This window comes from Amblyomma americanum, chromosome 4 (genome assembly GCF_052857255.1).
Source record: "Amblyomma americanum isolate KBUSLIRL-KWMA chromosome 4, ASM5285725v1, whole genome shotgun sequence".
Classification (NCBI taxonomy): Eukaryota; Metazoa; Arthropoda; class Arachnida; order Ixodida; family Ixodidae; genus Amblyomma; species Amblyomma americanum.
In genome coordinates, this window is record NC_135500.1 from 182,016,005 (window position 1) to 182,087,508 (window position 71,504).

The 71,504-nt window shown below is 49.6% G+C and overlaps 3 protein-coding genes across 7 annotated transcripts in view; 2 read left to right on the forward strand and 1 right to left on the reverse strand.

Annotated features, from left to right (window-relative positions):
- Positions 1 to 3,612, forward strand: part of LOC144128797 (methionine adenosyltransferase 2 subunit beta-like) — a 5,848-nt gene extending 2,236 nt beyond the window's left edge. For both annotated transcript variants that reach the window (XM_077662512.1, XM_077662513.1), the window contains exon 6: positions 2,957 to 3,612. In XM_077662512.1, coding sequence (XP_077518638.1) covers positions 2,957 to 3,217 — 261 coding nt within the window. In that variant the 3' untranslated portion in view covers positions 3,218 to 3,612. The remainder of the gene's footprint in view (positions 1 to 2,956) is intronic.
- Positions 3,613 to 19,616: 16,004 nt separating this feature from the next.
- On the forward strand, positions 19,617 to 58,287 carry LOC144128798 (uncharacterized). The gene is made up of 9 exons (XM_077662514.1): positions 19,617 to 19,756; positions 37,108 to 37,475; positions 40,282 to 40,543; positions 41,924 to 42,312; positions 47,784 to 47,918; positions 49,235 to 49,693; positions 52,363 to 52,695; positions 54,351 to 54,599; positions 57,928 to 58,287. Exons 1-9 carry the CDS (start codon positions 19,741 to 19,743, stop codon positions 58,072 to 58,074), a joined length of 2,358 nt encoding a protein of 785 aa, XP_077518640.1. The 5' UTR covers positions 19,617 to 19,740; the 3' UTR covers positions 58,075 to 58,287.
- A 7,527-nt stretch (positions 58,288 to 65,814) lies between these two features.
- The window catches only part of Ankle2 (ankyrin repeat and LEM domain-containing protein 2), a 27,701-nt gene continuing 22,011 nt past the window's right edge, over positions 65,815 to 71,504 (reverse strand). For 3 of the 4 annotated variants that reach the window (XM_077662518.1, XM_077662517.1, XM_077662516.1), the window contains 3 exons: positions 68,738 to 68,866; positions 67,397 to 67,543; positions 65,815 to 66,771 (listed from right to left, as the gene is read on the reverse strand). In XM_077662518.1, the coding sequence (XP_077518644.1) occupies positions 66,597 to 66,771; positions 67,397 to 67,543; positions 68,738 to 68,866 (451 nt within the window). In that variant the 3' untranslated portion in view covers positions 65,815 to 66,596. Of the gene's footprint in view, positions 66,787 to 67,396; positions 67,544 to 68,737; positions 68,867 to 71,504 lie in introns of all 4 variants that reach the window. The other variant, XM_077662515.1, reaches the window with a different exon arrangement.

Genomic DNA, 71,504 nt, shown 5'->3' on the forward strand with positions numbered 1-71,504 from the left:
TGTCTTTAAACTCTGCCCGTCCGTCCGTCTGGAGCATCGTTCGCAGGTGACGAAGTGGAGAGAGGTGAAAACCCCCTCTACGGTGAGGGAAAGTTGGATAGGGAAGGCGATGGGAAGTGGCGGGTGGGGTAGAGAAGGGGGTAAGGCGTGTCACTTGGTGATAGACGGACTGTCACGCTGTCCGGAGGAAACACTAATGTTAAACATACTCTGCCGCATCAATCGCATTAATTATAACTTTTTTCTCCCAAACATCCATTTTCTTCCATTGTCATGCAGTTGTCTTATTGGTGACCGTATTAAGAAAGCACCACATGTGGCGTGGATTAAAATGTGCTGCAAACAGTGATGCCCAGGCAGGTGTGGCTGGCGTGGTTGTGAAGACGTCAAATGCCATATCAGTGCTGGAGTGTCTCCATCACTTGCGTTGGAGAAATCTGCGTGGCAGCCAAACGCACTTGTGCGACGGATCGAGGCGGCGCAACCTCCTGCTTGTGACGGGTTGCGTGCCGAAGCGTGAAAGAAAATGTTTTTTTTTTTTTAACAGCTTCTGTGCTTCGTAAGCTTTCGCAGCCCACTGATATGTAAGACTGATTATAGTTGCCCTCGGTGTACATCGTGGTCGCTGGTTTTTGACAAGGGTGCATGATCGGGGTGGAGGTGAGGAGATGCGATAAAGAAACTTGCTGGCGTAGAGTGGCTGCGAATGGCGAAAAAAAAAGGCTTGACTGGTGGTCATGGGGGAAGCATTTGTCCCGCAGTGGACAAACTGGCTGGCGTATATAATAACTATGCAGGCGCGTGGAGGAGGCTGTGCTGTCTGTGCGACGCCATCGTGGTACAGCTTTGCCGGTTTTCACGAACCACACTCTAAACACGAATACGCCTACATGGGAGTAAAAAGAAAGTAAGCTGTCCTCTAGGGCACTCCCTTTTAGTGGCAGGCTATTTTGCCCAAGCCCTGGGGTGAATATCAATCACTGAAAAAAACGGAATTCTTGTGGTGGACAATGGAAATAAACTCCCTCCTCAAAAAATGCAAAGTTCCAGCAGTTACGAAGATTTTAACCGACGTTTCAGTCTCCTTTTTTCGCTAACCTCAATACCTCCGGTGCCACGTTTAGAAGCCTCCTTTCATTGCTGACTGCATCGAGTTGCTATGCTTTGCGGTGGGACTATGCCTCCAAGTGATCGAAATCTACCCCGGGATTTGGGCAGCACACCCTGCCCCTAAAAGGGAGTGCACAAAGAGGACAGCATACTCCCTTTTTACTCCCATGTAGGCGTATTCGTGTTTAGAGTGTGCACCCTATACAGAAAGGGAGTAAACTGTCCTTACAAAAGGGTGTGCCCTGTCTGGCGTGTGAAAACAGCAGGCGTGAATGCGCGAACGGTGGATGGTGCACGCGCACTTCGCAATTAATACCGCAGCGCTGGCCTAGTGGTTTGAGCATCCGCCTCGCATGCGGGAGGTTCTGGGTTCGATGCCCAGTGCCGCCGGGTGCCCACCGGTGATAAATGGGTACAAGCTTTCCCCTGCCTCGTGCTTGTCTTCTTTAGGGTGAAATGCTTGGGAAATGGGTCTTTGACCCCACCTTGTGCAGTGGAAACTACCTTGTGCCATGGCGCTCTTTGGCCAAAGCTGCCCTTGCTCCATAAAAATTGATCATCAATTTAAAATCAATAAAGTTGATGTCGGAGACTTGTACAATGGGTGAATGACAAAACTTCGCTCGCAATTTCTTTTTTTTTTGCATTTAGCGCTACAGGTATGCAAGAGTCGGCGATTTTCATGCGCCTTAATTGCGCAGAAAACAAGCTAAAAACGTTCTCACTATCGCTAAAGCAGCCCCCGTTTTTCGTGCTCGCAAACTGTAATGCTCCACGTGCTATGTTTAGACGCGGATATAGATTTCTTGATCGTGTGTGCAGGTGGAAAGCCAGAACAGTATAAGAGCGCCTTCCCCGTGCACTGTTTTCTCGGAGCAACCGCTTTTTGCGCTCCCTGATTGTTCGTAAGCAATGGATGGAAAGCACGTAACGAACGTAAGGCCACTATGTTACGATCTCTTCGTTCGATCCTATTCGGTTCTTACCATTCGCCTGTGTGTGTGGATGTTTCGAGTCACAGCAAAGGTGTGGGGCAATAACTGAGCGGAAGAATTATTAAGAAATGGAGATCGAGTAAATAAGTACACCCCCCGCCCCCTCTTCTAGGATAAAATCACCGTGCACGCTCGCCGTAGTAAGGCCTGCATTACAAGAACATTTATCTGCAAAACTCCTCCTGCTTGCGTTAGTAGTGTTTGCTTAGCGATGGTTGTTTGCAAATAGCGCCTCGTATTTACATAGGTCCGCGCGAATCGTCTTTCTATAAAAATAGAGGCTATGTGCCTAACGACTGCGCTGTCATAGACCTGCAAGCTATATTATACGCAGCGTGCAAACTTCGGTGACCCATGATTTCTTGCGCTATGAACTTACCGTCTCTCCTATCTCGTCAGCATTCAAGCAGGGCTCCTAAGATATATTTTAACAGCAAAACTCTGACAACAGTGGCTGAGTGTGTCAGTGCACCACTATCGCAGTAGAGCAAACGGCGCGGTTCCGCGCGCCGATCTTCTACATATATAGTTCGTGGTGCCGCCGCAACGTGGCGTCGATTTCGTTAAAATCGCGCAATGGATTATCTTCGCTGTTTACCGGATCGTTCGCACAGAATGATGTACGGGCATCCGTTTAGAGATCTTCCTCGCGTCTGAGCACGCTGGTCTTTCCGAAGCGGAGTATAGCTTAAATCAGGGTTGAGAAGGGCGACACAGAAAATGACGTTCGTAAACACCTGTGAGGTGCAAGTTTAAGTCACGCCGTTGCTGAGGACAAAGTTCAGCAACTGCCAACCTCAAGCCGTGCAATGGCGGCCGTCGTCTGCGGCCGTGTTGGTCCTCGGACGCAGGATCCTGGCGTGAGCGGCGTGTACCAGTGGTGCGGCCTGGAGCCGCTCACCAAGTACGCCATGGTGCGGGCCATAGCTCAGGCGCATGGCCTGAGTGCTGACCACGTGGCCGCGGACCCGGAGCCTAGCGGAGGGGCGACACGACCCCGAGACACGAGGCTCGAGCACGGCCGACTCCAGCAGCTGGACATCGGACGCCACACCCCGTTTGCCCAAGGGGTGGCCGGATTCGCCACCTTCCTGCGCCCAGCCAGCTCCTGATCACCCCTTGCGGACTGATATCGTCGTTTTTTTTTTTATTTTCGTGGTGATCTCTGACATCCAACTGTGTACCTTTGCCTCTTTTTTTTTTACGTTGCGCAATAGGTGGGTAAAAAAGTTGACCGTGAGCAGATGGAGCCAAGCTGCGCAAGCAGAGTGGATCAGAACTCCCTTCCCAGAATTCCCTGAGCTTAGGGGGGGGGGGGGGGGGATCTGCGTATTTTTTATTTCTTTTTTTCTGGCTTTCCTCCGCTAGTCTTAAAAATGCAACTAGATAAGCAGAATACTACGATACCAGTGAATTTCAATCTTGTTGAATGAAGGAACCGAATTAATACATTATACTCAAAGCTGCTGCTATGTGTGTTTTGAAATAAAGAAGTTTATATAGAGAGTAATAATTTATCTGGTATTATTTGCAATACCTTTGCAGTTCGTGAACGAAAGAAAAACACATTTACATGCAGGACAACTCAGCACATTAAATCTGCACCGAAATCGTTGTCTCGGCATACGTGCCAAGGCGGCATCAGCAGGTGTGTATTGATCATCAGAGCTCAGTCCGCCGAAGCGCCTCCTCGGGCAACGCTCCGAAATTTGCCGAATGCCAGCAACTCTGCCCGTTAACCCGCGGTGTTAGCTCAGCCGACGGAATTCCACACAGCGAGAGGTTTCTGTTGGCTCAAGACATTGAGACCGCGCTCTATAAAAGGGAGACTGGAGTGTTTCGTTGATTCTGACAAAGTGACATGATAAGTCTTCCGAGGGTTAACCTTTCCATCTGGCCAATTAACCTCCGTACATTTTCTCTGACCTCTCTCCCTCTCGCTTACGAGGGTTTAGACAAACATACAAACTATCTGCGCACGATGCGCATAAAATCTTCATGCAGTAACTGAGCACCAGAGTGACTTGCCGAAGATTAACATCTGTGTGCCATTTCGAAGACGGCAGAAGGATCAGTTGCTGAGCTACTCTTATAGCGATGAACTTAACAGCCAGCAACAAAAAATATTAGCGGACGCCCAGGCAGTGCCCGGCCTGGTTTAGCGATAGCACAAGGATCTCGCCCAAGCACGACAACACATGCATCACACAAGAATTGAAATTGCTTTCAAATGTTTCACATCTCGTCTTTTGAATATGGCGCACGCCGCTAGTTCGCGAAGCACCTCGAGGCCTCCGAGAGCACTTCTGCGTCCGCTAAATTAGCGGCGGAACTCTGGCGCAGCTGTATGTGTTGTCACACACAGTGTTATGGCTCACATCAACTTGACGAGCCGACTCTAAGAAAAGCGGAAATACGGTAAAGATAGCACTGTGTCATGAGTTCATTCCTGCGTTGTCATCTTCTTGTTAGCTGTTACAGCCATTTCGAAGACGTGTGGCTCCTTGTTCTCTGGGAAGATACCGGCATGGGCGGTAAGGTTTTGCTGAATGTGACCACCTTTTTTTTTTTTTTGCTGCGTTAGCAGTATAGTCCTCTCGGCGAAAAAAATTGTGTGTATAGTGCGAAGCTTCCACCTTCCGGGGGCAACCACTGGGCTCCCACCGGAAACGCTGCATCTCCCACCTGCGATTCTCCGCCCTCCAAAAGACCTTCACCCACCATCGACCCATATACTTCTTTAGCCGGATACAACTCAAGTACGAAGCGGCAAATGTCCCTCAAATGAAGCCCTCCAGCCAATCGCGTCGACCGATTCTCATGACGTCGTGGGTAACCCCTTAGACCTGCTGGCGTGACTCGCAGGATGTGGCATATGAAAGGGGACACAGCTTTGTTAACCGCGCGGTCATGAAAATCGGTAGACGCCATTGGCTATAGAGGGCCTTCTCTGAGGGGCATCTACCGCTTCGTTCTTGAGTTGTATCTGATTATAAAGCAGATTTGTCGCATGACAGGTATGATCGCCTGTGCATTTTTTCGCTACTACGAGGCTTCGGCCCATGCCATATCACAACCTGAGTGCCTCAACGAAGCGTCACCGTAATGATGAACTCGTCATGATAGGTTTGGTTTATGGGGGTTTAACGTCCCAAAGCGACTCAGGCTATGAGGGACGCCGTAGTGAAGGACTCCGGAAATTTCGACCACCTGGGGTTCTTTAACGTGCACTGACAACGCACAATACACGGGGCTCTAGAATTTCGCCTCCATCGAAATTCGACCGCCGAGGCCGGGATCGAACCCGCGTCATTCGGGCCAGCAGCCGAGCGCCAAAACCACTGAGCCACCGCGGCGGCCTCGTCATGATAGCGTTTGGTCCCGTATTTAGCAGCTGGCCTCCGAAGTAATGAATGCGCTGAAGGTGCAGTTTTACGAGAAATAAAATTAGAAAGCAGTGCCATGGAGGAAACGCTGAGCACGCACCGCAGGCATGTCACAGCTCCGACAACCGCGTGTCCATCAAACGGAACAAAGCCAGCGCCACTAGTTGTTTCTGTGACGCTGGGCCACTAAGCCCGGCATCTCGAGTTGGCCTTGTAGCAAATCGGAGAACAGTGCACAAAGTGTAGGCAATTAGTGGTTTGTGGTTTCTGAGGAAATGAAATAGCGCAGTAACTGTCTCACTTCTTCGTGTACACCTGTACTGCGCCGTTAGGGAAAGGAGAAAGGGGAATGAAAGAAGGAAGAGGTGCCGTAGTCCACCAAGAAGGGACTGTTGCTGCGTCGTTCATTTTTTGATAACCAACCAGTGAGGAAGGATCATAGTTGAGGTGCCCAGAGAGAGAGAGAGAGGAAAGCAACTTTATTTCCCATTTGAGGGTTGGGAATTAAGGCAGGTGGGCCGAGTGTGGCCTCCGAGTGGGGGCGACGGCTTGAGCCCACGAGACGAGTGCCAGTTGTGTATTCTTGACTGGTCTTGCGAGAAGTTGGTCCCAACCCTCCGCGTAGGGACCTGGCAGTAATTTCTGTGGGGGCGGGTTACCCTCGCATCTTCAGAAGATGCCTGAGTGGCGAACACTCCGTGGTCGCAATTAGGAAAGACCGGGTCGCATTCCCCGTAAGTGACGAGGCAGAGAATGAAGCACCTTGTCTGTAGTTGTCGCGATATGTCGCTGGACTGGGGCAGCAATGGCTAGGTGACGCTTATCACCACCACGATAAAAAGGGGCGGCTAGTAATCATCGATCGGTATAGGTACAGTGGTGTGGCGGGGGGATGACAACGTCGTGCGGCTGTGTTTGCAGAATTAAGTGATTTGATGACATTGTTACAAGTTCTATTACAAAGGCGAGTCGACCTGAGCTTGGTGTGTTAGCGCGAAGATGTCCAGCTTCTTCCGCGTTCCGACTTCAACACTATATGTAGGAAGGACCGATGGGGCCTCTTGCGTGAGGTTCGGTGCCTGGTCGTTCGAGTCCCGGAAGAAGAGTTCTCGGGCCGGCGCATGAACGCGCTGATTACCGGAGATCTAGGCATGCCCAGGGATCCACGTAAGAGAGACCATTTAGTCGAGAGAGGTGGCTGTGGTGAGAATGTGATGGCTGGCTGGAGATGGTATGCAGTCTGAGAATCTGTACAGATTTCGGTGATTGCTTTGTCAGTGGTGTAATGAGCCACGCAAGTGTGATGGCGGCTCCCTCCGCCTTTGCCGGGGAATGAGTTCTGATGGTGTGGCAGTCCCCGCTATGCATGCCGTCGCCGTATGCTGCGACTGCTGTAAAGAGCCCTTGGTTTCTGTGCTCTGCTGCGTCAACATAGAGTATGTTGGAGCGATTTCTGTACTTCTTGGTGAAATTCATTCATTCATTCATAACTCGCTAGAGCCTGCCGCCTCTCCCCTGATGCAGAGTAAAGCCATTGAAGAGCTGTGGCAATGCTCATGTTGCGTGGGAGGGGCTTCTGGTGTATGTGACCCTGCGTGCGCGGATCAGTTATGAGAGGTGTAGGACTTGTTGGGAGGGGAATGGGTGGGCTCAGACTGAGCAGTCACATGCCTATATAGTCGCAAGAAAATTTCCAGTTTGCACACATGAGAACAGCGGCACATGTCGACTATTGTGGGTATCTATTGTGAGGATATATTGTGAATATATATTGTGTTCCAGTTGGTCCTGTAACATTGCGGGCTGAACGAAAGTGTACTGGCGAAGAAGCAGGGGCTGCCCATAGCGATGATGCACGATCACTGCTCCCGTTTCCGAGACCATATGCCACCTTCCTTTTAGTGCAGTAACAAAACAAGCCTCATTTTCCGATTTCGGGAGTACGTACGTACAGTTGGGGACGAAAGTCTCTGGACCACGTGTTCTTAAAATGAAGCCAATAGCTCTATTATTATAATGCAGGCGGCTGGAAACCACACTTGTGGAGGTGAAAGAACAAAATTTTGACTTATCACCTCCACAAGTGTGGTCTCCAGCCGCCGGCTAATAACAGAACTATCGGCTTCGTTTGAGGAACACGTGGTCTAGAGACTCTTGCCCCCGACTGCACGTGTCCGAAGCCTGCTATGCGACAGGCGGCCCACCTGCACGCCGGGTTGTGGCCAACCTGCCAGGTGTGTCTGGCAGGCCTTTACCTGGGCCTAGGTGAAAGGTACACCTGGGTGAAGGCCTTCGGGGTGAATGCCTTCCGAGTAAAGGCCTTTAGGTAGAATGCCTTTGGATCAAAGGCCTTTATGGGAAAGACATTTAGGTCAAATGTCTTTAGCTCGTAAGGACCTTTAGGTGGCCACCGTAACTAGTTCTACCGCACGATATTCCGCGCTTAGCCATGCTAAACCGTCTGTTTTTTTTTTTCAACTTTATGAACTAATAGTTCGATGATACTCACTCCCTCACTCACACCAGCTTTGTGTGCAGTGCGATGGCGAAACACTGGGATCAGGCAGGCGTTTGAAAAGGCCACCAGCATGATTTCTAAAGTTCCGCGTGGCATTCAGCGCAGCCACGCTACCGTGCTGCTTATAGACTGGGCGTGGCTTTCACGCGGCGTTACTTTCGTTTGACTATAGACGAGCGGAATCTGGAAGCTCTACCTCATGACACATCCCAGATGCCGTCGATTGCATTATCGTGGTTTGTCCCGCGCACGTGTGCGAAAGGCGGGTGTTGGTCGCTTCCGTGGCGCGTTTCGACGCCGTGCCGTTTTCAGAGGTCCCAATGCTAGGGAGCTGGCCGGGAGTTTGGAAATCTCTCCAAACAGTATATGGACGTTGCTTCGCTTTAGCAGCGCGCGTCTCGACTCGCGGCGGTAGTACGTCACAATGGTGACTTACTTGCATATCGCACTACTTTTCTTCTGCCCCAATGTCAACCATCATAACTCTCTTCATTTCCTCTTCCCCAGAGCAGAGTGACAAGAAACTTGAGCCGACCTCTCGGCGTTTCTTTGTAAATAAACCCTTCTCTCTTTATTAAACCCATCACGAACACCGGACGTCCTCCGGCGAAGTGTTACAGTTTGGCCAAGCACTAGAAACCCCTGAAGCGCAGTCACTGCAGGTGGAGCGTTGCTAACACCTCGCAATGCCGGCGACGATGCGTGGCGCCGAGGCAATGATAGAAGAAGAAAATAGAGACTTTTAAGGACGATTATCGTTCTTGAATAACTCTAATGACAGATCGATGTTAATAATGTCGTAGCCTCCCAGCTTCCCCGGTGGTGATGGATTTTAAAATTTGGCGGCGCGCTGTGATTGGTCCTGGAAGGCCACGTGATAACCTGTAACGTCATCACTGTCTCGTCTAATCATGAAAGTTCCTGACATCCGACGGGTTTTGATGTGACGACATCTAAAATGCTGCCGCATTAAAAGTTACAGTGGTCTATAAATCACTGTAACTTTGGAGGTATACCTCCATAATCAAGGCTTTGCACATCTGACAAAACGGGTTTCAGGGACCCATGAGCACACCAGGTAACGCCACAGCGTTAGGGCACCCGTTCTGCAGAAAATCTGTCGTCGTCGTGGGCGGTGGCGTTGTGAGCGAAACGTCTGCGGAAAAAATAGCAACCTAGGTGGGTCACCCATAGGACACGTAATCTTAAGGCGTCAACAAAGCCTGCCCATCGGATTGTGAGTAAATTGACCACCGTGGCAGGTGGCAGTTAAATTAATTATTAGTCGCAAGAGGTTGCTCGGGAAGAGCAACTTGGGTCGCACAAGCCCCACCTGTGGCAGCACCTGCTATCGCAGGGCAGTGGCGCATCGCTTAACCGCCGCACCACTGCGTCAGGAGTGGTGTGAGGACTTTCTGAATGTTAAGTCGAGAATGACCAATTCCGCATATATCGGCATGAACACATTAACACTGTCGCGTCATACCCATAAGGCGGAGCTTAGGTGTCCCCTTCCCGTGTGCTGTGCGATGTCAGTGCACGTTAAAGATCCCCAGGTGGTCGAAATTATTCCGGAGCCCTCCACTACGGCACCTCTTTCTTACTTTCTTCTTTCACTCCCTCCTTTATCCCTTCCCTTATGGCGCGGCGGTTGAGGTGTCCAACGAGATATGAGACAGATACTGCGTCATTTCCTTTCCCCCAAAACCAATTATTATTATTATTATTATTATTATTATTATTATTATTATTATTATTATTATTATTATTATTATTATTATTATTATTATTATTACATTATGCGGACGCTGCCTTTATACAACCACCACAAGCCAGCGCTCACCTTTGCTCTCCCTTTCTGCGTTGGCCCTCACGAGGCTTTAAAGTATGACCGAACGCTGGCGAACGTCACTTTCCGTTCGGAAATCCACCGCATAACGGTTTCTGCCGCAAGAAGTAAACCAAGAAAACTGCCTTGAGAGACGCGAGCGCAGGTGCGCGTGTTGTACAAAGGGGGGCACACGCCGACTGAGGTCATGGACCTTTCAATCGTCGAGCATCAGCGACGTCCTGTGTCGAGAAGGCCGCTGGTGGTGCGCGCGTCCTCCTCTCAAGGAACGTCCTTGGCGAGACGGCAGCAGAGTGAAGAAGAGGTGAGGGGGGCTGAACGCCACATCGACGAAGAAGCCATCTGGATATCGTCTGCGCTCCCTCGTGTCGCGCGTCTGCCACCCCTGCTTTCAGTGAGACGGTTGCGAGGCAGCCGGTCTGCCTGCTAAATACTTGTCGCAGGCGAAATCGGCCAGAGCCGAAAATCTGCAGTTCCTTAATTCGGCATCGATAATCAGATTTTTTTTATCTTATTGTTAATGTATATCAAAATGATGGAAGAAGTAAGGAAAAAGCTGCGAAGTCAGCTTGACACAAGGCTTATCTCCCCAAATGCAAACAGCACTGGTGCACAACATTAACCAGGAGGAAGAGACACGGAAAGACGAAGAGTAAATAAAAAACTGGCAATGAATTTTCAAGTATTCACACAGACGATAGGTCATTCCAACATGCCAAAGAAAAGACAAAACTTTGTTTTAGCGAAGAAGGAAATATAAGGTGCACTTACGCACGCGTTGACATTATGCCAGGGAAGATAACAGGAAAACAATAAGGAGTATGAACCGCATAGCAGTACGTGACGGGTAGCAAAAATGTAGGTACATAAAATTACACCAGCTTATAAGCAGCACGAAGCTGTTTGAAACCTTATTCTCTGGCATCATGAATAAAAAAAATATGACAAACAAACTTGCGCATAACCAGATTCTGGTATAACTGTACATTGACTGGAACATAATCGTAAAGTAGGTCGTTACAAAATGGGATGTTGTCCGTCACGACGAAAGAAAACTTACATCAACTGTGTAACATTAGGATTAAGGATAGCAATATTTTGGTTAATGCATCCGTTTAGGACAGGTGGTACACGATGTTTCATAGACTGTGTTGTGTAAATAGTCTGATATGTGTGTGCTCTCTTGTGTATAGGGTTCCGCGTATTGTAACCATGCACTGGCTCTGCTTTTTGGTTCATCATGGTGAACAACAAAATTGTGCTGTTTTTCACAAATCAAACATTTGCCAAACTGATACCTATGAGTATCATTAACATTCAAAAGTAACATTCAAAAATCTAAGGCTCTAGAACAGGGATGCTACCAGATGGTCATATGCAGACCGGTTTGTAATGCGCATGACCTTATTTTGTAGCTGACACAGTTTTAACTTCTTGTTCAGTATGGTAGTGCCCCAAACAAACGCAATAATTAATATATGACATACACAGACTTGTGCAGGACTAACATAGCTATGCGAGGGAGGCAGTCTCCATAATCCTAATTTAGAAGCCCCCTGATGCACGTGGGCATCCCAAGACAAGCTTTATGTAAAAATGCAGTGTTTTAAAATTAGACGATTTCACTTGCACAGTTATTAAGAGAAAGTGTCAAGATTTCCGGAACTCTTCTTGAGTTGGCACGAAAAATAATGGCTAAATGTGTTGATATCAGTGTATCCCCCATTCCCTCCCTTGTAATTTTTTTCGAAATCGCCAGGCCTCAAGAAGGCAAGTGGTGCGACGGTCTGTCTGTCTCTCTCTCTCTCTCCCCCCCCCCCCTCTCTCTGTGCTTGCGCGCACGCGCTTGTGTGTGTGTGCGCGTGTGTGCGTGCGTGTGTGTGGGGGGTGGAATGAGTCGAACTGCGGATAAGAGAGCCGCCTGTAACATTCTATTGTGCGTGAGATGGCCATTATGGTTTGCGAGGTTATGCGTTCGCAAATATCCCTCGTCTACAGCTCTCCGCACTTTGGCGAGAAAACGTGAGTGTCCCATTAGCTGTGGAACGCTGGGCTGAACGGAGTGGGGAGCTTTTCGCATGAGGGGGGCGTCCTTTAAACAAAGCGACGCATTTCCTGTATTTTTTTTTTTTTTTTTGCTAACATCAAGTGCCATGAAGGGTAAGGCAACCGCTTCCCCTCAAGGCAGAGATTTTGTGTAAGAAAATGTCATCGGCGGCCTTCATTTTTTTTTTTTCGACAGTGAAAATTCCAAAAATGAATGGTGAAATCTCGATTATATTTACCTACACTTATTTCTTGTCGTACAGCAGCATGGCTCACTTTATTTCACAAGTTCTGTCACAGTATTCCAGCACCTAATCAAATTATGCTACGCGCACTTCGCATTTCCCGCCATAACAACCTGAAGGCTGTTTACTTGGAGAGTGTCCGTATACCACAGCATTCCAGCAGTCGTTTTTCTTGAGGCTGCCTGCGACTGGAATGGCCTTCCGACCGAAGTGGCGACAATCATCAACCTTCGGCTCTTCAAATCCGCAATCGAGGAAGTACATCCATCAATCTAAACCACTGTCCATCATTGTACTATGGTTGACTGAAAAGCCCAACATAGAAATATTTGAAATCTTGGCCTGAAACTTCGCATATATCTTTGTTAGTGTTTAATAATGTGCACTAAAACAATAAGTCTAATAATTTTTGTTCTCTTTCTCATAGGTCATTGAATAGAAGCAAGTGACATAAATTTCAAGAATGGAGAAAATTGCTAACAGAGCTCTGATCCTTACTTATCGAAAAAAGAAACGACTCTCAAGAAGATCCGTAAGGAGATGGTGGCAACCTTGGGAATTGACTTTCCTTCAAATGCAACAGTTAAAGAACGTTATATCCCTATTGAAAAATGTGTACAGGTTTGAATAGGAGACAAATAGGATTATGGCACATTTCGTTTAACATTATGAGATGAAGCTTCCAAAGCGATTCAGCCTTTGAGTGACTCCTTAGTGGAGGGCTCCGTATAACTACCATTACCCGTGGTTAATTACCGTGCACTTACATCACACAGTGCATGCAAGTCGTGGGTTTGAACCCGTCCACTACGGTAGCAGTTCGATGGAGGAAAAATGTGAAAATTCCGTGTACTGTGCATTGTTAGTGCCCGTTAAGAACCCCAGGTGGTCGAAATTATCCGGAGCCCTCCACTACGGCGTCCCTCATAGACTGAGCCGCTTTGGGACGTCCATCCTATATAGCCAAACCAAATGTGCCATAATCCTATTTGCTGACCCGTTCAAACCTATATACATTTTTCAGTCAATTGGAACGTAGTAATGAGGTGCTTGAAGATGAACACCGTGCTGGTCGACTATCCACAGGAACCTCCAAAGAAACTGTTGATAAAATTCTTGATATGGTTATGGATGATAGACGCACCACAACCATAAAAATACCAAAGGCATTGATGATATCCCAACAAAGAGTTCACAATGTTATTCATAACATTCAGTGCTCCACCAAGGTGTCATCACGTTGGGTACCAAGGTTGCTGCGCCGTGATCACAAACGTCAATGAGAGGCAACGTCAAAACAAAATTGAGATATGTTTGAAGCAGATCCTGATACTTTTATTTCAAGGTTTATTACTACGGATGGAACTTGAGTTCACTTCTTCCAACCAGAATATAATCAACAGTCCATGCAGTGGAAACATCCCTCACCTCCAACACCCAAGAACGCGAAGGTGGTCCACTCAGCTGACAAAGTGATGGCCTCAATATTCTGGGATTCTAAAAGTGTGCTATTGTTAGGTTATCTTAAAAAGGGTCAAATCGTTACTGGATAATACTTTGCGACCCTTTTTGATAAATTAAAGGATGTCATCAAGCAAAAAAAAAAGAAACGAATGCTGAGACTAAGTGTTGTTACATGCCGATAATGCACCCGCTCATTCATCAGCTGTCGTCTTGACAGAATTACATGATTGCGGGCTCCAACTTGCTCAGTTTCCCCATGGTCACCTTGATCTGATTCCCCCAGATTATTATATTTTCTCTAAACTGAAAAAAACATTGCAGGAAGCATATTTTCATCGGACGATGACGTAATGTTGTGGCGGACTATTTGGACATGCAGAAAGAGACCTTTAATTTGTAGGCTACTAAAATCTTACAGCTAAGATGGACTAAGTATCCAGAGGTTAAGAAGAATTATCTAGAAAAATAGGCAGTAAGTTGTATTCTTACCTGTTTTCTTTGCTAGGCTTAGAACTTTTCAGTAAACCCTCGTAACTCATGTATCTTTCTTTTTGCCGTTGTCATGCTCACCCTTCACGTAACGTTCCGCGTAGGAGCCCTTCAGGAATAATAAATAAATAAATAAATAAATAAATAAATTTCCCTGCACGAGGAAGGGGGGGGGGGGGGGGGGACAGTGGAACAGGGTTTAGCTAAGATATGTCTAAGTGTGCAACTAAATATTCGTTGTTTTCAGCCTCTTCCCTCAGTAGCAGCTTTGTTCACAAAGCCAAACCGACACACTTACGAGCCATTGAGAAACTAAAATTTTTTGGCACATCAGTTTGTCAAGAAATCGTTCGATAACCGTGCCATGACATTCCTGAACGCGGCAGAAGACGTTCCTTCCTCAAAGTAGAGCACGTCTTTTCGTATTACAGAACCGGGCTACTAAAAAAAGGCGGCACATGAGTAAATGAAATGACAACACACATCAAATAGATATCACATAGCCACTTCAAAAGCAAGTACGCCTGCAGTATTTGTTAGAATTACCGGATAAGTCCGTCTGGAAGAGGACCCTAAGGAGACGTATTCCCTTACCACTTCCAGCACCTCTCTACCAATTGTAACTGTTATTCCCCTCCGAGGCTGTTGAACATTAATTTGGTTTTCTGCATATTAATTTTTAGACCCACGGCTCTGCTCTCCCTGTCTAAGTTATTGATCATGCTTTGCAATTCATCTCCTCAGTAACTTGGCTATCGGCAATGTCATCAGCGAATCGCAGATTACTAAGGTCTTCTCCATTAACTCTTATCCGGAACTGTTCCCAATCCAGGTCTCCGAAGAACTCCTGTAAACAGGCGGTGAGTTGAATAATAATAAGAATTTATTTTTCCCATAAAGTGCATAGGAAGGGGTGTGGAAAAAACTGCACGGGGCAGCTTGAAATACTCGCCACCCCTCGTTGCACATGGCAGCAACGGCAAAGAGACATATGGTACATGTGGGCTGCGACTTATTAAGAATACAAACTATACACATATCCTGTCTCCCTGCCTGACACCTTTCCTTATTGGAATTTAAATGCTGACTTTATGGAGGACTATGGTGGCTGTGCAGCCGTTATAGATATTTTACATTATTTTTACATGCGGCTCTTCTACAGCCTGATTCCGCAATGCCTGGATGACTGCCGAGGTTTCGACTGAGCCAAATGGTTTCTAAACCCCGGATTCCAGAACTGTGGCTTCTAATTTATGAAATGAGTGACCTGTAATGTTTGCATGCTTTGATAAAGGCAGATCATGAAGGCTGATGCTAGGAGGTTTGTGTTTATTGCAACGCACCCGAGGGGACGCCATGTTTGTCTTATATATCGGAGGGGGCAGACAACGGAGCACTCAAGTAGGCAGATTAAATTTTCTTTTTCGCAGCCAAAGTTTCCTCTTATTTTTACTCTGTAACTAGATCATCGTCTGTGCCGATTACCTTGCCCATTATTGTGAAACCGGTGCTTTTCCAGGCGTTGACTCTGTTCGTCCGCCCCTGGTTTGTTACCGCTATGGAAATCCTGGGCACGTTTCCAGGTTTTTCCACTACCGTAGACCACTCCGCTATGGTTCCTCAACCTTCACAACGCAGCCGCCTTACCGGACTGCCCCTGCCAGCACTGTTCACTCGCCTCGTGCGCAATATCCTTGGCACGCAAGGTTTCGGAACCCTCTTCCGTCGTCAGACCGAAGCATGGCTCGATCCTCCTCCCGCAGCCCGCACGTGCCGGTCTCCGTCACCTCGTCGCCGGTCCTTGTCACCTGATCCGGAAAACTAGCAAGTGCGACCTATGGAAGTAAAACCGCTGGACATCTGCTCTATACAGATACACAAGAACAAAGATCGTGTGTTCGTCGATGCTGTGACTGCAACTGGCTCTAGTTGGTGTGGGCTATTAAGAACGGCAACAGCAAGTCTCGCCTGGAGGCATCCAGCACACTTGTTTCTCATGGGTGGCTCCAAGTACCCCCTGTCTACTCGATGACGACTGCTCCCAGGTCTGCCGTCATGGGCCACGTGGAGAGGGCCCGGTCGTCACCTGGCTCCATTCACCGTGCTTTGCCGCGTCGTAGTGCGGGACCCAAAAAAATGACGGGCTGAAGTTCGAGCACCACACGGCCCAATTCCCGGCGTCTGCCGAGCGCCGCTGCCGCGAGCAGGCGGGCGTCATCATCCCCAATTGTCGGGACCATGTCTGGAGACAAAGGGCCTCGTTTCCGGTGGCTCTTCGGCGTGCCGAGCACCGCGACCGGCATTACCCCCAACCGTCGCGAACATTTCTAAGGACAAAGGACCGGTTTCCGCCCTTTTTCCCGACCTCGCGCTCCGGCCTTGCGCGCCGGATGTAAACGACTTAAAGAAGAAGGGATTCGGGAATGAGAGCCTTTTATAACTCGGCAAAGACTGTGGCCGAGAGAGACTCTCCCATTTGCTCATGATGTTGTACAGTGTGTAAATAAACCAAGCCGTAATCTTTCGCCCTTCACCCAGCACCTTCATTCGACGTCACTCCTGTGCCGGTGGGAACGGGCGTCGACTTGACCGCGGTTTCAACAAGCCGTGACTCCTGAACCCCCATCCAACAGGGCGCAACTGTTTCTGTAGAAATTATCGGATTTAAACGCTTGCTGGGACGCAGAGTTATGTTCCACTGTGACCAAACTTCAACGTTTTGAAGAGTGAGCTGCTTGCGTCCTCTGCGGGTATGTGCAGTGGGGAAGGATCATTGGGTGGAGCAGCTTTTAGAGCGAACTCATCGTTCTTCCTATAGCTCTGCCCATGGACTTCCTGAAGATGTGTGGCGCCACGGTTGGTTTGCCGAAATGGCGACGTTTATTACGGGCGCCCCCTTGTGCCCTGTCTCATTAAAGTGTGAAGAGTCAGCTGTACTTTACATGTCCCAAGATACAGTTGTGCCATCGGGATCTGCAATGGGTGTCCCGGTATTCTCCGCCCCTACCAACAGTGGCACGTCCGAGGCTTTAGTGGAATCAGTTCAATGGACCGACTTAAAGAAAAACTTCATAGTGTCTCACGGCATGAAGTCCTTGTTCCTCCGCAGCGCGTAGTGCACGTAACTCGTCGTAACCTCTCCAGTGCACGTAACTCATCGAAATATCCAAAATTTGTTGGGCCACAGCGCCGATGGTAACCGCCTTTTCGAAATTCTAAAACTGATATGGATATTACTTACGCTAGGCTACACGCCTCTCAATAATTAAGGGGCCTAAAACTGATAGTTAAAAAGCAAACTATTCCATATTAGTTAACAAGCCCGCTATAGTTTATACGTCTTAGCTATATTCTGATGTCCTACACCGCTGACAATGCTGCGCTGAAGAACGCGCTCCTCAAACTTAAAAACAACCTGTAGATGAAACAACCTGTCTCATGTGTAGTTTGTGTCGCTCAAGAGCAGGTGCGGGAGTGTACTGGACACGCAATAGCCCCTTGCAAGGAATTATTGAGCAGCTTCACCCGCGCATGATCGCTACGAATGGTACCACGCAGTCCAGCCACTGAGCAATTTCATGTCATAGCTTCTTCACGTACGCGGTGGTGGGCACCATTCCTAGAGGGAAGGAACGCTGTAATCAAGCATGCGCACCTTCAAGACTTCCGCGATGATTAGAGGAGCGTTTTACACCAAGGACAGCTGCAGCTTGCGTTGCGACGAAAAGGAACTTTTTGCCACTCAGCTGACACATGAGGGGAGACCACCCGGTGCTCCGGCAGTGAAAAACCGGCAGTGAAAAACTTGCAAGCTGTGTTCTCTTGCATAGGTCCAGTTCTTTTGGTCAGAAATGCATTGTAGTTGAGGGCAGCTCTCTATCATTGCTGAAAGTCCTGTGGTCATCCTGTCAGCAACTCTTCGCTTGCGTCTCAGGCCCCTCAATTTGAGGTTCAAAAGGAGAAGACGTGAGCAGTACAACGGAAACCTTGGGGCCAGTTGCAGCCGTTGGCACGCTACTTTGGCGGGCAATACAAGAGCAACCTCCATCGCTGTGCCGAGTTATCTAAACTGGTTTTGATTTGGTTTTATGGGGTTTAACGTCCCAAAGCGACTCAGGCTATGAGTGGCGCCGTATTGAAAGGTTCTGGTTAATTCCGACCAACTGGGGTTCTTTTACATGCACTGACTTCGCACAGTACATGGGCCTCTAGAATTTCGCCTCCATCGAAATTCGACCGCCGAGGCCGGGATCGAATTCGCGTCTTTTTCGGGTCAGCAGCCGAGCGCCATACACTGAGACACCTCGGCGGCGGTTGCCCAAACTGGTTTGTCTTGAATTGCATTGAAGTTTGAATGAAGAGTTCGGTGAGACCACCGGTAAAGTTACATTAACTGGCTTGATGTTAAAAACGCGAGCGCTTGCAGGATAGGTAATGCTCGTTCGAATGTTCGTCGACTGCCACTTTCCCCGCCGCCTTTTCCCCCTTTCGCCGCCACCCTCGACACACTGCCAACTTCGACGGCAGCGTATTTGGCGGTCGGAGACGGGCAGGCACAATGACCATGTGGTGTCTTCAGCAATGGGGCTTAATGGTAGTCAGAACCCAGAGCCCATGAACTAGGAGAAATCGTTGGCGCATGAAAGGCAGCAGTGCATGTGCCATGGTAGGGAGGATCCTTCGCTCTTAATTATTTAGTCATTAATTCATTCTACGCAGAATCTCTGCCTTGAAGTGACCGCTTCTTAAGCTCAAAGACAAGCGCCAAAGGGAACCGCAGAGCGTGACCATGACACAGGAAAGACATAGAGAGGAGGAAACGCCCTCTCGTCGTTTGCGGCTCACCGATACCTTCATGAGCCCGGCGCGGACGTCGCTGAAGTCGGGCCCGGTAATCCATCGGGCGCATCACCGTCGGCTCATCGGAAACAGTTCCGCGGATAAGAGCACGGGTGGTCAGAGAGGGGAAGGAGAAGGAGAGCGGGAAAGGAGAAAGCGATGCTCGCGGCTCGCGCCGTGGCGCGCGAGGTTTCTCGACCCGCAGGATCGATCGTAACATGTCGCTTCCGGAGGAGAAGGCAGGGGTCCCAAGAACGATTGCCGTGGGCCCTGGAGCGAAAACTTTCTCACCGGTAAGGCACGAGGTACCAGCGGCAGCGCTGCCGGCGGCCACGGAGTGGAGAGAGTGAGAGACAGCGGCGAAAGGAAGAGAAGGCTTATCGTTGCCAGGGTTCCCGGGCTCCCTTCGATTTTTGTTTCTCCCGGGAGTGCCCCTTTCACTGTTTCTTCTGCTGCTCTTCTGCTCCCGGTTCACAATTGGGGCGCGTGCCGCTCAAGTGGAGAGCTGCTATCCTATCGGCCGAGCGGAAGCGCCGGAATACTCGCCCGGCGCCCCGGGCGACGTAAGGATAAAAGGAACCAAAAGCAGTTCGTTACGTAAAAAGAGTTGCGCCGCGAAAATAAATAGCCGGACTGGGCGCCGAGGGAAGGGAGCAAAAGCGGAGGCACGGAGAAAGGAGGAGCGGAGGCGTAAGGGGAACGCGTTCGCAGTGTTCAGAGCGCCGGCGGCCGTCGTCGGCGTGCTGCGTTTCGTCGACGTCGAGGGCGAAGCGGCGCCCCGCTTTCTGTGGCTGCGACCATGCGGACCGGCAAAGGTGAGCGCCTACACGCAACTCGGATCACGCGGCCCTGCGGGGTCGCTACTTCCTTCCCCCGTTGACGCGTCTTGCGATGGGCGCTCGCGTGTATAGTTATTGCGCAACGTGTGTTGCGCCCCGGCGAAGGTCTCTATTCGCTGCAGATGCGGTCGCGTACAACTTTGAAGCGCGCGGCGCTAGGCGCTTTTGCTGCGCGCTGCGTCAGACTGCAAGATCACTCCTTTGCAACTACTCGGGCTCCAGCACGAGAATTTCCAAGCGGAGACACCTTTGGCGCCTCCCTGAACGGGGGCACGGCTTCGTGCAGCAGGCGTAACGCGTCCGTAAAGCGTATACAGTTGCCGAAAGTAGCTGGCGCGCAGCTGGCAAATAGCCGAGCGCACGCTCCAGGCACTTTGTTGCCCTGGGCTTTTTTTTTTTTTCCTGCGTGACTCGCACGGGCGCGCCCTCGTTGTCGTGTGTACTGTGTACGAAAGGTTCTTTGACGGGTACACTGCTTTGCCAGCTGACGGCCGCATTTTTAATGCTAATGGAGGTTGCTGGTGTACTGTGGCGGATTTACTTTCTCAGCGAACAGACCGCTCTTCCATGGCACAAGAAGGGCTTGACGTGCCGATCCTTTTACCATGTTGCTACGGCAGAGTTGCACGAGGCGTTTGTACAAAATTGCCAAGGCTGACCGAATAACTGTTCTTTGTTCAGGACAATCTGAACAGCGAAGTAGCGGCGTTATCACTACAATGATTGCTACTGGTTTGGGTGTTGTATCGGGAGAAAGAGATAACGAGGAAGAGGGAAGGCAGAGATGTTAACCAGAGGGAAGTTCCGGTTGGCTGCCCTGCACGGGGCAATATCTAGGGATGACGGCATTGAAAAAGGGAAGAGAGAAAGGGCACAGCTTTGTGTCGGGAGGCAGAGAGCTCTTAATTTTGGATTATTTGAGGAGATATAAACATGGATTCTGACCTCTCTCCGTGTCGATTAGCGCTCATATTTCATTTCCTGAGGGCAGTAATCGGAAATACCTTGCTGTCGGTACGACGTACTAGGCGTCTTGTACGTAGTGTTCCCGGTGAGAACTTTTGGTTAGAAAAAGAGAAGAAACCAAAAGATTTGCTGCCACAGTGAGGATGAACCACGTTTAATCAAAAAGGTGTGCCCTTTGATTTTTATACGATTCCTCAGCGTATGGTCCACTTGCCGTCTTAATACGAATGTATATCGACGCTGACCGATCTTCGATAAGCATCCCCCAGCTGTGTGTATCGCGGCATCGGATCAACACGAGCACGCGAAAACTGAGCCATGTCAAACTGTTTTAGTCTGTATGCAGAGCATGGTGACGTCGAGCTCTTGGAGTTGGAGTTGCAGGCTTTAACGCTAAACCCTAACGGAATTTCAGGGTTACGAGCAATCATTAATGCGCAGCCCATCTCTCCGTGTTTAGAAGCAATGAGTGAGAAGTAACTTTCGATACATTCGTTATTGAAAAATATCGCGTATGTGCTATGGCTAAAAACATATCAATCGATGTTAACTGATTAGTCTGGTTAGTGCTAAGTAAAAACGCAGGAGGTAGGCTCCACGGTTACAGCTCACGGTATTCTACATCGTCGTCTCTCATGTACACTCTCTTCCTATTTCTGCCTTTTCCCCTTCTGTATGCGAAAGAATTCTCTCTCTCTTCACATCGCTAACCGCAAGTTCCAGTGCTGTCACTGACGTGAACGGCAACCAGTGGGGTAGCCCTACTTCCCCCATTCCCACGGTACCATATCCTGATGCCCCGTTTCTCTGCGGAGCTTGATCTGCGCTCATACGATAGACATATCAGTAAAACATCACATGAAAAAAGTTGTAGATGGTCAATCCGACTAATGCAGTAGAATATGCGTTAGCATTAGTATTCCCCACGGACGGAGCAGCCGCTGACGGGTTCACACATATGTTAGAAAGGGCTTATAAAAAGAAAGAAAAATAAAAGTGCCCAGCCTGCACCGCCAGATGGCACAACGGGTTCAGACAGCGCGAGCGGTCTGTCAATCACTCTGTGACACGCCATACCCCCGCTCCACTCTCCCCCACCCGCCACTCGTCCCTAGCTCCCACCCTCTTTTCGTCTTCCCTCTCTTCGTCTTCCCTCACTCTCCCGCACTACTATGAAAAAACAGAGAGGGAGACTTTTCTCTCTCCACTTCGTCGCCCGCCAACCGAGGCTCAGACGACGGACGGACGGACGGACGGACTGGTTTTTCCGACGTTGGTGTTCTAATGCTAACGCATTAAAAACTTTAACAAAAATATTGTCATGTAACGATCTGTTTACAAGAGGGAAATATCTAAAGTAGAAGACAGAGCCACAGGCCCAGCCGAACAGCTAGAGGGAAGCGACGCTCAGCGCGAAAACCGCTCATCTTTTTCCGCGCGTATCGTCATCAAACATCCGCCATCCGGTGGCAAAACCATCTCCCCGGTGCTAAGCTGGAAGCGGTTTAGCTGCGCGGTAAGGCGTGAGCGTAACAATATAAGCAGCGACAGTCCCGGGGCGAGTGGACGACGTAGGAGAGTCGACCAGGCAGTTTCTTATGTCACGTCGGTCACCTTATCGAGCACTCGGTGAGAGCCAGTGTAGGGGGGAGTTTTTCACAGTCCACCGCAGCGAGACGGACACCATCGGGGGACAAAAGAGCCCGGAGAGAGAAACTGACTTGCAGACGCCAGCGGTCATATACTGAATTCTGAGTGGTTTGTGACGATGAGAGGTCACATCACCGCTCCCCCCTCACCTTCGTTAGATCGGCCCACCTTTTCTCCTTCATTTAACACCCATCCATTCTTTTATTTTCTTTCCCTTTTCTTCCCAACTCCTCTTATGCCCAGAGACAATATATAACGCTATAAAAAAACTGTAAACAAACGCAACGTGAGGCAGAACCATGTTCTGAACACTGCGGTCGGTTAAGACGTACACAGAAAGCATATCGGTCAATGGTCGTTTGAACCTTTTAGTAAGGCCATTGGTCTGGGGATGTAAAGGTGGTGGTTACTTCGTGCTGGTGGAACACGAGCGCTGTACACCATCGACGATTTTAAAGCGACAGCGTTGAAGGCCCCGTTCACCACAAAATCCGGTGTCGGCGTTGTAAGCAGGTGGGCCACCTAGGTCACGTGACCATGTGGCGTCATCACAACCTGCCAACCGGATTTTGAGGAAACTGCCCACCGTGGCAGGTGGAAGCTAAATTACTGTTTGGTCGCTCGGGTCGCACAGTGCCCACCGCTGGAAGCACCTGCATGCCACCTGAAATGGACTCGGTACTGCGACTTGGGACACCGTTTATGCTACCTTGATGATGTCATCTTTGGTAATACATTCGACGAGCATAAAGAACGCTTAGCTCATGTATTGGACTGCTTGCATAACGCCGGCCTACTCAAATCGAAGAAGTGTCGCTTCGGCGGACGTCAAGCGAAACAGGGCGTGAGGACACATCCCCAGAAAACTGCAGCTGTTGACTATTTTAAACCACCACAGATAGTCAAGGTGCCCCGCAGCTTCTTGTGGTTATGCTCTTATTTCTGCTGTTTTATTCACCGCTTCGCTGACATTGCCTACCCGCTTTCGTGCCTTCCCCACAAAGGCGCTTCTTTTGAGAGGCGGCCAGTCAGGCGCCACGGCTTACACCAGAGCCTACCAGCCATCGCGGCGCCATAGCGGTTAGCTGCTCGGCTACTCACACGAAAGACGCGCGTTCGATCCCGGCCGCGGCGGTCGCGTTCCGATGAAGGCGAAATTCCAGAGGCCCGTGCACTGTGCGATGTCAGTGCATGTTAAAGAAACCCAGGTGGTCGAAATTTCCTGAGCCCTTCACTACGGCGTCCCTCATAGCCCGAGTCGCCATGGGGCGTTAAACCGCCATAAACCAAACAAAACCATGTAGTATACCATAAGCTTCCGAGCGAGTGCAAAAATTAGTGGCACCCTCTCGCAAAAGAAAAAAAGCTCGTGTGATCAGCGATTGGCAGCGGTCTCCCCCTCGACCTCCTCAAGGTTCGCCCCACCCCCTCCCCCATGTCTACATCAAAATGACGTAGCGGCAAAGCGAACTGTTTCTTGGATTCCGCCGCTGGTCTGCGACTGCCATGGTTAGGCGGTGGCCCATCAGGGTGCTTGCTATCCGTGGACCAGGACGGATGCTTGTTAAAGTATACAAAATTTTCGGGAAAGCTGTATACACCTTTCCTTCCTAGCCGTATGGCTGCGCATGGGCGGATCCCAATGAGTAATCACTCCTTTATTTCAAATACACTGCGCCTTCGGGGATTTCCATAAGCTCGCTAAATATTTAGAAGAATGCGATACACTAAGAAAAATGGAACCGCCTTCTTTTCGTTCCATTAACGTTTTGCAGACAAACTAAACGTCTGGACACCACCGTGCAACGTTGAGCATTCATTAATTTATCCAAGAACGATGCAACGATATACAGTCGAGCCAACTTACAACGAACCTAGCTGACAGTCGCGCGGTTCGCGTTTGTTGTATCCGAGGTTCGTAGTACGTGAAATTTTCATTTTACAGCTACAAATACGAAGTCCAACGAAAATTTCTTTTAAAGATTCGTTATGCCTGTCGGCTTCTTTGGAGAGGACCGTTTCACGGCGCTGTCCAAGCTCTGCGGAGCGGTCATACGTATGTTTCTAGCCTATAGGTCAAGAAATAAGCTGCTTTAAGATATACGATTTAACTAACTGTGGCTAAAGCGTTCACGGAAACCGGCGGCTGGTAGGCCTCCTCGTCCTGAGATTCTTTGTAGTCGGGGAGTGCTCATACTTCGTCAGTACGTCAGTACATCACTTTTCGGTGACGGTGTCATGGTCCGCACCTCCCAGGCGAAATCATGTCCGGCCATCTGTGCATCAACAACGAGTTGTTAGAAATCCGCATGTACATGTCTAATCGCGCGGATGTTCAACAGCGTCTTCAGTCGTTTCTTGGCCCATAAGCAATGCTTTACGGAAGCAATTTTCAATGCACTCCGCCTTAATCATTTCCACAGCGGCGAACAAAGATATCCGTGCCGGAGCGTCGCCATCAGTTGCGATCAGCATGCGTTCTATTGTAGCGCCGATGCTCGGACATCGTGAGCGCGTGAATGACGCACGACGCCTGAATCTTGCACTCTTAATTCGGGGGTGAGAAGAGCATTGTCACCACAGCCAGGGAAGGCAACACGTGGTGCGTGGCGAAGTTCTCTGGCACAAGCCGGAGCTCCTATTTTTTTTTTTTCGATATGTCATGGTTGAACTCAACAAGCCACTCGGCGAAAAGATCGTGCATCGCCCTTACGAAACTTATGCGCTCCTCAAATAACAACAAAAGGTGCAGGCCTTTGTGTTCGACCTGCAGCGTACGAAAGCGTACCCTCCAAAGCATCACAATTTGCTATATACCCTATGACAAAGGACAGCCGCCGGTGGTAGCCTTTCGTCCTTGTGCACAGAAGCACGGTCACGCAAAAGTTTGCAATGCCTTCCACCAGCCTAGGTGTCGCCTTTCAAGGCATCCATTTCTGACGGCACCATTTGGTAAAACGGTGCCGTTTTGTCGGCAGTGTCTCGCCTTTTCTATTGCCTTTCTAGGCGCCCACATTCTTTCCGAGGACGGGTGTCACGGTGGCTTGGAGGCGCTCTTCAAACTTCGCGCTTCACCGAGGCGTGGGTTTTTCGACTGCGGGGCCGAGTTTACGGCGCCTGGTCGTTCGTTCTAACCGAGTTTTATGCCGCAAAGATTGTTCGTTGTATCGGAGACGCAGCCCCTATAGCCTATAATGCATATTTTGACGGTATCACCTCCGTCGTTCGTAATAAGCGAACGTTCAACTATAAAGCGGGATCGACTGTAGTGCGAACGACCTTTCGGCGAGATAACAAATTCACCGCGCGATCTTTTTCGCAGCTCGCCTAGAAATATGAGCAAAAGTTTTGCGCTGTTCAACGCTGCCTTACTTTGAGGAAACTCTAAGGCGGCAGTAATGAAAGGCTTTCCGCTTTGGAGCCGATTGCATTTGTTTGCGCCTTGCGCAGGCTGTTATATTTATAAGTTCCTTAATTACTTCTGCCGCAAAATTTCCCTCGGTTCCCTATTCATTCCTAAAATTTTCTTAAAAGTCTTCAGGATTCCCATTTCCCTTTAGGCTCAAGTTTAGCCCGAAAATTCCCTGTAAAAGAAAAAATTCCCTAAAGGAGCGAAACTGGCCGGCTGGCATAAGAAATGACGCCTTTCTGGCCCTGCTGTTGTGGGTCTATAGCACAGCACTGGTCCCGTGTCCGCTGCCGTGAGTGCGGACTTGATCAGCGTCTGGTGCGTCAGAATGGGCGAAAAAATATGTAGTCGCTAGCGACGTGACAAGTGACGGAAAAGTTTCCTGCGGGGACAGTCCGCCAGGTAAAAAGAACGTCTTTCCTGATGAGTTCAGTTAGTGGAAGATCTATAGGTCGGCGCAGTGTTAAGCGGAACGGCTGAAATACAAAGAAAGACCTGCGAAGCTCCCCGTATCGTTCGTTTACTAAGGAATGGGGAAGTCCTACACTACACGAATTTCACCAGTTCCGCGGTCGTACTGCAAAGCTGTCGACCAGATAGCAAATAATGGTGAGCTGCCAGCGGCCGAACTTGAGCTGAACTGGAATTGAGCTGAAGCCCTATATTTAAACAGACACATCATAAGGTATAACGAATGCGGTCTTCTCACAGTTCATTTTATCCACAACGATCGGTCAGAAATCGGAACGGAGATCGATAAATGCAGTCGACAATCTTAAAAGGTTTATTCACGCAAAAAAAAAATATAAGGAAAATTTAAGCACTTGAATTTTTTTTTTAAACCATTGTTAAATAAACTAATTTCTACTTGCTATAAAGTGCTAGAACATGTACTCACGAAATACGTCAGCAACTTTTTGTAGCAATCATAAATAGTAACCAGCACTCAACATGGTTTCCGATGTGTGTGCTCAACTACAACACAGCTCGTGGTCACTGTAGATGAACTTGCCAAAGTGCTTGATGGTTGTAGTGAGGTGACGTGATTGTTTTAGACTACTCCAAAGCTTTCGATAGAGTCCCACATAATAAACTAATAACAAAAATTATAATAGTAGGCATTACGGATTAGATAAAATAATTAATTGGGTGAGTTCATATTTATAAAAACGGAAGCAGTTTGTCGATATCGATGACGTCATCAATGTTTCTTAAAGATTTCCCCGGGTGTACCTCAGGGATCAGTTTTAGGTCAAATACTGTTTAATATTTGTACAAATACTTCACACAAGCTCTTGAACCCTCCGTCTCGATCTATTAAGCTGTTTGCTGATGACTGTATTACTTGTAAGACCATCAAATCAGTGAACGATCAGCTTGTTTTGAACGCAAATATGCAACTACTAGCAAAATGGTATGACAAATGGGAACAGTATCTCTGTGCATCAGCAAAAAGAAATTAAGCAATTTAGTTTTACGTACAACATAAATACTAATTTAATTGGAGACGTAAAAGAATATAAGTATCTAGGTGTCGCAATAATTTCCCGGCTGAAATGGACGAAACACATTGATAACTTATGCTCCTCCGTCCGCGGAAGCTCAGATTTCTTCATTTTGGGATTGGAAGTTGCCCTATAGTGCATTAAGATTGAAGGCATAAACATTCGTTGTAAGGCCCAGCCTCTAGTATGCCTGCATTGGATGGGACCCCTACATAACACATGACACAAAAAAACATGAAAAGAAATCCAAAGTCTTGCGGCCCGCTTTATCTTCGATCGCTATGGGCGCCTAGACTCTCCTTCTGCCGTGTTGAAGCTTGCAAATCTGGAACCACTGGTAGACAAATATAGAAAGCCCGTCTCAACTTCATCCAGTGCTTCCCCCGACTTGGTATATACCCGACCCGAAAACTATATCGTCAAGGATTCCACACGAGCCTCCCGCCGTAACCATGTACCGCTTTAGCCTTAAGCCTATTTTACAAAAATAGTCTTAAAAAGATTATGCAGCCATTTGTACAGAAGCGGAAAAGTACTTCGTCGGTCGCAGTATTTGCTGTGGCGAGACGTATCCCATATGCGATTTTTACCTACGTGCCTGCTATGGCTACTGCTGGCTAAGAAGCCAGCAGTCGGTGATTTGCGTAGTCATTTTAGATGGGAGATAATTTTCCAGAAAGTATGTTTTTGTATAACCGTGGCAAGCTTCTTTTGCATACGTATCTTATCGAATCTCTAACTCCCAACCCGCGACTGCTCAGTACTGTGTATTCTAATACGCCACTGTATTACTTCCAACAGTCGCGGCAGCTGCCTCAAAAGCCACTGTTATAAGCATTTTGTTCACCTCGTATGCTCTTTATAATTAAACCACTTTCAAAACTACACTTCGCGCACATCGTATTACCTTGGTCGTTCTGTTAGGTCTTCAGCAGCACAGTGCTTAAAATTTGTGAATCAAATAATGTCCAGGGCAGCGTTTTCTCTACACAGACGCAGTTTAGGGACACCGACGCATGATGGCGCGATGCCTAATACACCCTACAAACGTCATTACGCGCGCGCGCACACACACACACACACACACACACACACACACACACACACACACACACACACACACACACACACACACACACGCACGCGCACACGCACGCGCACACACACACACACACACACAATGGCGCATATATATGTGTTGGTCCCGTCAAGTTTGTGGCTCTCCTGTGGGAACGCAACCAGGTGTATTTTATATCTGTTTTTTTCCCGGTTGGTGAGGGAAGGTTTACGATGGTGTCTGTTGTTCTTCGACTGGCATTTGCCGAGCGCAACACAGCCAGCCATGGCGTTGAAAATAAAAAAGTCAAACACAAGCCAGGAATCGAGCTCGTGACTGCTTGGTTGGAATCCTGCCGCGGTAATCACTACGCTGCGGGCACGCGTGCACGGATACGGGGACATATACGCGTGTCACATTATAGGTCATATTATCGTATTATTAGAGCCATATTAGCCATAAGGATAACCCTTGGAGCGCAATCCTTGGATGGATTGCTGTAGTGCCGTAGTGAAGGGCTCCAGAACAATTTCGACCACCTGGGGATCTTTAACGTGCGCTGACATTGCGCAGCACACGGGCGCAGTTGAGTTTCCCCTTCCAGGTGGCGATGAGAGGAAACTACTTGATGATGAAATCGGGGTTTCTTGATGACCCGGTGGTTCTACTCGCAAACATTCACATTACTCAAGGAAAGGAGAAGGTTAACTATTTATTTACAACATAGGTAAAAAAACGAGAAGAAACAAAGCAAGGAGAAAACTATTTACATGACTAAATCGTGGATCAGACGAATTCAGCCCCCGCTCAACCCAGAGCGCTTGGTTTTAAACCCTCTGTCTCCGCCCTTAGCGGGGACAGCAACCAATGAGATAACAAACGACCCATCTCGCCAATCAGTGGTTAGGGAAAGGAAAATAAGGATTTCCACCAACTAATCACAGATTGGGGAAAGAGTGCTGATTGAACATTTGGGAAAGGAGAGGTTGCAATCAAATAGACAAACAGCACAAACGCGACCACCCTCTTCCACGGCACCCACGGCCCAGCCGTTACCACTTTCTTTCGCACACGCGACAAAACGATCCCTAAAGTGTTTACTATTCTGAATACACCGCACGAGACGAACACAGTCGTTACGGGAATAGTGGGTTTCCGGTCACTCGGCTAAAGTGTTTACTGAATACACCGCCGTATCTCGTGCGCCCCCGAAACCTCGTCAGCCCCTTAACAACCACATGTCGACAGCTGTACTTGGTTAGCGTTTTTTCCGGCGGGTCATCCCCGTGACGGCGCGGCGTAAACGAGGACGTCCGCTGCACGAAGGGGGGGCAGGGACGGGACGGGCTCCTTCGTTGGGGAATTCCGACCCCACTGGAGCGGCCTTCCTTGCGGACACAAGATCAACGAGTTCGCGGAAAGGTCAGCGAACTCCACACCTCCCAACCAAGAATGTCACGCGGACACTTGCTGTCAGTGTGACATTAAAGTCCGGCCACAAGGTTCCAAGCAGCACTGCGCACACACATACACAGCCTCAATTCGTTCCGTGCACACAAGGTTAGGACACCAATCTGCACATTCCATAATCCACCATGTCAGATCGGTGCACCAAATTGGCAGAAATTACTTCTAACCGCCTACATCTCGAAAAAGAAGATGTTTCCTTCTAGCTTTGTCCACAAGATTGGACCAAAATTCCAATTTATCCGGCACGGCGCCGGTTGTGAAGGCTACCGCCGTTATCGGGTCTACATCGTCGTTTTCATCAAAAGCAACAAAGCTCACCAGCTCCCTGCATTCTACCAAGATTGCTGCTGCCATCGTGTCTGCGTTCTCTGCCTCTTTGAATTTCACAGTTGGGATAGGCCTGTCACCGGCTACTTCACATGCAGTTTTACATCGCTCTTCAGTTAGCGCTAGCTCCCTGTACGGCTGGCAGCCGACATTTTCTTCAAAGAAAACCTTGCCCTTAAGCATTCTTTTCTCACAATTACCCTGACCAGCTTGTTCCCGCTCTTCTCGTAATGAGGTCTTATGCTCCATGTTTAGGCTTACGGGGATGGGTGCAGTATCCGAATCCCCCAGTTCCCTATCTGCTGCGAAACTCGCAGCTGTTCCTGTTAACTCCCAATCTGCTGCAGGAACATTTGCAGCTTTCGGATCTGCCTGAAGCTCTACTAAAGCCCCGGGTCTGTCGCGAACCGAATCGTGGGGACTTTCGAAATGCTCTTCGAAATCTGAACTCTGATTTTCTTCTTCTAGCTGCTCCCTTTCAGAATGCTCTGTTAGTGCGTGTATTTCCGGTGTTGCCAGCTGCCCTACACCTCTAGCTAGATCTGCTGTCACTGTGAGTGCGCACAATGTCAGCACCGGCTGGTAAGACAACTCCTCTTTGGCAGCTAGATTGCCATCGACTGCAAAGCACGTTCTCGCACTCAAATCCGCCTTCTCGTCCTCGACCCTTACTGCTGCGTCAGAGTTAGCGCATATAGACTGGGTCACGATGCTGAACCCTTGATCGTGAGCAACACACTCAAGTGCCTCCTGGGTCTGCTCTATATTCGGTTGCTCTGACAGCAAATGCTTCACAGTTGTGACTAACGCCCCTGTGCCTGCAGTACACTCTTTTGGCTTAGCACACAACGTTATATCACCTTCCTGTTTTGTTATTTCGGCCCCTGAATCCACACAGGCTTCAGAACTCTGATCGTCGGTGTGCAAGTCGCCGCATGCCGGCGCCAGTATCTCTACCTGAGTTACTAGCTCGCACACATCTCCCCTCACCGCGGGAACATCTTGTTCTTGCTCTTTTGGACACTCAATCATCGAATGCCCAAATTTCATACAGACAAAACATTGAACTGATGCGAATAAGACCTCGCTATCGACTTTCGCCCCCTGTCTTAATTTTAACTGCATCTGTGCAAGTTTTCTCTTTTCCAGTTCAATTTGCAGTTTCAAATTTTCAATTTCACTTAGCTGTTCAGCCTCCTCCTGCTCAATGCATCGCATCCTGCCCTCCTGATCATACCGTACGGCAGGCATTCCGTTTTCCGCGCTATCGTTTCTAGCACATAAACACTACACCGACATGGTGAATTCGGAGAAAGCAGAAAGGTCTCCTACCTTACTGGTTGCTCTCTGCCCCGGTGATCTCGTCGTCCTCCGTGATGACGACAGGCTCCTCGATGCGGACGACTTGAGCTTTGGATCTCTCAGCAGCTCGCTGACTTCTGCCTCGTGTGACTGGCTTGACTTGGTCGCCTGGTTACTTTTCAGCAGCTCGCTGACTCAAACCAGTTCGAGGTGGACGCCTGGTTCTTTTCAGCAGCTCGCTGACTCGAACCCTCGATGGCTTGTTGTTGCCCGGCTCCTTCAGCTCCTAGCTGACTTGAGCCTCCGACGTCCTCTCGAACTCGACCCGTGATCCTGAAGCTCTCGACGTCGTCTTTCGACGCAGCTTCACGTTTTCTCCTTTAGGACAAACAGCTTGTCCACCGACTTGTTCTTCTCACCTTCCGTCCAATGCCTTGAGTAGAAAGAAGTTGCGATCCTGTGTCGACTGCGCCAGTTGCGATCCTGTCGACTGCGCCAGTTGAGTTTCCTCTTCCGGTGGCGATGAGAGGAAACTACTTGATGATGAAATCGGGGTTTCTTGATGACCCGGTGGTTCTACTCGCAAACATTCACATTACTCAAGGAAAGGAGAAGGTTAACTATTTATTTACAACACAGGTAAAAAAACGAGAAGAAACAAAGCAAGGATAAAACTATTTACATGACTAAATCGTGGATCAGACGAATTCAGCCCCCGCTCAACCCAGAGCGCTTGGCTTTAAACCCTCTGTCTCCGCCCTTAGCGGGGACAGCAACCAATAAGATAACAAACGACCCATCTCGCCAATAAGGATAAGGATTTCCGCCAACTAATCACAGATTGGGGAAAGAGTGCTGATTAAACATTTGGGAAAGGAGAGGTTGCAATCAAATAGACAAACAGCACAAACGCGACCACCCTCTCCCACGGCACCCACGGCCCAGCCGTTACCACTTTCTTTCGCACACGCGACAAAACGATCCCTAAAGTGTTTACTATTCTGAATACACCGCACGAGACGAACACAGTCGTTACGGGAATAGTGGGTTTCCGGTCACTCGGCTAAAGTGTTTACTGAATACACCGCCGTATCTCGTGCGCCCCCGAAACCTCGTCAGCCCCTTAACAACCACATGTCGACAGCTGTACTTGGTTAGCGTTTTTCCCGGCGGGTCATCCCCGTGACGGCGCGGCGTAAACGAGGACGTCCGCTGCACGAAGGGGAGGCAGGGACGGGACGGGCTCCTTTGTTGGGGACATCCGACCCCACTGGTGTGGCCTTCTTTGCGGACACAAGATCAACGAGTTCGCGGAAAGGTCAGCGAACTCCACAGGCGCCTTTTGCGTTTCGCCTCCATCGAAACGAGGCCGCTGCGGTTGGTTCGAACCCGGACACTCCGGCTCAGTAGACGAGCGTCTTAACCACTGAGCCACCGCGGCGGGTGCCGATGAGGCTCTCAAGAAGACTCAAGACCCACCGCCTTACCCGAGGTGTGCCACACCAGCTGCGGAGGCGGATGTTCGCCACCTGCTGAGGAATTGGGCTGGGACATCAAGGGCACGGGTTTTACAGGAAGTGCGACTAACGGCGACAAGTGGCTGACCGACAACATTAAGAGCAGCAGCCCTCTCCGGTTCCTGCACGAAAATACCTTACATGATTTCCTGTAGTATCCAGGGGATCCAAATTATGCCTGTATGGCAAGTGTGCAAAATAAAGAATATATATCAACTGCTTTTTGAAGAAAGGAAAGGCACAGAAAATGCGTCACTGCTCTGAGGAAACCCCAACCGCACCGTGAGAGAAGGCAAGAAAGAGGAAGTGAAACTAGCAAGAGAGAAATAGGTGCTGGGCTGCGGAATAAATAAGACCGCCATACCTCCACAGAATACATGGTGATGAGAAAGTTTTATAGGGTCGCGCTTGTATGACCCTGAAGGTGACCAACGCAGAGGAGGCTTGCGCTCCTGGCGCCACCTACACCCCACCTCTTGCCTCCTTTCCCCATTGGGCGCTTTCCCTTTCTTCTATCTGTGAACGCAGATGACGAGGTCCCGGCAAACATTAACAGCTGTCGCTTTAAAACACGCTTCGCGGTTAACTGTGCTCTGCTCGCACAGCGTGGCCTATATTAAGGCGATAGTCTTTAATGGCGCATACTCGCGGTGGCTGTCCGTTTCATCGCTACCTAGGCCACGTGGCCCCACGCTCGCGCCAGCTGCTCTTCTCTGTCGTGAAATGAATTCAAGCGCGGCAAATTCAAATCAGTGCAATGATTCGCAAACGGCTTTCGCCTTCCCGCCGTTAAGAGATATCTAAGTGCCTCCAACGAATTTTTTTTCCGTCTTGAGAATGAGATAAGCCCGCTCGTTTCGCTTCTGTTCGGCACGTCGAGTCGCGTCGATCTTCTGCGATAACGTCTCCTTCAGGCAGTTTCGTTTGGCCGTGATCAGGTCGTGCGTGAAATCCTGCTGCGCCAGAGTATAAGGGGGGAGTGCTACGAGCTCCCCTTTACATGGCGACAACTATGAAGTTTTTTCTAAGTAAATTAGTAAGGTTCTTATTGTTTGAAGGACTAACGACTGTGGCGACGCAACTGGTCCGCCGAAGAACTAGCACCCGCAGCACTTCTAGCCCTTCATGACTTAGAGTGGCGCCACATCTGAAGAGGAAGAAGAGCTGCTCTGACCTTGAACATTTTTATGTCCGGTCCAAATTGGCGGCCATATATACGAATGCGTTTCCACCGCGCCGGTTTTGTGCTTGTTTAAGAGAGGACAGAAATCCTGTGATTTGGAGAATCACGCCTTAGCAGCGCGCCACTGTTGTGGTGAGTACGCGCTGAGAGTCCTTGCCTGAGATACGGAAGCGTGCTGTAACCGTGGCCGCCGAATGTGGCTGATCTGATGGTGTTTTTGGCAAGGCTGTACACTGATCGCCTGGATTGTCTCCGCACCTGTGCTTTGCGAAATCAGCTCGAACTGGCGCCTCTAATGCGAAGACGCGGCAGTAGTCGCGCAACGCTCTCCGCGCTGGTTGCGAACCGTGGCTGCCTTCTGTTCGGCCTCGAGAAGATCGACGCCTACGTGAGCCGCACCAAGACGTGCTTTCCTGCGGAAATTGTCCGAAAAAGAGTCTTCTTCCAGATGCCTTCTGCAAGCTGTATGAGCACCGCCAGCAGTAATGGCAAGTGCGAATTGCTTTTCTGGCACAATCCTCCTACATTCTTGAGGTGGTGGTGTTAATGTTCAGGCGGGATTAGCCTTTCGATTCCTTTTCCTCTACAGCGCAAGTGGGATTCGTGCCTCTTCCGGTTGCCAGCTTGGTGCTTCTTTTTAACGCGATAACGCTAAGGCTCCCGTTGTGCTGAAAGTTTGGCGGCGGCGTCGTGAGCGAAAAATTCCTGGAGAAGCAACCTAGGTCACGCAACCTTGTTGCGTCATCACAACCTGCCCACCGGATTGTGAGCAAAATGAATATCGTGGCAGGTAGCAGTTAAATTATTGGTCGCGAGAGGTTGCCCGGGAAGGGCAGCCTGGGTCTCACACAGCCTCATCGGTGGCAGCACCTGCCATTGCAGGGCAGTGGCGCTGCACCACTGCGACAGGATTAGTACGAGGACTCCCACTGATCTGTGAATGTAGAGGATGACAAATTGCGCATATGTGGGCATTAATTCATTAACGTTATCGCGGCGTACCCCTGAGGCGGAGCTAAGTTCCCCCTCCAATTTTTCCCTTTTCTCGAGTCTGTCTTAATTTCTATACACCGAATATGATATATAATTTTGAGTTAGACTTTTCGGACTTTAATTTCTGAGAATTCGACGGACTTATTTCGGTGTTTATTTTAACAACGCAGTTTTCGGTTCATTTCTGCGGATATTATATCCTACTAATGAATACCATATTTTTTTTTCAGGTGTTGCAGTGCTGTACTTTGGTGGAAAGAATTAATTCACAAATGGTCGTTAATTACAGAAAAAGCACATATAGCTGTGCTTGCAGAAGGAAATGCTATCGGCAATTTAAAAAAAAAAAACTTCGGAGACTCTTAAGCTCCGCCTTAAGAGTGAAATTCCAGCGCCCGCTCATTGTATGCGATCCACATGACGGTGTCACTCCGCACAGCTCCTAGAGGCCCGCGTGCGCAATGGAAACTTTCCACTTCGCTTCCTCAAGAACGATCGATGACGTCTGTGGGTTTGTAATAGGGGGTTTAATAAGTTCTCCCCGCTTAACCGCGGATGACACATTAAAAATTGGCTGTGGTATAGCTCTGGTTAAACCTGGAGCGAGAGCTGCATCTGGCCGAGTGGAACTCGCTCAGTCGAATTGCAGTCAGTCTTTCGCCGCTCCTTTTCGCTGGGCGTTCCTTCTTCATCTTCGTCCCTGGACGTGGATTCACTCTCTCCCCCTCCCCCAATCGAACGGCGCATGCGCACAGCTGTTGCAGCTCGGTTTCGCCGGCGCGCAGCTGCTCCGCACCACGTGACCAACCGGCTCAAGGCCACGGCGCCGCCACGGAGCTCAAGGGGTGCAACGCTAAAGGAGCAAAGAGATGGCGTAGTGTAGCTCTCGCTACAGAAGCCGCCCGGACCTCACCCCATGATCGCGCGCGCTGCCGAGCGCAAACCGACCACGGTGGGCCTTGCTCTGAGTGGGAACACAGGAACGATACTCTGGCTGACACAGACAAGACATTTATTGCTACTACAACAATAACGCCAGCTAGTAACAAAACACGCTAAGGAATCGAGGTCTCGTCCGACTCACCCGCAAGATTATGAGCGAACGTTCGCCCACGCTAGGGCAGGGGGAAGCTCTGAGGCTGGACGGGACGAGCTTGTGGGAAAGTCCCCACGAGGCCTGACCTCGCTGGCAAAGCGCCGCGCCGACAAGTCTGCACGCAACGAGTTCCCCAGCCAAAGAGGAAGAGCTAACTATCCACCGCGCGCGCGCGCAGCAATCTCGCCGTCCGTGGAGCTCGTGTCGCTGCGACGCTGGCACCCTCCTATGTTAGTTACGGTAACTAGAAAGGACGCATTGCGCGCGGGGAGGCAAACCAGAGGGGCAGGGCGTGTCCGCACATCCCCCAAACCTTACTCGCGCTTGCAAGTACATGCTACAGAGGACTCTGCTCGTCTTCATGCGCTACGGAGGTCGGGTTGCATAGCGGGGTGCGCGTTTTTTTAGGTTATGTGAGCTAAATGGCCAGGCTTATTTACAGCGATAGCTGTTAGGTGCCCGTCCCTGGCTTTCTCGTCGCCGGTCAACCTGGGTCGCATAAGCCTACGCGTGGCTCTGTTTGGAACAGCCGCCTGCCAGTGCAGGGGTGCACCACTCGACCACTACACCAGTGGTCACGTCACAAAACGCCTACACTGAACGAAACGCCTAAACAGCTATCGCTGAATCTCGCGTTACATAGTCGTAACCCTCCTGTGAGTTTTTTTTTTGCCGGATAAATTTATTATTGCTTCTAAAAAGTTAATCAATTTGTCAATCGACACACAAGTTTTCGAACCAGAAAGCGGTGATTGCGGGCTCTTTCGCGCGAGCCTTAGCACTATAAGTCCTTCGGTGCCTCTCGGCTGCTGCGATTCCGTGTTGTCCACAGTGCACGGTCTCTCCTTGCAGAGTGCACCGACGTGCTGGCTGCACTGGAAGAGCAGTTCCAGCGGCGCCGGCATCACGGGGCCACCGTGTTCAAGGACCGGCGGCGCACGTTCGGCGACCTGGACCAGCTTTCAGCGAGGCTGTCCGAGGCGCTGCTGCAGCCACCGGACTCGGTGCCTCCGGACGTCGCCGCCTGCACGAAAGCGCCCGACGACACCGTGCTTACTTTCCTGGCCGCCGCGCGGCTGTCCGCATGCTGCACGCCGCTGGTTCCGTCCACGGCGACGTCCGTCGAGGTGCCGCCCTCCTGCTGCGCTGTGGTGGACGGCGAAACGGCCGGCCGCTTCGCGCTGCACAAGAGGACGGTCAAGGTCGCGGACGCCCTCCAGGTACGCATTCCAGGAAATTGCCCATTGACGAGGTGGACTTGCTTATGGAAACTCAGAGTGATCCACCAACCACCCGAACAGCTGCACTGACCTCTAGTCTTCTGTAAGTGCTGTATATTAATACGAACTGTGCATGTTGCATCACCATCAACGGTCACGCTCGCCAAAAGTAACCAGGTTGCTGTGAAAGCGGGAAAAGCAAGCTGCCTGCGGAGATGGCGCCAGCCCTCGTTGGCTGTGAGGACAACCTACGTCATGTGAACCTGCGCCGTCGCTATCCTCCTGCGGGCTATAAGTCTTCTATAGCACGCGAAGCGTATAGGGGCAGCCTGCGTTTACTTTTGGCAAAGACGGTACCTCGTGCACAGCTTCATTTATTTTTGCTTTGACTGATTTTCTCGGGCTCATAAATTCCGTTGTGATACAAGGGGGCGTATGTATGGGTCAATCTTGGAGAGGGTAGGTGAGATGGGTGGGCACAGCTTTATTTTAACATACGAACAAAAGGTCATCAAGGATGGGGGGGTGGGGGGTGGCGTCCATTTGAACCATCTATTTCTCGAACTTTTCTTGGAAAATATGGGCCTCAGCATGGTTTTCCATTACACAATAAACGCAGAAGACGGCGAATCCTGCAACGGAGTAACAGTTCTGAGGTTGGCGTTTTCTGACATTTGGGCTCACCACCGGAACGCCGGCTTGGAGTATTAGAACCCAAAGCAAAGTTTAATAACGGTATGCTTATCAGGAAGCATCCCAATGAGGTGAAAAATCGTCGAACTGCACCGTGGTACCTGACGATGGCTGCTTGAGCGTAGCCTCAATACCTTTGTTAAAAAAAATAATTCTTCTAGCGGATGCTTTCGTGGGTGACAAATCGTGGCAAAAGGTTGAAGGAAAGAACGCGCCCCCACAGAACGACGAAACCGCAGCAAAACTTTGACTGCAACCGCGGTAATAATGATCCAAGCATTGTTTTCTTTTCCTTATTTTTGTCACGTTTTGTCACCCACGTAAAAATTGTGAGGGTTGTAAGAAGTTAAACCTATTGTAGTGAGAAAGCATTCTCAAATCGCCTAGGTCAAATTTTGGCAATGGCCCGGGACAAATTTAGAGGTCGCCATCGTGTTGGACACGCTCAATTATGCCTAGACATCGATTTTGGTCCAAATCTACTAAGGTAAAATTATGGGGTTGGGTGGGATAAATTTTGGAGGAGGCCCGCGCCAAAGTTGGAGGTCACCTTCGTGTAGGGCACGGTCAAATTCTAGGCGGCCGAGTCAAAATTGGAGGTAACTGTTATGCTTTTTTTTACTTGTAACTAACATGGCGTTGCTGTTCCTAGGCAACGACACAAGAACGTTCCACGTGACAAGATTCTTGATCGGTGTTGGTGGGCATATACGAATGTTCTCGCACTAAAAACCGCAAAGCGACGTCTTCATAGAAACTTTCAACGATCTGTTCATCATGACTGGATGTAGGCGCGCAGGCCTCTACCTTCAGTTTGTATACGTCTTATTAAGCTTAGTTACGATAACTATCAAGCTCTCGTTAATACTCTATGTTGACAGCTACATCCTGGTTGATGAGGAATGCCGCACCTAGTTCTCGTCTGTCCACTAATCACGATAGCATAGTACGTGCCCGCCTATTGATGCTGTATACGGATCGAATTAACGATATTTTACTGTAATTGGAGAGCACTGCTTGTGCTGGTGTGGAGTTAAAGGTCTTGCACAGATGGAAAGCAGCTGCATCACGCTGGCCGCCGATATGCTTGGGTATCGGGACCGAGGTCTTCACCGCATGACGATGAACTCTGCAGACGACGGAGGGAAGCCTTCAGGAGGTTTGGTAAACTTGAAGGTTTATTTACATATTTACAACAGAAGCAGGGAGACCAAAAGTCAGAGATGAAGTGCTGTGAAACCAGCCAAATTGCGGCTTAAATACCGTGGATATTCCCTAGGCACCTAGCTAGGGAAACCGGTGGCTGATCAAGCGTCCAATGGGCAGACACACTCTTCATAGTCTCTTCGCTAACCCCGTGACCGCTCCGCCCCCACAAAGACGTGCACAGGCGATAAGGAATCCTGGCGCCTTGAGGTCCTGGAATGCTGTTTCCGACCGGTTGACCAGGTGCATAAGGTCGTTGGCTTAGCAGGCGGTGATCCCCTCCGTGGGAAAGAGGCGTCCTGGAATGCGGTTTCCGACGGGTTGACCATGTGCATAAGGTCGTTGGCTTTGTAGGCGGTGATCCCCTCCGTGGAAAGATGCGTCCTGACGGCCCCGGGCATTCCAGAGGGTAAGATGAATCAGCCGTGTCCGCCCCCGCTTTGTCTGGCCGCGCAGGCCAGCGAGCGAGGCGGGTCCGGCGCCTTTGTTCGGGTCTTTCTGCCGGTCCACGTGAGGGCGCAGTTCGGGAGAAATGCCGCATTCCATACTCCGGACGAAGGGATGAGAGGCCTTTCGTCACAGCTCACCGTAGCCAGGAGCCGTTCCTAATCCTCTTCTCAGGACGACAGCACCTTTGGTCAAACATAGTTCGATGGCGCCTGCCGGGCTCGTCTGTTCCCGCTGTCGGGGCCTCCGATCACAACACCGCCATGTTAGTGGGCCAGAAGCGCGGCGAAAGACTACCGGTATACATCCGATCCGCCTATTGCCGCCTGCCTCGTGGAAGCCTGCGTAAGCTGTACGCAACTTTATGGCTCTGCTGACGTCATCTACAAGCGATCTGCATAGTGTTCGTGACCAGTGTGTGTAAGAACTCTGAAGCAATGCTGACGTGTGACTCCCGCAGGCTGGCGACGGCGGCGGCCGGGAGCTGCTGAAGGCGCCTCCTGCGGACAGGCGGCCGCTCCTGAAGGTCATTGGCGAGGACGGCCCCTGCGAACTGGGTGCCGAGCGCTGCCTGAGCCGCTACCGGTGGGAGTGGACGGAGCCGGTCGGCGCCGACCAGCAGCACACCGTGGCCGTGCTGGACGGCGTGGACACGGCCCGCTTCTGGGAGGACGTGCTCAGCGCCCTGTGCTCGGGCTCCACGGTGGCGCTGCCGACGGAAGGCAAGCACGCACCCGGCGCGATATATACTATAGCATGCACTCGAGAGCGCGCCCAGTCGTCCGTGGCTGAAGCAGCGCTCCATTGAAGGGCTTCTGTCAGTAGCATTCCTTGTCCAGTGCTCGAGTGCGTTGGACACCATGAGGAAAATGCATATCGGCGGCACTGCTGCAACAGTGAAGCAACGCATGTTACTTCAGACATCTTCAAAACGGTGTATGCGCGTTTGCTTTTTTTTTTTCGGAAAACACCATGGTTAACTGTGCGACTGATGAGCGAGCTCGGTGCACTTTGCAGAAGGACGTTGGCAAGCCACGGCTGGAGTCAACGCTGTGCGTAGGACAGGCATCACGACTTCCGTGAACAGTCAACAAACAAGATGCAGACAGAACTTATGTGACCTGCGATATTAGTCCGAAAGACACGGTTATACCTATACAAGTGTTGTGGATGCCAGCAAGGTATACCCAGCTATCAGCGCGCGTATTGGTTTGTGGTCAGGTGGTGGACGGGACATATTAGAGACTTTTAGCATAGCGCAGACGTAAACGCCTAGACGTATACCAGAGAGAGAGGGGGAGATTTTAATGATTACAGGAGAGGCGTATACGCGCAGCGGCCCCGCGTGGCCGCTCCCCTACCACTGCGCGTGCGCAGCCAGCGTCCGGTAAATCTGTACACGTCTACGCTAGCACGTATCCGCTACGCTAAAAAGTCTTTATTGTTAACGGAGCAGAATACAACTTAACGGGCAGTGGCGCGGGACGAAGCGCTCGCGCTAGGCCCGTTGACCATTAAAAGCATTTGTCATCGGACCATGTCGTTCTGTTCTTCGGCTTGCCATCGCGTTACAACATATCCTCGCCGTGTCTTGACTTTTCGGCGTGCTGCATGGTTTGTGTTCATATAGCGAATGACTGCAACAGGGACGCAACTTCTGCAGAAACCATCATCTTGCATTGTTGTAACATGTAAACGACGTTTCTCAATTATTTTCTAAAGCATTAGCACGGGCTTCGTGGTGATATATCTGCGCAAAAAAAAAAAAGGCTGCGTCGTCCACATTGTTTTGTGAACTCCAGGGTTCGTGAACTCCAGGGTTCGTGAACTCCAGGATTCGTGAAGTCCAGGTTTCGTGAACTCCGGGCTGGTTCGTCTCCGAGCCGCCCTGGACTGAGCCGTAGTAGAAGTAGCACAAGGGGTAATCCTTATGGGGGCTGCGTTACAACTATACCATTGGATGCATCGCAACTGATTGCGTAGGGCCCACCAGCTAACCGTCCGTCCGCATATAGCGAGGATCCGAATGACTGCTGCAGCCGATCCAAGTTAGCCCGTTTCGGCCCCCAGTGGCGTTCCCACCGACTGTGGCGCGTCTGCAGAGGACAAGCGGTCCCCGTCGGCGCTGCTCCGGTTCCTGCGGGACGCGTCGGCGACGCGCGTCGAGATGACGCCCGACGCCCTGTGGGCGCTGCTGGCTCGCGTCTCCCTCGAGTCCCCCCAGTCGCAGCCGCTGCCGGCTCTGCGATTGGTCAAGTGTTCCAGAGGCCTGGTGCCTGTGCGGCTGGCGCGCCTCTTCCTGCGGCTGCTGCCCGGCGTCCGCCTGCTGTGCGTGTACGAGCACGACGGCCGTTGCTGCGCGTACGCGTGTTCCGAGTCAGTGTTGCGCCACCACCCCACCGACCACGGAGACTTCGTGGTGCTCGGCAAGGCCGTCGGAGACTGCCGCACGGCCGTCTGCCACGACGGCCAGTGCGCCGAATGCGCCCAGGTGCGTCTTCCTCGCGACGAGCAGGAAACGTAGTCTGTTTGAAGGTGATCATTTCAGTCTTCACCATTTGTATCCCAGCGGCCCCATATATGTGGCCACAAATTGTGGCCGGATTACTGACAATGTGGCAGAAGTGAAATAACAGTAAGCTGTGAAATAACATTCAAATATTTCTGCCGGGACGCCACTGATGCGGCAGCAATATTACACGCAGCTTCGCAGCTTCACTTCTGGTCATGCTGTGTGACCTTATATGGATCGCTGGGATCAAAGGGTTAACATATCGGACTGAAGGGTTCTAGAATTTATTCTTGCAGGGAGGCTGTACGAACTGAATGAGCCACCTCGTCCTTTATCTACATAAAATTGGTACATCAAGTAGCCCTCTGTGCCCCACATGTGGTGTGCCCGAGGATGTTCCACACTTGATCTGCCTCTGCCAATTAACTCTTCAACCCTCGCAAGGCACTCCGACTGGACTGCCCCGTGCACCCGGAGCATGTCCTTGGTCCCTGGAGGGATGTGGCTTCGGGTGCGCGCGGGACAAAATCATTTTTAGTGTTTCTTAGAGACATGTGTTTGGTGGACATTCTTTGACAATCATGTGTGTGCGTGTTTGTGAGTGTGCTTGATTTCACCATTCACCCTTTCTTTCTCCTCTCTTTTTCACCATTATCTTCTGTATTCTTCCCTTTAGCCCTCACCTGGAGTAGCATGCAAAGTCAACAACCAGGCAGACCTCTCCTGTTTCGTTAAATCTCCCCTCCTCCTCCTCCTGGTCCCGCTACCCTGCACCGTCATTTTTATTGGAAAGCTAGTGGCAAGGAAAAGTTCGTTGGCCTTGTTCGGTCGAAACGAAATCTTCATACTGTACGCTTTTCTTGTGTTGGGGCGCGAATTAAAGGCAGGATGCCTTACTACTTTTTCAAACAGTTTATTAACAAGGTTAGGTTGAGAGTGATTACATGGGTGCGTACGGTCCAGCATCCATCTTGCGTCTCTTGTCTTCCTCCCCAGGGTTGCTAGCCGCCTGCTCTCCCAGGGTTGCCGGACAACTGCGCTTTTTCCGCTGCGCGCGCTCGCCGCGCATCGGGAGGTCCGCTAACATATACTGATTGTCCCTGTGCTCAGTGCGGCTGTTCCGTCGACATACTGCGTTTTATTCGCTGTCCATTTTATTCGTCTTTCTTTTTTTCCGTGCATCAAAGAAAGAAGAAGGCTCTGTTCATTTGGTATGTCCTCAGCACTTTTCTTTTCACGCCCACGATGGTCGCACTGAAAAAATATATATATCCGCGATATTGCTGTATACCGCACGCCTCCTCCCCCACTCTCATTGGCCAGAATGTTAACGCGTAAGTTTTCGGTTCCGACGGACAACGACGCCGAGACACTTTACACCGGAGTATGCATCTCATACACAACCATTGCTGCAAAATAAATTTCACTATAATCTTGTACGCCAGCAGAGATGTACCGCTCTGTTCGAGTGAATTGCTAGAGCATATCCAGATACTACGGTGTTACGAGCGGGGAAAAAATGAAATCAAGACAAAAGCCTTGATATATTTGGGTCACACCTACCGCGCTGCAGAAGCTTTTTCCCCTGCGCTCGAAGTCATCGCCGCACATCGGTTGTAGCTAGGGGTTTGCGAATAGTGCTTGTTTTCAAAACTGAATCGAACACGAATATCTAGTCTAGCTTCCGTTCCGAAGAGCGAAGTTTAGAAGAGCGAGTCGCCAGGCTAGTTGGTATACTTTTGCATGGTGGTGGAACAGCGCAAGGGACGAAACACAGGAATAAACAAAGAAACAGAAAGTGTTCTGTTCCGAATCAAATATGAATAATGTAGCTAAAAATAGAATCGACTACGAACAGAAAACAAAAAAATCGATTGGAATACGAAATGAATGTTCACATGATTTTTTGCTACTTCTGCGAATATTTATTTATTTATTTATTTATTTATTTATTTATTTCGAAGATACTGCCAGCCTTATTTGAGGCCTTAGGCAGGAGTGGGAAATAAGATAGAAACAAACATAACACAGCATAAAAAGCACTGCAAAACATTTTTAGCACAGTTTTCGCATAAAAAAGTAAAAGAAATGTAGGCACATGAATGCTAATTGTAGACCATCGCTGTGGTAGGGAAAATCACAACAAATAAATAAAACAGGTTATACTTCATCCGTTTCCAGTAAAAGATTTACATACCTATGTTTTTCTTTAGCGCGCTGCAGAATGACTCGGCCGATCGACTTTCCACTGTGTTTGGAGACGGCAAGTTCCAATCTCGGACCGTTCGCTCAAAAAGAAATAATCTTGCTAAATAGCGAATCGCAGCGGCGTTGCTATAACTCATGGAGTTATCGCTGTAGCTGTCTAAAGACTCAACACTAATCTGCACTTTGGGGAATGCAATACGCAGTCAGTATTTAACTCTGTGACCCTCATGCCATGTGCGTAAGAAAATTACCTTTTGTTACTTGAGAGATTTAACATAGCTGGGATTGTCAGAGTAGACGTATGCCGTACTGCCGGCCGCCTCAAGCGCACGAAATGGCAATGGCCGGGCCACGTGAGGCCATTGCGCATGCGCAGCCGGCGTCCAGTAATCCGGTAGACGCGTCTCCGCTATGCTAAAAGAGGTCGAACAAAATAGTGCCACATCTCAGTTGATGAGAGGGACAAGAGTTGTGAGCCATTAGTTGCCCCCGATATCGGGCATGAAGGCAGGCTGAGCTGAGGCTGCAAAACATTATTGAGCGTAACAGCAGGGGAGGGATTGAGGCGAGACATTTGGCGACGCCGGCCCATTCAACGGCCTTGGAATGAATGTCGGAGTCATCGATGGATCTTAGCTTATCCCAACCTTCTTTAGAGGGATCAGGCAGGAGTTCCGGCTTAAGGGCTTCGTGTATACACCCAGATCATATGGTCGAAGTTATCTTTCTCACCACAAAAGCGACAGAATGGATTCATATCCTTATTTGTGAATTTAGATATGTAGTTTAAGGTTTGCTAAGCCTGGCTCAACCCTGCCGCGTCGCCCAGTCTTGCAGGTCTCTCTCTCTCACACACACACACACACACACACACACACACGCCGACACACACACACACACACACACACACACACACACACACACACACACACACACACACACACACACACACACACACACACACACACACACACACACACACACACACACACACACACACACACACACACGAATAACGGATAACGGATAACGGTGGCCAGCACGCTTTCTCCGCCGCCTTGGCCGCGTTGTAAAGAAAACATATATAAAGGAACGGCGAGCAGATACCACTGCTAAGCTTCGGAGGGAAACGAGAACCGCATTAAATGGAGAAAAAGCATGAACCAAATCCGTAAAACTCTCCCGGCGTCCTTGTAGAAGGGACGGCGACAAGAGCCACGACCCTCTTAATGACCAGCGACTCAGCAGTGTATACATGCGGCCAGACTCCTCTGTATGGGGTCTCCGAGGGGAGGGGGTTCGTAGAAAGAAGACGTTCACAACCTCTCCGGAACGTACGAGGCACGAGCATGTGAGAGAGGCGCTTTTCGAATTATAAAGCCGTGATTATCACCGCTACAATGAATAAGAGCTAAGTGTCGACGATGAATAAATGGGATTGAAATGTTATGTCAGCCGCATGACCACACGTGCATACGCCATTGATTTTTGAAACAGCCGCTGAAGAAATACGGCACGTCTTATTCGAACTTCGGGTATACGAAAACTGTTCGGATACTTGTCATCGTATTCGATTCATTTCGATTAATTTTGATTGTGCATTATTTGATTCGTTCAGCGAATCGAATACGAGGATGTTCGGTTCGCTGTTCGAAAATTTCGAATATTGGCACACCACTAGATATATGATTGTCCATGAACTAAAGTGCCCCAATATCGTGGCAACGACAGTAAGGCAAGTATATATCTATATATCGCCAAAAAAACATTGCAATATTTGTTTGTTCATTTTCACAACCGCCGGCATGTGGCTTTGTTTGTGACGAGAGATGGCGTTTGTTGCTGTGCGCAGCTGATTGTTCGACATTATCGTATGTACAGACATTGACAAAAGTTTACGAGATACGGGTTCGCGGAAAAAAAAATTATTTCTGTGTCAATGAATGTGTCAGGTCAATGAAAAGGAATGAAACACGGAGAGATATGCTTGCTCCATCATCTGAAATGATACCAGCTGACTGACAAGGGAGGCGACGCAGAAGTAATTCTTTCTCCGCGAATCCGCACCCTGCAAGCTTTTTTTTTTTCCATGACCGTACATACTTTACCCACCTTCTTTATAGCGAGCGGTTCAGTCTAAAAATACCAGTTACAAACAACGCGCGTGCTGCTGTGGCGATGTCTGAGTTGTGCTCCGAGGCGTCAGGCCAGCTGCTCGCTGCGCGCCACCTTTGGTTTCGAATCCAGCTGAGCATTCGAAAAGTCGTTTTCGTATATACTCTCGTTGGAGCGGCTGCTTATTCAGTTACGACTGGCAACCATGTAGTGACACACAACCTTTGGCATTACACTGATCCCCCTTCTACAGCCATTCTAGAGACCCTCCCGATAATCACCAGTATTCAGGGCCTCTCCGTAACACACCCTGACCCCTCAGGATATACCATATATACCGATTCAACACAAGCTACACGTGCAATTCATACGGGTCGGATTCCTGCGCAAATGCAGGGTGATCTACAAAAACCTCTCACCAAACTATCTCCCCACACTGTCACGCTGAGGTGGATTCCGGGTCACGCTGGAATTCCAGGCAATGAGGTAAAGGTGGCGCATTGCCTCGCCCGCCAACTTCAACACCGGGGTGCCTGGGATTCCCTGGCCTTATGCACCCACGTGGAACACTACCCTCCACTGCATGAAAAAAAATTAGATCTTCACTATGACGTTGTTAGAGGAACTCCTCGTACACTTCCTGTTCCAGACAAATCACTCACCACCACGAACTTCTTTGACGCGTACACCTAAATACACTCCGCACTCCTGCCCGACCTTATCTGTACCGTATCCGACACCACCCCGTTTGCCCGAATTGTCCCGAACCGTATGCTAATTTGGAACATTACCTTTTCTCCTGCCTCGTTGCCATTCAGTCCCCTCATTTCCCATACCCCTCTCCTCCAACGTGACGGGCTTGGCTAGCCTCGGATTAGCTGACGGATCAGTTGGCTTTGGTGATCATGGTCCATGACATCCTAGACACTTAATACTGTGTTGAATTAAGTTTCTCTCTCTCGTATATGAATTACATTTCAAACGGAAATTTTTGCGTTTGATTCGATGTAGCTTTCGCCCTTTGTTTCAGAGTCAATTTCGCCGCTATTTTGACGAGTTGATGCTTCTCTGAGATTGCCTAGAATATGCATGTTAAAAATGCTTCATGCTTGAAACTGCTCACGCAGGGCACGGTTGGCAACATCTGTCTAGGAGGTGCCAAGGACGACCAGCTGCTGGCAACAGGAGACAGCGGCTTTGTGGACAGCGACGGCTACCTTGTTCTCACGGGTCGCTCGGCGCCAAGGATAGATGGCCGCAAGGCAAGTTAACTGCGGTTTATTCGGCGCAGCAAGACCTTTGTAAACCGAACGAATTGACCCAGTGCGCAGGCCGCCCTCGATTCCCTCAAAACATGCAGCTCGTGAGCGTGCTGAAAAACCACGCGCTCAGTCATGCGCTGCCATGCTCCGCTCACAGAGAAAAAAAAAATGATGGTAGGTTTGCGTAGTTAGGCCTAATGTGAGTTAGGTGCGCTAGCAGTTCGGTTCTCCCTCCGGTTCCGGTGATCAGATCCAGTGTCCACAGATGTCATTTGTTGGGATAGCGATAATGAGTTAATATCCATATATGCGTAATTGGTCATTCTTTCCATTCATAGCTCCATGGGAGTCATCATACCCCTCCTGGAGCAGTGATGCAGCGGTGAAGCGATGCGCCACTGCTCTGCGGTGGTAGGATCTATCAACGCAAATTACAGAATGACGTTCTGCATATGGGAATTAACCCATCACGCTATCGCGCCTTGCCTTTAATGTGGAGCTTAAGTGTCCCCTCCAATTTTTTGAAGAAAGGAAATGGGGCAGTAACTGTCTCACTTCTCGGCGGACACCTCAACCGCGCCGTGAGGGAATGGAGGAAGGTGGGAAAGTCTCCACTACGGGGTGGGCGCAAGCGCCTGGATGTATGAGCGTTGTTAAATGCCTCGACGTAAAATTTATTACCACGCAAAAATAAGAAGTTCTTGAGGACGGTTGTTTACTCAACCATATATAGATGCCGCCAGCAAGCCTCTCTGAATCTCTGTGCCTGGTAGTGTTCAGGCATGAGACGTAGAGATCCAGAGAGGCTTGCTGGCGGCATCCAACACCAGGCAAAAACCGCACAATTTTACCCCATCCTCACACATCACTCAATACGGAACAAGCACTTGTACTTCGCACAGTTCAAACTAACACCCTCATCACCTCACTAATGCACTGCAATTTCGGATGCCGTGACACAGCTCACTGTTCTAACTGTCCGCAGAGACGGGGGCACACACAGGACACATTCTCTACTCATGTAACACTGCCATTACCTCGCCTTGTTACCCTTACCCTCACCCTCCTTCCTGGAGTGCTCGGCTTTCCTCGGGCTCGGCAGATGATCAGCGGGCTTTTAGCGGAGCAAGCGTTCTTTCACTGGGCCTCAGTGCTGGCCCTGAATAAAGCTTTTACCTCCTCCTCGGCTCCACCTCCTCTACACTTTTTGTGACACTGCTGCTTGCCCTAAAGCGCGGAGTTGCTGCACGTTTTTGCTCTGCGGTCAGATCGAACGTTGTCCGCTTCCACTGCGACCCACCATGCACGAAACGCAGGTGGACATAGCACAGGTCTCCAAGTGCCTCACCAGCATCCCCGCGGTAAGCGACGCAGAGGTGTGCTGGGAGCGCCTCAGCTCGCCCCAGACCACCCTGGTAGCCTTCTACTGGAGCGATGTGGCGGGCGACCTGTCCGGCGAGCTGTTCCACCCGCTTGCCTCCAAGTTACCCTGTGGCTGGATGCCGCTGCTCTTTCCCATGGGCCCCCCGCCCAAGGGCCAGCGGCCGGACAGGCGAGCGCTGCTCAGGGAGTACGCCGCCGCAATCGACAAGCTGCTCCAGTGCAAGGAGGTGAACGTGGAGCGTGGCGCACCGCTTCTGGTGGCCCTGGCCCACGCCCTCGACCTGCCCGTCGTCCACGTTGACGTGAATGCGAGCTACGCCAACCAGAAAGCGGGAAAATGCGCCACGACCGCCGCTGAAGCCGCCGCGCTTCTGGAACACATGGGATACGAGGTCAGCGCGAGGACTTTTATTGCTTATCTCATGATATAGCTTCAAGGAGTACGTAATTTGCAGCCATAACCGCGCTTTTTTTTTGCATTCTGGTGCACATCACGTGCAACTTCACGACAGTGACGACAAAAATATTATCTGTTCTTCGCGGGAACAGTTTGTACAATTGCGGATGGCTTCAGCGTGATGCCACACGAGCCGCGATGTTGGACCTGGTGTTGACAAGATTAGAAAAGCGCGTAGGATTTCGCCATGCTTCAAACATTGGTCAATTTGTGCTAGTCCCGTATATATCCTGTCTTGTGTGTGTTCTTTTCGTGCAAGTTTGTCATTTTTGAAGAGTTACACCAACTAGCCGGACATTATTTTCTACTCGTGTATATTTCGCCATGTTTCTGGTCTTAACCCGGACACTATGGCGTTGGACTTGCAACCACATGACTTCGACACCCCTTGTCGACAGAGCGACGCTGGAGTACACTTGACTCATAAGTGTGTTCGTCATGATGCAGACACGTAACTGCCACCTGCCAGCACTTAAAAGCAGAAGTTAAAAGACCAGCGCCTTCATTGTGAAAGGTGCAGTGATTTCCAAACCTAAAGGGCACTGACATTGAGTGGCAACGGCTTCCAAACCACACACTCTTTCTAGTGGACTTTGTAGTTACCTGAATAAGAGCATCATTAACTATGGACAACAGGATCACCCATAGCGTGACAGAAACATTGGTAGGAAAGAAACACCTGAAGGAAATGCTGGCGACGGAAAAGCTCCAAATTAGTGATGTGCGTTGCGGTTGCTACACTCTTGCAGGCCGCACGAAACCTTTAATCGCGATTACACAACTGGCTATTCGGAAAATCAGCGCTGCGTGGTATGCGATAATGAATGGTCACAGAAAGATTCAGTGCGTGCAGGATCCCCTTGCGGGGTCTCCCCGCACCATGCCCGTCCTGTTATTCTTCCCGCCTCTTTCCAGTCTCGATTGGCTGCAGGGGCGCCTCTGACAATAATAACGACGAAGAACACACTTTGCCGCGGAACCTTCGCATTAACTGCTAGCGCTGTGAAACTGGTGGCATAGTTCTACGTCACACTAGCTAGTGCTGCAAACAGCGCCTTGTGAACTGTGCAGTCTCCTAACAGTGAGTAGTTCACGTTGTGAGTAGTTTACGGATACTGCTGCCGGCTGTGGTCTTGCTGAAGTAATTTCAAAGATACAGCTGTGCGAGGTACACTCCTGGCGGGCCAGATGGCCTTGAGCAGGGACTGTGGGTCGAGGAGTAGGTCGCACGGGAACGTGCCGTCGCTAGTTGTCACGTGATTCAAAAGGGTGGGAACCATTGCTCATTAGCCAGTTAATTAGAAGAACTTACCGGTATAGCCCACATAAGGGATGCAAAGATTGCATCTATATGAAAACGTAACTTGTGTTGCCCTAAGCTGCAGTCTTATCGCTGTCTAAACATGCAGTTTGTAAGTATATAGTCACTTCCACTCGGACGACATTGACGGGTAAATTAAGATGCAACTCTAATGCGAGTACTGCGCGCCTCATCGCGCCTCCATCACTGTCTAAACATGCAGTTTGTAAGTATATAGTCACTTCCACTCGGACGACATTGACGGGTAAATTAAGATGCAACTCTAATGCGAGTACTGCTCGCCTCCTTTCTATTTTTCTCAAGTTCTGCTTCCCTCTCCTTTTCACGGTCTCACCATGCATCAGGTGCATTATCTGTGAGTTCTTCAATAGATAGATAAAGAGGAAGAGGGAAGACAGGGATGCCAACCAGACGGGTGTTCCGGTTGGCTACCCTGCACTGGGGAGGAGAGGACTAAAAAGGGAAAGAGAATGCGCGAGGAGCACTGTTGCAATCTGTCACTCAAAACAGTGCCTTGTAGGCCTTGAGGGCAGTCGACTCCTGTAGACGCGGTCCGAGGATCTTGTCCTCTGCTAAAGGGCGAGATCGAGGCTGTCCAGAACACAACGCAGCATATGTCTTTCGGTTGCAATAAGGCTGTCGGCCAACCCAAACATTCATGTGGAGATTCTTGGCTGATGGACTCAACTGCAGCCCTTCGAGTTGCAGTTGAGTTGAGCCGCAAGAACTGGATGTAGCGCGTCCAGTACTAATGCGTTGTGTGCTGCTGGCGTGCGCAGGCTAGAAAGCAGAGCATGCATGATATTCATCAAGGACGTGAGCACTGCTATTACTAGAAGATCTTGGACACGGTCCGGATCGTGGCTTTTGTCTGGAGCATGTCTTAGGCGTTGCGCATTGGGAGTGCGGCAATGTCACTGGCCTGCAGTGGGCGTACAATGTTTCGGTCGTGGTGGCCAAGTAATATCTGAGATAGTAAGCCCGGCGTCGCTAGATGCCGGGCTCCCTAGATTTATTACGGTTGTTGGAGGAGGCGGACACGCTGCAGTGGCACTTGGGGCCTTCCCTTCAAAGCTAACTGCCTTTTTTGAGGATCTTTGGCAGCGCGGACAAGCGCCTCCTGCCGCTAATACTTTCAGCAGGAACGAATCGGAGGGCAACTTTTAGCGGTATCTTTGATATGCAAATTCTTCATCGCTGCGTAAGGTGGAGCGCACGAGGCCTCTAATCTGCGGGCCGGTCAGCGTGCTGGACTTTAACGCAAGGGCCTCGTGGAACTGCAGGTAAGCGTCTCCGAGTTGTGCGGCGTGGCGCCGCTGCGCCTCCTGGTGGAACGTGCCTCCTGCTCGATGGTGTTGCCGGGGCCGCGCCGACTTCGGGTCTCTCTGGTGGACGCGGACACGCCGTTCGACGAGGTGGCCGGCCTGTTGGCGCACTGCTTCACCTCCAAGAACCGGCTCGACCTCACCGTTCACAACACCGAGGACCAGCACGTGCGCAGCCTGCGACACCTGTGGCCCCAGCTGCTCAGGGAGGGCGCCTCGCGGCTGGTCCGCGACGAAGAGGGCAGGCTGCTCGCAGTGGCCATCTGCTGCGACTTCGGCGTCGAGCTGACGGTCAGTGCACTTGAGACCGTTCCCGCAGTCGGCTGTGACTTGCTTCATACGACGTCTCAGTTTAGAGATACCCGCCGCATAAGTGAAATACGCTCGCGTGGGAGAATTATTATGGACGGCAAATGAGGTGATACCCTAGCCTTATGGGGAAATCTTAAGAATAATGCGTTACATCGCCAAGAATGAAACATAAAATTTGCGTTTATACCTCTAAGAGTGTAAAAAAAGGGGGACGGCATTTTGACGTGCAAGCGCGAAAAACGTGGACATATGATGTGACGCCAGTGAGACGAGCATGCCATGAGGTAGAGTGGAGAGTCATCCATCAGTTTGACTGTCTTCCAGGCCATCTTCCGTGTGTCAAGCAACCTGACTAGCGGAAAGCGCCAGGCAAAGTCGCTTTGTTTTCGAGAACTATTCTGTACCTGCAGCTTCTTGCCGGCCTCGAGAAATAGGGCGTTCGGTACCGTGAACAGCCTAATTCGGACATTGGTACAAAGTATTATTTCTTCTTGCTTTTGCTGCATATCCGCGCTAGCATTTGACAAGAACCACATGTTTACTTTAGTTGAATTAAAAAAAGTGGTGTTGCTTCCAACCTACACTCTAAACAAGAATACGCCCATGTGGGAGTAAAAAGGGAGTATGCTGTCCTATAGCGCACTCCCTTTTCCTCTAGCGCAGTCCCGAAGTATATTAAATTCCGATCACTAAATATACGGAATGGCTGTTCTTGGCAACGGAGGCATATTATCACTGCAAAGCATAATAACTTGATGTAGTTAGCAATGAGTGGCGGCTTTTAAATGCGGCACCGGAGGCCTTGAGGTCAGCAAATAGAGGAGGTTGAAACTGCGGTTAAAACCGTCGTAAGCGCTAGAATTTAGCTTGTTTTCATCGCTATACGGAGCAGTGCGCAAAGACGAAAGGACACACAACGAGATTTGAAGTCGGAATTTTGTTTCCGTTGGAAACCGTAAATGTTCCGCGTATTTTAGCGATGGAAATCTACATCATGGTTCGGGCAGCATACACTGCCCCTAAACTGCAGGGAGTGTGCTAGGGGACAGCTGACTGCTCCTACATAGGCTAATTCATGTTTACAGTGTAGTTTCGCAGTTAACCGTAATTAAACCACAGATTTTACCTTTTCAAGGTATACGGGAGGAGCACGCGCTGCTCTAGTTTTCGCTCAGTGCATTGACAATGAAAATTGGCTTTTGGGGAAACCCGACCGCGGCGGCTGCGTTTTTATGGAGGCAAAACGCTAAGGCGCCCGTGTGCTGTGCGATGTCAGTGCGCGTTAAAGATCCCCATTATTATTATTATTGGAGGAAAGGGCATGGCGCAGTAACTTCCTCACATATCTCGGTGTACACCCGAACCGCGCCGTAAGGGAAGGGATAAAGGAGGGAGTACGTGAAAAAAGAAAGGAAGAAAGAGGTGCCGTAGTGGATGGCTCCGGAATAATTTCGACCACCTGGACATCTTTAACGTGCGCTGGCATCGCACAGCACACGGGCGCCTTAGCGTTTTCGCCTCCATCGAAACGCGGCCGCCGCGGTCGGGTTCCAACCCCGGTACTTCGGATCAGTAGCCGAGCGCCCTAACTACTGAGCCACCGCAGCAGATACTCAATGCGTTGAAGGTTCCAGGCTCCCGACAACATGGCGGAGTCGTTCCTGGCCATCGCCGAGATAAACGAATCGATGGAGCGCCCCCTACGCGCGCTCGTCAACGCCCGGGGGCAGCGATTTCTGCTATTGTTCATGGTTGGCACCGGCACTGACGACCGCTGCGACAACATCGGTCTCGTCGTGCTGATGATCGCCAACTTGCTGCGTGACGCCAAGGCGCTCCGATACGACGGCGCCGCCAGCGTCAACTCACACGTGGTCACCAACGTGAGTTGAGAAATGTTGCCATCACCGATTGCACTGACTCTTGTGAGCCGAGAATTAAAGACACAGCAATGGAAAGACAAGGCCAGCCTCGACCTCTCCTGAAGCCGTTCCTTTTTTTTTTACTTTTAGCCCTAATCTACCCTCTCCCCCCCCCCCCCCAACTCCAGACACGAATGCAGAATTGACATATACTGCTAGATCTTGCCTTAGCGTGTCAACACGAGGGCAGGACTCGTGGTTTAGGCAGTTTATGTTTTAAATTGGCAAAGGATGTTAGATCTGAGTGGATGGCAGCACCGCACTGCGTTCTCTTGCTGCGGCTAACATGGTAAACGTCTGGAGCGAATATACTGCATGACTGCCCCAGCGCCATACGGACAGTTACTGAGGTAATGTACTTTTCGCTTTTCTCATTAAATTGCAGTGACATTTGTTGTTTAACCTTGCTCGATTATCGTTTGCATTGTTTTCGAAAACAACGCCACTATGCTTACAACAGCGCTACCGTCGGCTGCGCTGCTGCCGTTAAAGGGACTATGCAATGAATTAATAGTCGCTTGTAAATGTTTTCAATGCTTAGAAATGATGCTAATGAGCTAAGTATGAGTCTTCGGAACTCAGCCGGCAATTTATTATGAATTTTTAAAAACCGTGTTTTCATCGCACAGCACACGGGAGCCTTAGCGTTTTTCCTCCATAGAAACGCAGCCGCCGCGGTCGGGTGCGTTTTTATGGAGGAAAAACACTAAGGCGCCCGTGTGCTCTGCGATGTAAGTGCACGTTAAAGATCCCCAGGCGGTCGAAATTATTCCGGAGCCCTCCACTACGGAAGCTCTTTCTTCTTTCACTCCCTCCTTTATCCCTTCCCTTACGGCGCGGTTCAGGTGTCCAACGATATATGAGACAGATACTGCGCCATTTCCTTACCCCAAAAACCAATTATTTATTTATTTTAAAATTCGCGGGCCGACTGATGTACTCGTAGTGACCGATTTTGAAACTAAAATCGTGAAAAAATACGTCACTATACCCACGACGTCAGCAGACCACCACACGCTGTCATTCGCTGGAGCCACGGCAGCCACGACGTCACGGGCACACTTCCGGTAGCCGTGAAAGTCGTCTGCTCGTGCCGCCGCGCGAGCCCCTCGGGCAAGCGCGAGCCAGGTCACTGCCTTCGCGCATATGGTTTCTATTTACCTCTGCCACCTCTTTCTGTCGGGAGTTGCGGGGCCACCCGCAGTGTCTTTTTCGTCCGCAACAACAGACGACAAGCAAAAGAATCCGAAGCGCACCGCAATCCAGAAAGGCGAAGAGAGTTTTTATATAACCTCCTTGGTCCGCGTTAATGTGGTTAGGGCAGAGGAGGCCGGCGTGCCCCCTGGCGACCGCACTTTTATGAGGGACGCGCGTCTCGTTATTGCCGACCGCCGTGGTGCCGCTGAGGGCGCCACTGATGGGAGATATTGCCTGCGGAGATTATAACAGGGGGTGGGCACACTATAGGAATAGAAAGGCGACGAGTACAAAGCGGTGTTTGCTAACGACGTAAAGCCTCCCGAGGAAATGGCTGGAGGACCGACAAAGTAGTCGCCGGCTGAGTGATTGCAGCCTGTGCGAGTATTTTTACCATTGCAAGCGTCGTTGAAAATAAAGTGATTGCGACGGAATCGGTCAAGAGGTGCAGATGTCGTACTAATGTTATAACTTCCTTGAGAGAGACCGCGGAGACGCTGCCGATGCCACCGATGCTGCTGGGGCGCTGGGTGCGACAATCTGAAGTTGCAAACCGAACGTCAGAGGATGACGTGTTCATAGGCGGGGTCCAGTCCCAGACCTGCTTTATTTTTTTCTGGTGCCCCGCGTGTACGAGTTGAGGGGGGAGAGGAGGAGAGTAATTTTTAATTGTCATATCTTGGTCGTTATTGATGCTAGCTCAAACATTCTTGGCAGCCGTCGCGGTGGCCGAGTGGTTACGGCGCTCGGCTGCCGGCCCGAAAGACGCGGGTTCGATCCCGGCCGCGGCGCTCGAATTTCGATGGAGGCGAAATTCTAGAGGCCCGTGTACTGTGCGATGTCAGTGCACGTTAAAGAATCCCAGGTGGTCAAAATTTCCGGAGCCCTTCACTACGGCGTATCTCATAGCCTGAGTCGCTTTGGGACGTTAAACCCCCGTAAACCAAACCAACCGAAAATTCTTGCACTGGGGTGACGAGTGATCGAATGCCAATCTCTCGTCTGCTTTGTTATCTCAATTAATTTATTGCATAGCCCCTTTAAGAGTGGTTGCTGGTAGTTGCTTGCACCCGCGATAGGTATCGCTACTAGTTTTAGTGATAATATTTTTGAAACCAGCTTAGTGCTATCAGATGTAATTTTAATAAAACGTATGTATCTTGGTTAATGTCGGGACCATTTTTGTCAATGCACGCCGCCAGTGTGACGCGACATGCATCGTGTCCATAGATTTGCGTAGATTTCCATACAGTCACTACTGAAATTTACCAACTAGCCCAAGCCAACACCCATGGAAAAAGGAAAGAATTAACGGAGAGGCCGTTAAGTCACATTTTTTGAAGCCGGAGGTGAGGGCTCCCCATGGACGCCGTCTGAGCGCGGTCACGCATGAGCAGCCACGGCCGGTCTCGAGGGAGGCGCGCTCCCCTCGAGACCAGCCGTGGAGCAGCAGACAATGAAGCAGACGACGCCGCTGCTCGCAGCGTTATTGGCTGTGCCATCGTCCAAAAACTCCCAGTAGTCATTGCGAAAGCACGTGACTTCCGGCTCATTTTTTGTCAAGCAGCTTGGATAGAGAGAACCTCTCGTTAGCCCTCCTTCCTCAATGCTATTTCACTATTCTCAATGCCAACATCTTATTTCGATGTCAGTGCTCGCAGACGCCGACTACAATGAAAAAGAGACTATCATATGGGGAATAAAAATGTGTTAAGTCGTTCTCTTATTTTTTTTAAGCTCCGCAGCCAGGCATTCGTTTATATTGGCAAGGAGCTTTCGGTTTCCGCAAAAAAAAAAAAAACGTGAAAAGTCAGTCGACTGTCCTTGCAAATTTTTTTAAGTAATGTCTGGGCTTCAACATACAATCGCGATGTTCCCTCTTAAATTTATCTGCCTCCATGTTAGCCCCGTTCTGCGTGCCACCAGCACAAGCATTTTTCTTTTCTATTGCTTCTGGATGTCCACATTTGCATTTTATGCTGGTAAGGTAAATCTAACGGAAGGCCAAGCTGCTTATTTAGGTGTCAGTATAACGGGCGAAAATAACCCTGTCTTCACTGCCCGAGCCAGTAATCCTGCGAACCCTGCGCAGGTGATCACGCAGCGTTGGTTCCATTTCGACGTGTTCGAAGAAGCCCAAGTCGCAGACTTCGAGTACCACGGCCGCCGACCATTCGCCACTGTCCGCCCTGGAACGCTGATAACGTCAGTGTGCAGGTTCCTGGACCGTCTGACCTAGCTCATGCATCGACGCGGTTACTTCGATAAGGAGTTCTCCCGAGGATTGTGATACACATTTGTGCGACCACTTGGTTGAAGACTGCGCGACACAAGCTGAAGACTCGCGACTCAAGTGTCGACGAACGGACCCGGTTATCATGACAGCGAAATCCAAGCCGTGGAACTTGAGTTTCAATTGGTAAAATAAAAGTCTATAGTGTAATACAGCACTATCCTAGGTTTTTTGCTCACCGGTCCCGGAAATGGCGCAGTGATATCGCCGCCTGCCAAAAAAAAGTAGTTTGTTTCACAGTTACTCGGAAATAAAGAACCCAAAGAAGGCTGGATCGTAAAGTGAACACGGGGCCTTCAAGAATACACACGTGATACGTGCCTCTCCGTTCCCACTGTTCTTGAAGCGCTTTGCACAGCGAGGACCTGGGCGTCTTGATGGCAGCGGTACTGGCACAAAATCTGACCGGCCAGACGCAAGCTCCTGGCCTTGACCATGCTCCCTGTATAGTAAGTAGGCCTCTATGGTCAGCTGCAGAGGTGACAGCCTCATGAGGTTTTGGCCTCACGAGGTCGACCTCAGCCTCACGAGTGAACTCAGGTTTTGGTGAGGTCGGTCACATTATAGAATTTTGTTACCCCTCGCGTGAGTTTGAAGCTGAGTGAGGTCGTCATTCGGTGAGGTCGGCTTGTGACGTCCGAGGTTTTACGTAGCTGCCATCATTCAGACGAGCGCCCTTCCGAACCACAATTCAAGCGCCCCGCTGCGGTCGCAGTGACGCTTGGTGTTTGGTACATAGAGTTAGAATAGGGTGACGCTATCTGTTAGGTGCATAGTGGAATACCGGGGCGCCAGTGCGCAGGCGCAGGACACCCCTCTCTCCGGTTCTCCAGAGTGTGTTGGGTGACAGCGGCATATTTTCCCCTCTGTTTATGGAGAACAGCTAGCGCACCCCCACTTGGCCGACTCGCGTTTGCAGGCAGTGCATACAACGGGCTGCAGCTGTGCCGGCTGTTCGCGCCGGGGAGGGAGATGCCGCCACTTATTAATATTCACGTTGAAACTCGCTTTGTTTACATGAACCCGACAGAGGCGGGTCGAGTTTACTCAACTCGATGGCTGTCTGTTTACGTGAACTCGATAGCAGCGAGTAGACTCTCACGACTCGTCCTGCAGCATGCGAGACGCGACGGCACGAGTAGCACCGGCGCCCGCTTCTGTTCTCCGCTGCAGAAAATGCTTTCCCCAAGCGTGAAAGAGGATTAAGTGTAATCCGTGGAGGGGGCTGTGAGTCAACCCACCCTCTGCAGTAGGGTTTGGTCCAGCCCGACTCGACGGTCGCTTAGCTCGACCCCCTAGCGTATACATGAGCCCGACGGCCTGCTCGACCCGACCTTTGTTAACGCACATTTTCGGCGAACTGCGTCGACAAGGCCAACACTGAGCTCCCGCGAATGACTACGTTACGCAAGAGAGGCCTGCAGAGAAATTCCGTGCAGCATGTTTCGAAGCTACGAGCGGTGCACGGGTGTTGAAAAGGAGGCTAGGAAAGTATACAATGGTTAACCCCACCTGTTCGGAGAAGTCGGAGTGGGTGACGACAGCGACGACAATGCGACCGGTTCCGCAAACACGCGTCACTCCATTGATAGCTCAGGGGCAAGAAAAGTCGTGGCATGTCGCGACACGCCTCCGAACGCACTTTTTTTCTGTAAGCTGACCATGCATGCAGTCTACGCCCTCTGCTGCGCTTGCGGTTGTGTGTCCGTCGAGATGATGTGCTAGTGCCTACATTGGAGAGGAATGTGTGGATTATGTTCCTGCCAGGATATGCCTAACAAGTGCTGCGTGCCCAATTGCCGGAGCAATTACAAATCGGGGCCCAGAAACACGTTTTCGAGTTTCCGCGGGATGAAGAACGCCCAGCGAACTTCATTGTGTCACTCCAAGGTAAGATTTTAGAAACTTCAAATGAGAAAGAAACTTCACTTGAGAAAAATAGGAAGCGCTGCATCTTACAGAAAAGTGTCTTTAAACCAGGAGGCTTGTTAGAATTGTATGTAGCGAATTGCCATTTTACAGATGCTATTTAAACAAAATCGAACTTGCCTTGAGGTTTGCGAACTTCACTTTATTGAGGCCGACATCGTGCGAGAGGCCTCCCACATCGACGAGCTTACAGGGCACATCACCATTGCACCGCTTTCACACAGGCGCAATCCCACGAAAGTTTCCAGAATGCCCATCTGATCTTTCTAAGCCAAGCACCTCAAAAAATGACTCCGACTCGAAGCGAATGCGTCTTGAGTATGCTGCTTTGGAGAAAGCGCTTTAAAATCCTGCTGAAGCATTCTGTGAAGAGCATGAAGGGGATACGATTCTAACTACGGAACTTATGTAGCAAGCAAGAAGTCTGCATACTGGTATGCTATTAAAGGAAATGAGCGCCAATTTACTGCACATATTAAGACCAAGCTCCATGCATCAAATCGTTGTGGGGTGTTTGAATTACCCGCACAGGGCCATATGGTTGTGATGTCGCATTGTCATCGACCAATTGTAATTTCGTTTTGACACCTCCGGGGTAGCTGCCAAACGTGCGCACTAGCGCTATCGCGCTAAACCACAAGACGGTTATGAGTGCGTAGCGCGAATATCTCAGCATTAGTTGTGGTGTGACATCAAAGAACTCAGGATGTAGGTTTCGAACCAGCCACCTACCAGCCGGACACATGCCCCACATCAGACTCCGAGGCAGATACCCAAGACACTAGGACACCCGTAACCTCCCACCCTTCCTCCATGCCTCCCACGTTCTCTCTTCCCACTCTCACTTTCCCAAAGTGTGAGGGGGATCTCTTGCCTGTCGCCTCCCACCCTCTTCCCACTGCCACTATCACCCTCCATCCAACCACCTAAATGTGGAGAAGGGGATTTCTCTCCCCTTTGCCACCTGCAGTGTTCCATACATCAAGGATCGCTAGGTTTTGTAATGATGAGAAAAGCATATCTTGTTTGGAAAATTGCATGCAGAAATGATCTAGTGTGCGCAGATGTTGCAGTCAGACTGGAATGAATATTCTAGTCCCATTACAATTAGTTACAACTTGTAAATTTATCATAAAATTTTCTCAAGTACAGACATAAAATGTCTTTTGCAAAGCTTGCGAGTTTTTCTTGCAACGAAGGCATTTTACTGACAAGCATACAGAACCGGATCGCTCCTCTAATACTTCTAGTGCGTCAAAAATAGTTTCGAAAGATTAAAAAAAAATTATGCATCGGTTACGCTCTGCTGCTTAACGCCCTTAAATCAGCGAAAGATGACCCAATGCAGTTGACGTTTTCGAGCGGCAGCAGATGTGTCGGGTACGTGTAAACACTGAACGCAGACAGGCGCCGCATCTTGCCGCTGTGCACAATATTGTTGCACGTGGCACACAGTTGAAACGAGTTTAGATACGCCGTCGCGAAATCCCGACTCAAGCGCCGAGTATGCTCAGGCTGCAGCGGCATCAAATCTGAGTGCAACTATGACCTGTCGCACAACATGCACGAATGGCTCTTATTCACTGTATTCAAAAGTCTCGTATAGTCCCACATTGCACACCACGGCTTCTTTACAGGCGGCACTGAGGCGGCGCACTCGCCCCACCATTGTTTGTCAACGACGCTTCTCATTGGCGCTTTTGACGCAATCGATATTGGGCACACAGATGAGCAAGCCCCTGCCACTTGGTTCACCGAATGCTGCTCTGCATCTGCCACGGACATCGGAACTGCTGCGCCTGCCGCCGCACAGCATGGTTATCGAGCATAAAGTCGCACCAATCGCCGCGCTGTCCTGAGACCTGCGCCAATCCCCTGCAACGCAGCCGGCTACGCGTGAGAGGCAACGCGATGAAGCTCCGCCCTGGAAAGCTCCTTATAACAGCTTTCGCTGTAAAACGTTCACAAATTTATGGCAAAGGCCTGCCACACGTCGGGAAAATGAGTTCCAGCAGGTTCCAGATGTCGATGCATCCCTCGTTTACATAAAAGTTGGCGCAACAAGATTTCGATCGAACAGTTGCATATTCTAGAGGCTACAACCCCATACCAGCGTCACTGCGCCACGGCCTCGTCCACGTCGCAGTTGTCAAGTGCGGCTGTCAGCATCGCAACAACGCTCCAATCGCGATCAGCTCCCCACTAATGGCGTATCCCAATCGGTGATCTGGAGCACGCTTTCTCGGTCCGCGAACCGAAAAGCGTAATTTAAGGGAACACAAAGACCATGCTATCAAATTTCTGTTAGTAAAATCCGACAGTTTGGCATTTTGTGGCTTTGTTTCCGCTTGTCCGGCAGCGAAAGGTATATTTACTGCTAATAGATTTCGATTTGAAGTTGAAAAACTTCTTCCCGCAGCTACGATTCAAACTCGGAACTCTGTCATGACGAAATAGGATAAGAGTGACTTAAAGTGACGGAAACGCAAACGAGGACTCCGTGATTGCTGGCAGCGAGCGCTGTGCTCCCGCCTAGCAGCAGCTGAAATTAATACTGCCGGCAGGACATTGAAGGCCTCTATGAGCCATCATCGCTTCGTTTACATTTGCACCGTTACTATGGATCCCGTTCCTGATCCCAACAGAGACGTTCTTGCAAAGAACTGTAGCCTGCATTCAGCGACCTCAACCCCACACAACGTGTGATGCTTTTGAGGGCTGGCGGCGGCAGGTCTTGCAAGAAAGTCTAGCGCCAAGGGGTCTGCAACGTCACTGTCACTGCCGAGCCACCATCACGACTGATGTGTAGTGAATGGTACGTGCAGGCGTATTTAAATTCTGTAATAACAGTCCTCATAGGGCTGGTTACGCAGCCCAGCGTCTTGGTACGCTGACGAAGCGAACGCGCAGAGTGCTGCATTTGCCAACGTGGAGGCGCGTTGAACATTGGCTATATATAGCTCTTTTTCCTTGTCGCAGTTGTGTGCCGTTGCACGAACTTCGTCCGCGGAGCACTTGGAGAGGCACTTTGAGGTCATCTGCTGCTCTGCCCTTGTAAATCGAGGCGCATAACAAAACCATGCGGGCACGCAGAATACATAGCCGCGGAGCACCCCAACACATACCAAAACTCAGCAGGCTGCCTGTTGCGCCGCCAATTGCGGGTTCTCTTTGACTTCCAACATTCAGGTTGTCTTTTTTCCGTCTTCCTCGTGTGATAACAGTGCATTGATGGTTTGAAAATAAAATTTATATATAGGGGTGTGCGAATATTGAAATTTTCGAATACGAATTGAACACGAATATGAAGAAAAAATGCCTTCAAATATCGAATCGAATATCTGGTCAGCACAAAAAATAAATTCAGAAAAGATAAACAAGCAAACATTGTTGCTCATATTTTTTTCAAAATAGTGTATGGCCTTTGCAACTGAAATACACAAAACTAGACTACCTGAGCACCGTATAAAAAAAAACATGATGTGCGCAGAAATGTATAATACTTAATTGAACAGCATAACAGTATCTAACCTGTAATGTGGTCAGGCAAAATGAAATCCATAACATGACAAGACTGGAAACAAAAATAACATGATGGCTAGTAAAACCTCATTAATTACGTGTTCAAAGAACCGACAGAAATGCCCGGGTTATTCGAAGGTCGATTTATAAAATGCCCCGCAGCCCCGAAAAAAAAAAACTACCGACAATGCGGTAGTCTTATGAGGCGGCTCTATCGTGCAAACATCTGTAAGCCTGTGACGAGCCGCCCGTTTTAGTGTGCTGGAAGAACAACACAAATGCAAGCAAGGGGCCGGGGAACACCTCTAGAAAGGAAAAAAAAAAAAAAAGACCAGCGACGCGTCTGTCAGTGTCTGAAAGCGGCACGGTGCTGAGATTGGACTACTGGCGAATGCACGGGCCGACAGTTACCAATGCCACGGGCGAGTGGCGAAGCTCAGAAACCAAAACTACGTGGCCAGGTTATTTTTTTTACCTAGTGACAGGGGCCCTCCGAACGTTGTCACGCCTGCCATTACGCCCACTTAAGAGGTGCATGGGTTACAGTGTACCATGCAATAGGTGAGATTTTTACAGGATCGCTTGCCCTGTTGTGACACCTCGACTCGCCCCTTCGGGAGCCTCACGCGAAATTCCGCAAGTAGGTTTTCCCACACAGTGTAGTTGACCAAAATAAGATGGAGGTGGTCACACCCACAGAGTTAAGGTGACAGAACGAATGCCATGGGTGTGGGCATTAATTAGATAACATATTACGGAAGGATAAAAAATAAACGCGCTTTTGCATTGCGATTGTTAGAAGCGGGTTGTCCCCCATCTTGTTCACAGCACGTGTGATATGTGGGAAACCCACTTGCGGAACTGCGTACAAGGTCAGCCTAGCGGCATCGGAATGCGATCGGTCCACGCGATAAACGATGGAGAAGAGAGAGAACAGGGCCTTTGTATTGTTTTCCTGGAACTTTAAACTCTATATTCAGATAATTTGCCCAGATATTGCGATTTTGCCACAAACAAATTTACGAAAGTCGGCGCGGTACACGATCGCTGCCGAGCATTCGGGAATTTTCTAATATTCGGAAATTCACGAATATCATATCTCGACTACGAATATGAACCGTATATGAAACATATTCGATTCGTATTCGAAATGTCGAATATTCGCACACCCCTACTTATATACTTCAGTATCGATCAAACACGTAACTTCCATGCACGTCTGTCAGCCTCAGAGGTCTGCGGCATCTTTTCTCCTATTTCATCATCACACTTTTACTTGAGAGATTGGCCTGTGGCGGTGATACCTGTATTTTAGTTCTTGCTCTTTTCTACCTTACAAGAGCTTTGTTTTCAGAAAGAGTGGTGTTTTTGTGTTTAGGAGCTGGTATTGTATCGATACAAGCCAACTTCAATTTCTCCTCATTGTCCTTTTAATGGGCAACTTCGATTCAAATCCTGCGTGCTTATTGGCCAAGACTGATGTCATGCGGATTCAAGGCTCTGCTCCAGATCGCCGATTGGAATACGCCTTAAGTCTGTGCGTCGGCTGCTCATCTCGCATCGCAAAACGAAGTGAAAGACGTTCATTACGTTGAAGTTCATGATGCCGCATGTAGCAGGACGCCTTTACTTTGTTGCGAGGCTGTGCTTACAGCGTTGTTGCCAGTTGTCAACGAAGGCTGCCCAGGCATCACTTTCTCAGAACCCGCGTTACGATGTTGACGTCTATACTCATCAGTCGATTTGAACATCACACTCGCCGTCTTCGCCATCGCGCAGAGCACCTCCTACGCAATGCCATTATTGAGCGCGACAGCGGCGTAGCGACGCTTCTTTGCCAATTGTAGAGCTGCAACGACACTGCATTACTGACATGCTTCCTATCTCCACTTTTTGTTTCATTTAAAGCCACATCGATGTTCCCCCTTAAAAATTAAATAATCAATGCCAGGAAAATAGGCAGCATGTGTGTTCAGCATGCAGTTGTTTTAGGGTAAAGGGCTCCAGCAAAGAAATTACCAGGTGTTCTTGAAAAAGCAAGGTACAGATTGGATAATTGCTCAGTTTAGCTTTTCTTCACCAGCAGTGCTTGCTGCATCAAGAGTTTTAGAGAAAACGCACTAAAGCATTGTAACCATGCCTGCATACTGTTCTTTTCAAAAGTTCCCAGACCACTGCATTTGCTTCTGTACCACACAGTGGAGGTCTCGTAGCACCACCGTAATTCCAAAGCTGTGAAAGCATGAACGAGAGAGGAAGCGGTCTTTAATGGCACACTTTGTCAGTGCAACAAATTTTGTCAGTTTTACGGAGCTAAAAGCATGGAGCATGACACAGCATGCATTAGAAGGGTTAAACCAGAGAACACTTCAAGCTCACACTCACGTCATACGCTTTCAGCACATATCTCTGGCTGCCAATCATGTTCTTTGAAGACACAGAACTTGCCCTTCAAAGATACAAAGTGCTGCAGATTCCAAACGACACTGCAGGGTCGACAGCCAACTCTCTGATAACCCAAACACTCAACTACAAAGAAAGCTTTCGTCATCTTAAACTGAAAAACATGCTATGTGAAGCAAATATTGTCTTTTGTATGTCCTGCATTCTAGCCTGTTTTGAGTGCTAGGCTGTGTGCTGTAGTAGCACAACAAAGGGTTTTGTACCCTTACAATATAGCAACTGCTATGCAGTTTTAAGAACAACCAGATCATTTGCTCCCAGCCCTCTGTAGGAAGGCAGCACAGGAATTACGCACAAGGCATGGTGAAAAAACAGGTTTACTTTGTACCTTCGAAACGGCATAAATAAATTACATGTCAGGGTTTCTAAAACTGTCACTCACATTTGCTAATGAAATGGTCAACAATCCTGAGGCACCGCAATCTGCGCAGTCATATACATATATATACTAGCACCCAAATTATATAAAATGCAGCTGCGCACACAAGCAACATATTGGCACTAGGCTCTTCCAACAGCAGCAGGCACACCATGCGAGCTGAAGAGGTGCGGCGTCAAAGATGTTCTGGACTGTTCCACTGCAGGGCTCTGGAACGCAGCAGTTGGGGTGGCTCCCTCACAGGAGTGCGGCACCCCTCTAATCTGCTGTCTCCATTTGAACATGGGGAGTCGGGAAACAACACCGTGCGTGAGGCATGCCTCAAGTTGGTTGTCGATGGACTTGGCCACCTGCAAAGAGAAGGGCTGCAGAACATCAGCACTTGGGAAACAGGACAACAAACAGTAAAAACAAACAGTCCTTTACTGAGTGCCGTGAAATTAATTTAGAATCAAATAAAAAAAGCACAAAAGAGCACAAAAAGAAGGCGAGAGCAAGCGCTGATCACGCTGCTAAATTCAGAAAAGAAACAGGACTGCAAAGACGTGGGTGAATATATTTTTTGGCATGTTTGGCTATACAACAAAGTCACGCCTAGGCATGGCATGGATCACCCACATGTGCACTGTTTTTCACAATCACGGGGTGACAACATCTGCTCAGATGCTATCGCTGAGCTTTTGAACTTGCAATGATGCAATGCAAAAGAGGCTAGGCATTCAAGTAGAGCTTCCGCCTTAGTCACATATAGCCCTGTCCTCTTGGCCCTGTCCAGTTTTTGTATATTCTTGCAAGGATGAATAATTCTTTCTATGATGGCTTCACCATTGCAATGCTAAACTGATTTTTCAATGAATGAAGGCTCCCAAGCACCAGTAAGCAACAGCTTGCATGGGAAGGTTTCCTTTGGTGCAAAGGTACTGCGGAAGCTGTTCGTCAAGCTCTAGATTAACATGCCAAGACAAGCCAGCTCACCTGGATGTGGTTTCTGGTGGGAACGAGCGAACAAATTGCATCCACTGATGCACACAAGGATAAACAAGAGGATCCAAGGCATTGGGCTCCAATAGATGCGGCTCTATGGCCCTTAGCACATCTAGATCCACTTTACTTGGCTGTGACCTGCACCACACAAGAAAGAGAACAAAGCCCTGCACACTCCAGTATTACGCAAAGGGTTTCCTTTTCCTGACAAAAATGATTAGGGTCACTTGAATGCAAAAAAAAAAAAAAACAGGTCTGTAACAATTTCGCAGCGTCACCCTGACTCGCACATGTTTCGAGGTCGCTGTCCTGAGGCTTGTTCATTCTCGGAAGCAACCTCATGGCAGAGAAGAAATTAATCAAGGCAGTCATGGGAAGGCGAACGGACAGTGCCACCCATTGCCCTCCCGTTTAGACACAAGGCTTTGCATTTCTTTTATGCCAGGTCACAACAAAAACAAAGGCCTCACGCTTCAGCATAACTGCAGGAAGCGACGCAGTCTCACCCTGCACAATATGCCCCTGCTGTTTATTCCTTTGAAGTCAGGTGAAACCTACCTAGCACGGATGAAAAAGCTTGAAGTGCTGTAGCATGCCAAAGCGGTGTAACTACATAAGGCTTGACTATGACCAGATTAATTGTTACACCGCGTGGCCACTTTTGACGTCCGCTAAGAAGTAACGTTTGAGGCTATGTGCTTCAGGCATTGTTGGCATCACAGATGCAGCAGCACGTGAAGAGTTTGAAACACAACAGAGGAAAATTATCATTACAGCGTTTTCACATGCCTTTAGCTGCAAAACTACAAAAACAGAATGGTAATGAGTGATAAAAAAGAAAAAATCCCAACACTGCTGCCGTAGAGCAGCTGTCAACCACGGCAAGCCTTGCTTTGCTTCCCAAGAGCAGTTTCACACATGCCCGAAAGGAGACTTGACACCAACGCCACAGAGCAGCTGTTACATTGGTGCGACAAACATGCATGTTTGCTGGCACCATGTGGGAAACACCGTCAAACTATTTTAAACTCATAGGGTTGAAATTAACAAGCTTTTACTGCATCTTTCGAAAGCTGTGGGGTTTCTCTAAAATGTTTGAGGGCCCCATTTTACTGTGTCACAAAGGTCACACTGGTATTATCATTACAGACAGTGGAAGCCTGCGCCAAAGCTAGCTATGCAGAGGGAATGGAAGGAGATCTAAGAGGACAGTAGCCCATGTTGGCATCTGCTTAGCTGCCTATCAACACAACTAGAATGCATTCCAAGTCTCTGCGGAGTTGCAGTAGTTGGCCTTCTCGCAAACCTCTAGCGTGAACAAGCGATGCTCACCCCTGAATGAAGAACATTGGCCCCTCGTCCGGTGTGTGGGCCTGTGGAGACGTCCCACTGGAGGAGCATGGGCTGGTGGGAGGGGTGAAGAACACTTCCTCCTCTTCCTCCTCCACTGGCTGTGCTTGGCTGAAAAATCAGGCATTCCCAGAAGATGAGCCAGACCGCAGAAAGCCAACCATCTACCTGGCGTTAAGCACTGCGGCTGGGAACGCCAATCCATGTTGTACAAACGTACAAATAACAAATACCTGTGAGGGAAGAGTCTCTGGAAGAGGTCGGTTGAAGCAAGTTGCCAACAAGCACTTTACGCACACCAATGCTATACATAGAAAAACAATTTTGTGAGTGGAACATGCATGTAACAGGGTGCGAAGTCAACTTAGGCGTTTGGTGGGAAAATGCGGGGAAGAAAGTTTTGCAAAACGAGGCACCGCTTCTCAATAAGCCGAACAAGGCATGCATGCAAAATGTTTAACATAACTCAGATGTACTGTAAGGCACCACAAGGAAAAAAAGTGAAACCTCATTAATGTGAACCTCTTGGAACGGAACAGTCAGACAAAAATGCAACTGGAAGTTGATTTCTAAAAAATGGATTGCCGTGCTATCAGCTGGGCGTCACATGGTTTGCATGTTGACATCAGTGATGGAACTGCCGCTTAACCGTCAGAGTATAGTGTGTCCTTATATGCAGTGGAGAAACCTGCTTAAACCAAGCATAACCATCCTAGCAGATGATGGCAGTGAACAGCGTTGCACCAGCAGATGACTTTTAGCAACAAGGTAAAAAGCGTGTGCAAAACGCAGTATTGCGCTACTTAGTTTTGTGCAATCATTCAGTAGAATCTAAAGATGTACAATCCAAAAGTACACCATCTCACCATGACCCTGGTTCTGCACTTCTTTAATCTTCTCTTCTGGCGGAGAGTAACTCCTACTCAGCAGCAATCTAGCTGTGGCATGCATGTTAGGAATACCGATCCTTTTCGATTAAAACTGAACTACTAGAAATCAATTCAGCGTAACTAATCTGACCCCTTTTTATATTATTATTACTATAAATTTTGCACCAGAAACGAGACCATCAGTGAACTAGAGTAGAACCTCGACTATATGATTTTCAAGGGACCGTGCGAACCTGTCGTATAATCGGAAATCTTGCACAACCGACACATTCGTGTGTAATAAATGCACCTGCTGTTTTGGCTGTCAATGTTAACTACAATCCTTTTGCCTATGTGTCACAAAATCATTGCTATTTTCGTACAGCGAGAATTGGTTCTCAGACCATGCAGCCAGGCCTTTTGGCGTCGAAGAGGTGGCTTTAAACAAGGCGCACACGTGCACTCCTGTCACTGCATGTTAAATAGGCATCACGTCTGCCTCGAAAAGATGATGGCAGCTCTGGCTCATAGAAGAAATTGTGTGATGTGCACGGTACTGCTATGCCAGCGACATGTCTTCCTGTTCAGACTCCATCTAGAACAACTGTCACTCCACAACACAGGCAGTAGTGTCTGTATTAGGCATCCAATCACATCATAAAAAAAAAGGAAATTATGGTGTTGGCCTGTGTTGCGAATGCGGGACTACAATGCACCAATGCCGGCGGAGCACCGAGTGATAGTCTAAGCTGTCATGCGCTGGATTGCATCGTTATGGGCACATGTCTCCGTCTTGACTCCAATTTGGAACACCTTGAGTTGACATAATGTTTACCAAAAAAGTTCTCTGCCAGCCTCTCACTGCGGATGGTTTCCGCCAACTGTCATACGATGTGAGCCATGGATAATTTTTTGTTGTGCAGTCAAGGTTCTTAATACATTACTCCCATTAAGGATTCACAGTGCCCACACTTGTTCGTCGTGAAATGCGAATCGTCGCAAGAACAGGGGATGGATAATCGGGGTTCCACTGCAGTCAGCCTTAACTGTCACAGTGCTGTAAAACGTGGCCCTCTTTGCACCTTGAGTGAGACTGTGTGCCACTAATTCTCTTCCATGTGTCCCCTCGTTTGGTACAGTTCACCTACACACCAACTCCCTCATGGCCCTGAACACCTTAAGGCTCATCGCACATTCCAGATTGCACAATCCATTCACGAGCTTTGTAAACTTGTAAACAGTACTCCTATTTTGTACGCATACACCGGATTTGTGCCAATGCCCAAGGTCCATAAGACATTCTCGTGGATACCACAACACACCTTGACACTTATGACAATCTTCCACCTTTCGCACTTCCCCCAGATTCATTCCTATCAGGCCGCTGTGGTGGCTCAGCGGTTATGATGCTCGGATGCTGACCTGAAAGACGCGGGTTCGATCCCGACCACAGTGGTCTAATTTTGATGGAGGAGGAATGCTAGAGGCCCATGTACTGTGCCATGTCGGTGCACGTTAAAGGACCCCAGATGGTTGAAATTATCCGAAGCCCTCCACTACAGCGTCCCTCACAGACTAAGTCGTTTTGGGATGTTAAACCCCATAAAACCAAAATCAATCCAACCATTCTTGTCACGTGTGTCCCAGTCACAAGACCTGTGCCAGCAAACGCACATGCTAATTCCTCCGTGTTTGCAACCCCTTTCCTGCAATCTTACTTGAATGGAGGAGGTATCCGTGCACTAGATTTGGGCAGGGGCAGCACTGACCCTGTCTGTCCATCACTAGTAGCACGACAAACAGCTGCCGACAAACGACAAGTGCACCCATGGTGGCACTTCACCAGATGTTCATGATGTGTGTTACTCAGAGTGGATATG

Bases quoted from the DNA above. Each gene is read 5' to 3' on its own strand.
- LOC144128798 (XM_077662514.1), top strand. The intron at 42,313-47,783 runs GTGCGTCTTCCT...CTGCTCACGCAG, and splicing joins AGTGCGCCGAATGCGCCCAG to GGCACGGTTGGCAACATCTG. The intron at 54,600-57,927 runs GTGAGTTGAGAA...AACCCTGCGCAG, and splicing joins ACTCACACGTGGTCACCAAC to GTGATCACGCAGCGTTGGTT.